This window comes from Gorilla gorilla, chromosome 2, assembly GCF_029281585.2.
Source record: "Gorilla gorilla gorilla isolate KB3781 chromosome 2, NHGRI_mGorGor1-v2.1_pri, whole genome shotgun sequence".
Classification (NCBI taxonomy): domain Eukaryota; kingdom Metazoa; phylum Chordata; class Mammalia; order Primates; family Hominidae; genus Gorilla; species Gorilla gorilla.
The window spans coordinates 56,231,630-56,302,384 of NC_086017.1; the positions used below are offsets into that span (position 1 = coordinate 56,231,630).

Genomic DNA, 70,755 nt, shown 5'->3' on the forward strand with positions numbered 1-70,755 from the left:
ATCTTTTCAGATTTTCTATTTCTTCTTGAGTCAGTTTTTAGCAATTTATGTATTTTAGAAATTTGTTCATTTAATCTAGGTTATTTAATTTATTGGTGTGCATTTTTTCATAGTATTATCTTATAATCTTTTAATTTTTGTAAAGTTGATAATGTCCCCACCTTACCTGATCTTAGTTATTTGTGTCTTCTCTGTATTCTTTGTGTCTTCTTCTTCTGTCTTAGCATAGCTAAAGGTTTGTCAACTTTGTTGATCTTTAAAAGAGTCAACTTTTGCTTTCAGCATGCATTACTTTTTAAATAGAGATATATACACCTAAGTTGCATTACAAAGGAGTTGTCCTCCACACACTTATTCTTTCCCACCATCAGAGGTTTATGGTCCCTGCAAAAGTCACCATCAGTTGGGCTCAACTCCAATGAGTCATGATAGGTCAGGGTCCATCTCACTGTCTCCATCACTCATGCCCACCCAGGGTAAGTCTAATCATGTTCACCAATCAGAACCTCTGCCACATCAGCTCTGTGGGTTTCCTCTCATGCCATCTGTACCAACAATGAGCACAGTCTGGGTTTCCTGATGTTTTCTATAGCATGGTGCCCCTCCTGGGACACCTCAGAAGCCACAATGATATTCATTAAACTTCTTCCTGCAAGTACTCGTTCTATTGCTCCTTCTACTCACCAAGCTTAGTGTCAGGGAATATGCTGGTGGGGAGTATGAATCTTAGCTTCTCACTCCCAGACTCGGCTCCCAACCTGCTGTTGCCAAGTCTTGGGGACATCTATAAATGCCTTCTAAATACCTGTCTTGGCCTATCCCCACCACAGATTCCTCCCTAGAGCAGGCTACCTCTGAGGCATCTATACTGAGATCTTAATCACAGAGGCATTTAAAACATCTAGGCTACAAAAGAATTCCTACTATAGGGTTCAAATGAATTTCTTTCTGTCACTTGAGAGAGCTTTTTAGCAAGTACATGTATTAAAGATTCTGATTTCCCCTTTTTTCTCCTACAGTTTGGTTGGCCTAAAGGTATGACATCTAATCTGCTGCATTTACACTCTAAGTCAAAATTACCATTTTGTTCTTTTAATTTCTATTTCTAATCATACATTCTTGTCTATTCCTGGTTGATCTGGAGACAAAGTTGAACTTAGAAGATGGAGGAGAAATTCTTATCTGCCCTCTGCTAGTTGACACTTCCTTTCCAAGAATCATTTGCAGTTGCTGGGCTTTCTTGCTGTGACTCTATGCCCTGTTGTGTTACTTTTTCATTTGTGACAAAAACAGTGGTAATAGTTTGCTTCATTTTTATTATGAAGACTTGACCAGGATAGATAGGAACATGATTACTGCTTTTTCTGTGGGCATCTTATTGGTCCAGATCATGTTTAACCAGAAATGAAGATGTAAAATCCTAGAACTCACTAATCTATTTTAGTAGGTCACAGAAAGCATGCAAACCATAAAAACCGCAATGAACCAAAAGCATCTGTGTTGACAAGAGGCAAGAATTTCTCTATTTTCTAAAAGCACTAACTGAACAAATCTATTGCCCATTACTTAGGAAATTGCTAAGGGCATCATTAAAGTACTTCAGGCTGTTGAAAAGCCTTTTCTGTCTTCTTGCCCCACCACCAATTCTCTCTAGCTATGCTTTCTCTCACATGTGCTTGCCATCCATGGAGTGGCAGAGAGGTTCTGAGTACAACTCTAACTTTCAGTTTCAATGGCCTAATCCCCAACTCAACTGCTGACCTTGACTGTAAAAATAAACAAGATCTTAAACATCTTAGGGCCAGCATTCTGGGTCTTCTTTTGTTATTTGGGGAGCATAAACTATTCTCATATCATTGGCTTGCAGAAAAATTGAGCTTCTCCTCTTCCTTGCCCCATGTCACCTTGAGGTGACCACAGCCCTGCCTTCTATGTAATCCTGCTTGGTCAGCAGGCACATCAGAGCTCAGTGGCTTGTGACATACTTTCCTTCAAGCCTGCTCGAAGGGCCATACTCATCATTGAGACTGGGAACCTTAGAAACCATGAACCCAGTGCCAATGGGTAGATACAGAATTCTCAAATTCATGAAAAGCCATCCTTTTTAACTCTCTCCATGTGCATAAAGAATTCTAAGATGTACTTATCAAGATTCCCAATTTTCTAACTATCTATTAATATATGGACGAGGTAAGAAGAAACTTGCAAGAAAAAAATCTGTTTGACTTGACGGTTGTATGGTTATTTGCCACACTCCCCCAGATCCACTCTGAGTCCCAGGATGCTGATTTTAGGGGCTACATTGCCTAGACTGTCCATTGTTCCCTCTTCCCATCTGGTTCAGTCACTGGGAAGCACTGGTAGGAGGTCAGAGTGGGAGAAGGAGGTTAGGATACTTTCTGCCCCTGCTGTCCTACTTCTTTGTTGAACTTCTAGCAGTGACTGAGCCACCAACCTGCAGTTCTCAATTCCAGCTGTCAGTAGCACTCAAGTGGTATTGTTTATTCTTTTGATCCTTCTAGCTGTTAAGGAAGAAAAAAATAATTTTTTCCTCAATGTTCATAAGTTCTTGGAATGGACCCCTGTAACAAAAGACAGATTAACAAGAGAAAAGTTTATTAACATACATATTTTATACATACATAGGAGCTATCCAGGGAATGAATAATTCTCAAAAAGGTGACTTTGAATTCCAGCTCATATAGCATCTTCAACAAAGTTCAGTAACATTTTAGAGATATGACAAGACAAAGAAAATGAACTTTGAGCCTTTAGGGACAGTGACTTGTAGGAAGGCAAAAGAATAAATGGAGGTAAAGGCTGGTTAGTAACACTTGTTAATGAAGATTCCTCTGGTGCCATCTCCAGCTCCACAAAGATTTAAATTTGTCTTCAGTGGTGAACCTTTGTTCACCCTGGCAGAAGGTGTGGAGGGGGGTGCAGATCCGTTTTGTCTTTGTAAGTCTATATCCTGCTTTTAGACAAATAAAGGGAGGGAAAAGAGCTTTCCTTCATCTGCTTCTTAATTGCCTTCAGCTCAACAATCCTTATGCAAAAGAGGTACATTTTAGGGTGTCAAATTCTGATCTCCCACAAAGCATAGGGATGACAGACCACCTCACCATCCCTGTTGCTTCTCTTAAGCCTGCTCACCCCTCCAAAAATATTTTCATTCTATACTGTCTCTTCAAAATCTCAGCGGAGGGTGCCCTCTCTTATCCTGCCCTCTGTGTCAGTATAAGCCAAAGATTTGAATCCTGGCTCTGCAACTATCTACCTCTGTGCTTCTCCTTGTTTATGAAATTACAGGGCTGGAGACAAAGATCACAATGTGAAGACAAAATTGGAGAGCGGTCCTAATCAGCCAGAGCAAAATTTCTGGCTCTTGCTCTTCCCCATCCTGGGTTGAATCATAGGAACAAGTGGCAAGATGCCAGGGTCAGGAGATTCCAGAAGTGGCAGCAAGCTCAGTGTTACCAGGTCAGGGATGACCAGTCTTATTATTGAAATCTCAGAGATATGCTCCAATTCCTGCCCAGAGACACATTGAGAGACAACTGGGGAACGTGCTATGTTCCTGAACAGGCAATGAGCTGTCTTCCAAGAAAAAACCTGAGACCCTTCGAGTCTCAGGTCTTACTTAGCACATATACCAGGTCTTACACAGGACACATGGTTACAACTGACTGAAATCTGGGCTGGGTGTGGGAGCTCACATCTGTAATCCCAGCCCTTCAGGAGGCTGAGGCAGGCAGATTGCCTGAGCCCAGGAGTTCGAGACCAGCCCAGGCAACATGACAAAACCCCATCTCTACAAAAAATAGTCAGGCATGGTGGCATGCACCTGTAGTCTCAGCTACTTGGGAGGCTGAGATAAGAGGATTGCTTGAGGTTGAGACTGCAGTGAAGCATGATCGTGCCACCGCACTCCAGCCTAGGCAACAGAGCGAGATCTTGTCGCAAAAGAAAGCAAAAACACAACATAACGCAACAACAACAACAACAAAAAAGCCAACTTCTTGAAATCTGGAAAGGACACCTGGACTGCCCTGAGCATTTGATTGTTGTTGGCTCTAGCAGTGGATGCATCCTTCAACCTCTGGCACTCTGCAGGGCTCAGACTGTTCTGTTCTGTTTGTTACCTGTGGAGTGCCTGCCAGACCCTGCTCTAGCTGCTTTAGATCCATTTACCCTCATAGACCCCCAGTCTTGTTATTCATATTTCATATTTGGGAAATGGAAACTTAGAAACTTGCCAAGTCCACAGCATGAGATCCTGCCTCCAGTGTCTGCTGGATTCCAGAAAGTGCCAGGGGCCAACTTAGATGACACCATGTTCTCTGCACAATCTTAGGAATGCTCCTAGTATGATGTCCCCATTGCAAAATTTACATTATCTTTTAACAAAACGTCTTTCCAAGGAGGGGCATTTAAAATAACTGAGGTTCTTCTTGCTAAGGACGTTCCTGACACAAGAGATAATTTAGCATTTCCTTTTCATTAGAAAGTTTGAAATCCTGTAATTTGTGACAATGTGGATGAACCTAGAGGATGTTATGTTAAGTGAAATAAGCCACACACAGATAGACAAATACCACATGATCTCACTCTTATGTGGAGTTTTTTTTTAAATGAGTTGCTTAGCCGGGCATGATGGCACACACCTGTAATCCTAGCTACTCAGGAGGCTGAGGTGGGAGGATGGCTTGAACTCAGAAGGTGGAGGTTGCAGTGAGCTGAGACTGTGCCACTGCACTCCGCTCTGGGTGACAGAATGAAATGCAATTTCAAAAAAAAAAAAAAAGTTGCTATCTTAGAAACAGACAGTAGAGCAGTGGTTACCAGATACTGGGGAGGAAAGAGAGGAGGTGAGAATGGGCAGCAGTTGATCAACGGGTAAAAAGTGACCATGAGATAGGAGAAACAAGTGCTGGTGCTGTGCTCCAAGTAGGGTGACGGTAGTTAATAATGAATTCTATATATCTAAATAGCTAGAAGGAGGGTTTTCAATATCATTATTTCAAAAGAAATGATAAATGTTTCAGAGGATGGATATGTAATTACCCTGATTTGATCATTGCACAATGTATACATGTAGCAAAACATCACATTGTGTCCCATAAATATATACAATTATTATGTGAATTAAATTTAAAAAAATTTTAAAGTGTTATCTAAATGAAATTTCTAACCAGATTCTGAATCCATGATACCACTGAAACCAGCACACATGATCGCAGTAAAACCTCATTATACTTCCTCCACTATCACCAACACCCTTTATTCTCTGGAAAACGAAATGTTCTGTTGTGCTCATATCATGCAAATTATCACTAGTAGGAGAGCAGAGAGTGGAAGTATATAGCAGAGTGGAAGCAGAGAGGTATAAAGACCCACAAGATAAAGAAGCTCAGAATCGTTAGAAACAGGAGCAGATGTACAGGGTTTGCCTGACTCACACTCAAGGTTGCATAAGCAAGATTTCAAAATTAATCCTGTTCTGGAGACCTCAACCCAATGTACAATGTTCCTGACTGGAAAAGAAGAACTATATTTTTCTGATTTTTTTTTTTCAAATCTTTACCATTAGTTGCCCTGTATCTCCGCCTTTTCTTTCTGCAGGAAACTGTATTTCCTACTTCTGCATACCAAATTTCTACCTCTAGATCTGTTTGGTTCAGTTGCTGAGAAGCCTGACATACCAGGACTGCCTGAGACAAGCCACAGGCTGGTGAGTTGTAGGCATTTTTTCCATTACTTTCTGATTCATAGGCTCAACGCATCTCAAAGCTGGAAATGCTGGGTCTGGGTACACCCTGGGGAACTGCAAAGCCTGCGCACTTGGGGGGAATGATCAAGATGAGAGGCAGGGGTGGGGGTGGCATGTGCACCAGAAGATGTTAGAGAAACCCTGAGGAAGAGCAGGGTGCAGCAGGTGATGGGGGAGAGTGGGCAGCAAATGAGGCCAGGACAGCCACTCTGCTCAGTCACCTATCCACACACCCAGGGGCTCACTCTGCCCCTCTGAGCACCCAAGGACGTTAAAGAGCTGGAACTGTTAGTCTAAATATAGGACCATCCAAGCTGTGAACCAAAATGTGTCCCTTGCCTCAACTCAGGAGATCCACAGAGGCAGAAGTAAGGAATTTATTTTCTGAAAGATAGATTTCTATCAGTTCTGGGTGACATGTTCTGACACTTGAAATGACACCTAGGACAGCACATTTCAGGCATCTTGCTCATTGTTCACTGTAGTAGAAGCTACATGCTAGCCAGTTGTAAAAATGAAATTAAGTAATGTGTGCACAGCATTTAACATAGCACCTGAGCTTCAGGAGCACTCAGTTAATGACCACAGTTGTGATTCTTTAGGCAGATGCATTTTTTCCAACTTTGATCAGAGGTCTTATTTAGCTTCTCCAGATTTCAAGAATCTGGCTCAGTGATATGAAATACAAGACTTGTGAAAAGTGTCAATTGCAAGAGAAATGGAAGGATAAAGTATACAGGTGGGTGGAAAAGAAATTCACAGTCACTGCCAGAAAAAAAAAATTCTTGAGAATCAAGTCCTGATGATGTTAGGGCTTATAGTTCTTATTATAAAGAGTTTTATGTACTCATTCAGTGAACATTTATTGGTGCCTCCTTTAGCCAGGTACTATCATAAGAGCTGGAAATAGAAGCATAATCCAGTCCTTGATCTTGAGGAACATGCTGTGTGTAGCAGATAACATAATAAGTGCTTATCTAGATGCATGCAGTGTTATGTGATAAGAGTAATATGACAGAGGATACAGATTAGGCTTCACAGAGAAGGGGGATTTGAGCAGGAGGTATTGAAGGGTGAATAGAGGCTCACCAATCATTTTGGGCAGAGGGGCAAGGACCTGCAAAACCACTGAAGCATGAAGGAAATGGTGAGTTTAGGGAAAATGAAGAGAAGATGGCTGTGGCTGAAGCACAGGATTTGGGATTGGAGAAGGGACTGGAGGTGAGGCTGAGAAGAGGCAAACTCAGAAAAGATGTTGTGCTGGGCAGTCTGGACATTATCTTTGAAGCCCACCACATATAAGTCATAGGGCTACTGGAGGTTTTAAGCTAAGAGTGTCTATTCAATTTCAACTTAAGAGAAGATAGGTTGAGAGGGAACATGGCTTGAGATGAGCCATGAGCAAAGGAAAGTCTACAACAAAGCCAGGAGTGAGGAGTATGTGAAGCAAGAAAGTGACAGTTGAAAGCAGTGCAGAAGGGATGAATCTGAGAGGCATCTATGAGGTGGAACTCAAATGACATAATAATACAGGGCATTTCTCTGTGTCAGATGCTGTCCTAAGTCCTTACTCCATTGATCTTCACAGCAACTCAGCATAGTTAGTATTTTATGCGTAAAGAAATCGGCACTTGAAGGAGTAATTGGCCCCAGATTACACTGCCTATAAGGATTCGAATCCAGGTTTGTTTGGCTCCAAAAACTCGCTCCTAATTTTCAGAAGGAGAAGCGACCCAGGGCAATGCCCAATTTTGCTTTTTAGGCAATGGAGGAATCCACAAGCGGGAGGAATTTTCAGGAGTGCCCCATTTGGGGTGGGTTGAATTTGAGGTCCCTGCATGATACCCACTTTGCTCACTTCAGTGCCTAAAACTGAGTATGGTTCATAGTAGGTGTTCAATAAGTGTTGATGCAGTGAATACATGCATGGGGAGATATGCAGCAGGCAATGGGAAATTCAACTCTAAGGCTTAGGGGAAAGCTGGAGCTTGAAGACAGAGCTTTAGAAAACAGTAGCATAGAAGGGAGTAGGAACCATGAGTTTAGACAATACAATTCAGGAAGAACTTTGTAGCAAGGATAAAGAGGCAAAAAATTAAAGAGGTGAGAGCTAAGTGTGGTGCCTGGGGAATCTTAAGGTGTGGGCACGGGGAGGAGATGCCAGCAAAGAACATGAATAAAAAGTGGTAGCACAGCCCCTCCCATCTGGAAGCCAAAAAGAATTGTAAATGGAGGAAGTTAGCAGAAGGATCAAATACTTGAAGAGGGTGGAATTGGAATAAAACCAGGGCATTTGAAAAATTGGGTTGTCACTGCAATCTTAACAAGAGAAGTTTTGGCAGGATGATGGAGGCAGAAAGCTGAGAGAATCATCAGTTAGAACGTTTTTGACTTCAGAGAACAGAAAATGCAGTTCATAATGGTTTTAAAACAGGGGCTTGTTTTTCTCCCAGCAATTTGAGAGGCCAAGGCGGGTGCATCAGGAGGTCAAGAGACCGAGATTATCCTGGCCAACATGGTGAAACCCCATCTCTACTAAAAATACAAAAATTAGCGGGGCATGGTGGTGCATGCCTATAGTCCCAGCTACTCAGGAGGCTGAGGCAGGAGAATCGCTTGAACCCAGGAGGTGGAGGTTGCAGTGAGCTGAGATCATGGCCACTGCACTATAGCCTGGAGACACAGCGAGACTCTGTCTCGAAAAAAAAAAAAGAAGGCAGAAGGTGAGTAGTTCAAGGGTGGGTTTAGGACTCAGTGATATTAGGATTCTGCCTGGCTTCTCATGGTTCTCTAGGTCTTCCATTCATGGCACCACGCCCTCACTAGGCATGCTGCCAGAGCAGGAGGGGCAGGTGGAGGGTTCTCTTGTGTCTGTCTTATCAGGGAAGAAGAGCTTTCTCAGAAGCCCCCAGTGGACTCCCTTTTCATATTATGGTCCAGCAATGAGTCACAGACCTATGCACCACCTGCAAAGGAGCCAGAGAAAACAAACGCCCAGCGCTTTTAGCCTGAAAATGAGAATCTGGCTTGCTGGGGAAGACAAAGGGTGTCGGAAAATGGCTGTTGGGTAAATCATTGATGTCTGCCACTAAGAATGAAAGGCAAATCAGGAACTGGCACACATGCTTTCAGGGAGATGGCTGCAAGGGAGAGGCCAAAGACTGGGAAGTTGCTTATGTGGTGCCAGACTATTTGGAAGATCATGGATTGTGGTGTTTGTGTTGTGTGGTCATCATTTTGTTCTTTGTTTACAGAACAGAGAAAGTGGATTGAACAAGGACGCATTTCCCCAGTACATCCACAACATGCTGTCCACATCTCGTTCTCGGTTTATCAGAAATACCAACGAGAGCGGTGAAGAAGTCACCACCTTTTTTGATTATGATTACGGTGCTCCCTGTCATAAATTTGACGTGAAGCAAATCGGGGCCCAACTCCTGCCTCCGCTCTACTCGCTGGTGTTCATCTTTGGTTTTGTGGGCAACATGCTGGTCGTCCTCATCTTAATAAACTGCAAAAAGCTGAAGTGCTTGACTGACATTTACCTGCTCAACCTGGCCATCTCTGATCTGCTTTTTCTTATTACTCTCCCATTGTGGGCTCACTCTGCTGCAAATGAGTGGGTCTTTGGGAATGCAATGTGCAAATTATTCACAGGGCTGTATCACATCGGTTATTTTGGCGGAATCTTCTTCATCATCCTCCTGACAATCGATAGATACCTGGCTATTGTCCATGCTGTGTTTGCTTTAAAAGCCAGGACGGTCACCTTTGGGGTGGTGACAAGTGTGATCACCTGGTTGGTGGCTGTGTTTGCTTCTGTCCCAGGAATCATCTTTACTAAATGCCAGAAAGAAGATTCTGTTTATGTCTGTGGCCCTTATTTTCCACGAGGATGGAATAATTTCCACACAATAATGAGGAACATTTTGGGGCTGGTCCTGCCGCTGCTCATCATGGTCATCTGCTACTCGGGAATCCTGAAAACCCTGCTTCGGTGTAGAAATGAGAAGAAGAGGCATAGGGCAGTGAGAGTCATCTTCACCATCATGATTGTTTACTTTCTCTTCTGGACTCCCTATAACATTGTCATTCTCCTGAACACCTTCCAGGAATTCTTCAGCCTGAGTAACTGTGAAAGCACCAGTCAACTGGACCAAGCCACGCAGGTGACAGAGACTCTTGGGATGACTCACTGCTGCATCAATCCCATCATCTATGCCTTTGTTGGGGAGAAGTTCAGAAGGTATCTCTCAGTGTACTTCCGAAAGCACATCACCAAGCGCTTCTGCAAACAATGTCCAGTTTTCTACAGGGAGACAGTGGATAGAATGACTTCAACAAACACGCCTTCCACTGGGGAGCAGGAAGTCTCAGCTGGTTTATAAAACGAGGAGCAGTTTGATTGTTGTTTATAAAGGGAGATAACAATCTGTATATAACAACAAACTTCAAGGGTTTGTTGAACAATAGAAACCTGTAAAGCAGGTGCCCAGGAACCTCAGGGCTGTGTGTACTAATATAGACTATGTTACTCAATGCATATCCAACATGTGCTCAGGGAATAATCCAGAAAAACTGTGGGTAGAGACTTTGACTCTCCAGAAAGCTCATCTCAGCTCCTGGAAAGTGCCTCATGACCTTGTGCTAATCCTCTTTTTCTAGTCTTCATAATTTCTTCACTCAATCTCTGATTCTGTCAATGTCTTGAAATCAAGGGCCAGCTGGAGGTGAAGAAGAGAATGTGACAGGCACAGATGAATGGGAGTGAGGGATAGTGGGGTCAGGGCTGAGAGGAGAAGGAGGGAGACATGAGCATGGCTGAGCCTGGACAAAGACAAAGGCGAGCAAAGGGCTCACGCATTCAGCCAGGAGATGATACTGGTCCTTAGCCCCATCTGCCACGTGTATTTAACCTTGAAGGGTTCACCAGGTCAGGGAGAGTTTGGGAACTGCAATAACCTGGGAGTTTTGGTGGAGTCCGATGATTCTCTTTTGCATAAGTGCATGACATATTTTTGCTTTATTACAGTTTATCTATGGCACCCATGCACCCTACATTTGAAATCTATGAAATATCATGCTCCATTGTTCAAATGCTTCTTAGGCCACATCCCCCTGTCTAAAAATTCAGAAAATTTTTGTTTATAAAAGATGCATTATCTATGATATGCTAATATATGTATATGCAATATATATAGGCTCTTGCTTGATCTCTCCAGGAGGTAGTGATTATGAGAAGGGGGTGGAGAATGATGAGTTCCTTCACCAGGAGCAAAGGACGGGGATCGTGTGGAACCACTGCAGAACTATTTCCGGAATCAACTAAGTGGAGAGCCAGGAAGGCTGCATCAGAACGCAGTAAAGCTTCTTGTCTGGATCTGAGCTGGTTTGTTTTGTGCTTGCTTTTCCCTGCCTTGCCACTCCCCTCGCTCTTCTCTTTTTCCCCACAGCCTTTTTCACATAGCTCTTGGCTGTAGGATTGCCCCACTCCAAAAACCAGTGTGTGGAGGTCCAGGAGCGAGACCAGGAAAGAATGTGAAAGTGACTACACAAGGACTCCTCGATGGTCGTGGAAAAGGAAAGTCAATTGGCAGAGCCCCTGAAGCCAGTCTTCAGGACAGAGAAGGAGCCTAGAGACAGAAATGACAGATCTCTGCTTTGGAAATCACACGTCTGGCTTCAAAGATGTGTGATTCACAGTGTGAATCTTGGTGTCTACGTTACCAGGCAGGAAGGCTGAGAGGAGAGAGACTCCAGCTGGGTTGGAAAACAGTATTTTCCAAACTACCTTCCAGTTCCTCATTTTTGAATACAGGCATAGAGTTCAGACTTTTTTTAAATAGTAAAAATAAAATTAAAGCTGAAAACTGCAACTTGTAAATGTGGTAAAGTGTTAGTTTGAGTTACTATCATGTCAAACGTGAAAATGCTGTATTAGTCACAGAGATAATTCTAGCTTTGAGCTTAAGAATTTTGAGCAGGTGGTATGTTTGGGAGACTGCTGAGTCAACCCAATAGTTGTTGATTGGCAGGAGTTGGAAGTGTGTGATCTGTGGGCACATTAGCCTATGTGGATGCAGCATCTAAGTAATGATGTCATTTGAATCACAGTATATGCTCCATCGCTGTCATCTCAGCTGGATCTCCATTCTCTCAAGCTTGCTTCCAAAAGCCTTTTGTGTTTTGTTTTGTATCATTATGAAGTCATGCGTTTAATCACATTCGAGTGTTTCAGTGTTTCGCAGATGTCCTTGTTGATGCTCATATTGTTCCCTATTTGGCCAGTGGGAACTCCTAAATCAAGTTGGCTTCTAATCAAAGCTTTTAAACCCTATTGGTAAAGAATGGAAGGTGGAGAAGCTCCCTGAAGTAAGCAAAGACTTTCCTCTTAGTCGAGCCAAGTTAAGAATATTCTTATGTTGCCCAGTGTGTTTCTGATCTGATGCAAGCAAGAAACACTGGGCTTCTAGAACCAGGCAACTCGGGAACTAGACTCCCAAGCTGGACTATGGCTCTACTTTCAGGCCACATGGCTAAAGAAGGTTTCAGAAAGAAGTGGGGACAGAGCAGAACTTTCACCTTCATATATTTGTATGATCCTAATAAATGCATAAAATGTTAAGTTGATGGTGATGAAATGTAAATACTGTTTTTAAAAACTATGATTTGGAAAATAAATCAATGCTATAACTATGTTGATAAAAGATTTAAAAACAACTGGCTGTTTTTTTACACTGTGGTGTGGAAGATTGTGTTTTGTTCACAACTTTTCACTTCTTCCCCTGTGTGATTACACACACCTGCCCTTGTGGTGTGACTTGCAGTGCGCCCTACAGGCCACACACCCCATGCCCTCCATCACTGGCTCTGCTGCTGGAATGTGAGCAGAACTGACATCTGCCTCATCCAAGCAGAGCCTCTTGCTCAGCCACAGGAAGGCCCATTCCAGATCACACCCCTCAGCCCATGTGCCCTGGTGAATGAGAAGACACAGGGAGCTGCAGCCACATATAACATGAGCAAGAAGTCTGTGTTTGCTGTGATGAGACACTGAGTTTTAGGGGTTGTTTGTTAAGAAGCACAAAAACCGATTAAGACATGTGGTATATAGTGACTTCATATATAGAATCTGGAAAACTATCCATTTATTTTCAATCATGAAATTCAATATGACAAGCATCCCGGAGGGTCTACCTATGCCAGACTGGGTTGGAAACAGAAAGACAGATGTTAATGCCAGTGTCCTTTAGACCTCCAAGGCCAGGGCCAGCTGCGGCATGTGAGGGGTAGAGAAGGTCCTGTGCACAGTCACAGTGCGCTGTGCAGAGCAGGAACAGAGGCATCTGTGAAAAGTGCTGAGAGCCTGGAGGACAGAGTGACTAATGCAATGACAGTCTTGCATCATAGGAATAACAGCCACAGCAGGATTTTATTGCTGCCAAAGAAACTGCAATTTAAAAATTGCCAGCCATCCGGGAGGCTGAGGCAGGAGAATGGCATGAATCCAGGAGGCGGAGCTTGCAGTGAGCCGAGATCGGGCCACTGCACTCCAGCCTGGGCAACAGAGCCAGACTCCATCTCAAAAAAAAAAAAAAAAAAAAAAAATTGCCAGCCATCTCTCTTTCTAAAGTGGAAGCCTCAAGTCTCCTTTATTCTGGGGACATTTGAGTAGGCTGTTCGAGTTAAGCAGGTGGAAGATGATGATCCCTCATCATCATTCTGAGGGATGAGTGTCTGAAGACTTTTTGGTAAGGAAGTGTCTTGACATAGCCCACCCCATGCCACCTCCCTTGATCTGTGATATCCCCAGCAGCTGGGGAGTTTGGAGCATTTTGCAAAGAGGCCCCGAAGCCTCCAGAAAGTAAACCTTCAAGATCCCATCCTTCCTTCCTCTTTTGTTTTTGCTCATTATGAAAACTTCCCTGACAAATTGAAAAGGCTTTCAGGTGAGATTAGCCCACAGGAAAAACCACCAAGGGCCACCCAGAGGGGCCACACTGTGACAGAAGGAGTATGGGCTGGTGAGCTGACCTCTGGAAGACAGTGCATGAATTGAGGGGAACAGATTGGTTCCAGGCATGGGAGGAATGAGGCTGGAAATTTCTTCAGACATTGCCACTTCGGCACTCTGTGTGTGTGTGTGTGTGTGTGTGTGTGTGTGTGTGTGTGTGTGTGTGTGTGTGTAAACAGAGTCCTGTAATGCAAGGTCCTGCCTTGGCAGCCCCAGCCTGGAGCCACAGTGAGATGTGAGCCGAGGGTTATGCTGGGAAAAACTTCTCCCTCCCAGCACCTGAAAGGCTCTGCAGGCCCAGCAGCTCAGCAAGCAAGGGTAAGGGCATGGACTAACATCTTATTTCATACTATCCCTTATAACACATCCTAATGTAATCAGCTCACAATATGAAATTATTTCATTTCTCTCCAGTCATTGTTTCAATGGGGCCTTAGGGTCGACTGGATTCTGGAGGGCCCTGCCTAGAGGAGGGGGTGCATTCTGTCCCTATGTCCCCTCCTGCTCCATCCTCCACAGCACATGCCTAGTGGTCTACCTTGTGGGGAATTTTTGTACCTCCCTCTTCTAGGCATGGACTAGCATTGAGAAGTGGGAGAGGAGTGTTAGGAAAAAGGGCAAATATAGACATACCTTGTCTTATTGTGCTTTACAGGTATTTTTGTTGTTGTTGTTGTTGTTGTTTACAAATTGAAGGTTTGTGGCAACCCTGCCTCGAGCAAGTCTATTGGTGCTCTTTTTCCAACAGCATGTGCTTGTTTTACATCTCTGTGTCACATTTTGGTAATTCTCCCAATATTTCAAACTTTGTCATTATTTCTATATCTGTTATGGTAATCTGTGATCAGTGATCTTTGATGTCACTATTGTAGTTGTTTTGGGGCACCACGAAGTGCACCCATGTAAGATGGCAAACAATCAATAAATGTCATGTGTGTTCTGACTGCTCCACAGACTGCCTGTTCCTGAGACACAATCATACATATATAACAATTATATATATATATTTATAATAATTTTATATATATATATTCATATATATTTTGAGGCAGAGTCGCACTCTGATTGCCCAAGCTGGAGTGCAATGATGTGATTTCAGCTCACTGCAACCTCTGCCTCCCCGGCTCAGGTGATTCTCCCACTTCAGCCTCCCAAGCTGGGACTACAGGTGTGCACCATCACACCCAGCTAATTTTTTTTTGTATTTTTAGGAGAGACAGGGTTTTGCCATGTTGCCCAGGTTGGCCTTGAACTCCTAGACTCAAACAATCCACCTGCCTCAGCTTCCCAAAGGGCTGGGATTACAGGCATGAGCCACTGTGCCCAGCCCAAGACACAATAATATTGAAATTAAGCCAATTAATAACCCTACAATGGCCTCTAAGTGTTCAAGAGAAAGGAAAAGTCCCACGTCTCTCACTTTAAATCAAAATCTAGAAATGATTAAGCTTAGTAAGGAGGACATATTGAAAGTCAAGGCCAAAAGCTCACCTCTTGCACCAGTTAGCCAAATTGCGACTTCACAAGAAAAGTTCTTGAATGATATTTAAGCTCTACTCCAGGGAACACGCAAATGAAGAGAAAACAAAGCAGCCATATTGCTAATATGGAGAAAGTTTGAGTGGTCTGGAGAAAAGATCCAACCAGCCACAACATTTCCTTAAGTCAAAGCCTAATCCAGAGCAAGACTCTAACTCTCTTCAATGCTATGAAGGTGGAGAGAGGTGAGGAAGCTGCAGAAGAAAAGTTTGAAGCTAGCGGAGGTTGGTTTGTGAGGTTTAATGAAAGACAACATCTCCATAACATAAAAATGCAAGATGAAGCAGCAAGTGCAAAGGGAGAAGCTGTGGCAGGTTATCCAGAAAATCTAGATAAGATAATTGATGAAAGTGTCTACACTAAACAACAGATTTTCAGTGTAGACAAAACAGTCTTATGTTGGAAGAAGATGCCATCCAGGACTTTCACAGCTAGAGAGGAGATGTCAAGGCAAGCTGCAAAGCTCCACGGGACAGGCTGACTCTCTTTTTAGAGGTGAATGCAGCTGATGACTTTAAGTTGAAGTAAATGTTCATTTACTATTTTGTAAATCCTGGGGTCATTAAGAATTATGCGAAATCTACTCTATCTGTGCTCCATAAATGGAACAATAAAGCCTGGATGACAACACATCTGTTTACAGCATGGTTTACTGAATATTTCAAGCCCACTATTGAGAACTATTGCTCAGAAAAAAAGATTCCTTTCAAAATATTACTGCTCTGCACCATGTCACTTAAGAGCTGTGTTGGAGATGTATGAGAATATTCATGTTGTTTTCATCCCTGCTAACACAAACATCCATTCTGCAGTCCATGGACCAAGACTTTCAAGTCTTATTAAGAAATATATTTCATAAGGCTATTAAGAAATAGCTATATATATATATATATATATATAGCCTTATATAGTTTATATAGCTACCATTGATAGTGATTCCATTGATGGATCTGAGCAAAGCAAATTGAAAAGCTTCTGGAAAGTAGTCATTATTCTAGACGCCATTAGGAACATTTGTAATTCATGGGAGGAGGTCAAAATACCAACATTAACAGGAGTGTGAAAGACATTGATTCCAACCCCCATAGATGACTTTCAGGGTTTCACATCTTCAGTGGAGGAAGTCGCTGTAGATGTGGTGGAAATAGCAAGAGAACTAGAACTAGAAGTGGAGCCTGAAGTTGCGACTGAATTGCCACACTCTCATGATCAAATTTGAACAGATGAAGAGTTGCTTCTTACAGATGAGCAGTGAAAGTGGTCTCTTGAGATGGAATCTCCTCCTGGTGAAGATGCTGTGAACATGGTTAAAATGACAACAATCGATTTAGAATATTACATAAATTTAGTTAATAAAGCAGTGGCAGGGTTTGAGAGGATTGACTCCAATTTTGAAAGAAGTGGGTAAAATGCTATCAAATAGCTTCACATGGTATGGAGAAATCTTTTGTGAAGGGAAGAGTCGACCAAGGTGGCAAATTGCATTGTCATCTTATTTTAAGAAATTGCCACTGCCACCCCCAGCTTTAGCAACCACCACCCTAATCAGTAAGCAGCCATCAACATCAAAACAAGACTGCCATCCTCTTCGGCAAAAACACTATGACTTGCTGAAGGCTCAGATGATGGTTAGCATTTTTAGCAATACCATATTTTTAATTAAGGTATGCACATTGGTTTTTTTGACATAATACTATTGCATACTTAATAGACTACAGTATAGGGTAAACACAACTTTCATATGCACTGGGAAACCAAAAAAGTTATTTTTGTGATATTTGCTTTATTGTGGTGGTCTGAAGCTGAACTCACAATCTCACCAAGGTGTGTCTGAACCTCTTTAGCTAACTGGCCACTGCCACAGTCCACTCTGTGTTGGTCAAGATGCCCCAGAGTGGCAGGCACACTGTGTGGTCACATCCAAGGGCCTAGAGATGGTGGGGGCTCCATATGGATCTAGACATGTGAGATCTCTCTTTGATTTGACTTCTTCCAACCCACCATTTTCTGGGTGCTGGGCTCATCTCACCCAGAAAGTAGGACCCAATGTGACAGTTCCTGCCCAGTTCCCTCCTGTGGTAGCCACTTGACCCAGGGGCACTCTTGATCCTTGCAGCCTCACTTACACACCCTATCTCTACCCCTATCACCTCTCTCCAATCCCCACTCCCCCTGCTCTGCTTGTCTGCTGTCCAGTGGGGGCCCCACCCATGCTGGCCTCTCCTTTTGCAAGTCCCCATTCCTCATATGGTTTCTTCAGAGCCCCTTTCTTTGGCTTTGAGGAGAGGTGCCCTCACTCGCTTCCCCACCAATCCTGCCCACTTCTACAGTCCATTCATTATCTTAATTGCCTCCGTATACAGACTGGAGTGAGAGGAGTTGATGTGATGGGTGTGGATACAGGGCTGGTGCTGTCATCTTCTAGTAAGCCCTGGGAGAGGTGTCTGAGCCCAGGTGTCAGTGGTTTTCTTTGGAACTGTGAGTGCATAACACTTCTTTGCCTTCAGCCTTAGGCCATAGTTGCTAGTTCTGGGACAACCAGAAAAGTCCTACATAATCTCGTGTTATGTGCAGAGCTGAGTATAGAGCTCCAGGTATGATCTGACTCACTTAAGATCACAGTGAGTCTATTTTATTGTTGAACTGTTAGCTTAGACATCTGTTACTGTACCTACATGGCACTAGCCTCACACCTAGACACCGATCTGAAAGAAATCCCCTAAATGCATAGAGAAGACTTCTCAGCTGAGCTAAGGGGCTCCCACCAGGTTTGAGCCTATCTAATGAATCCATGAGGTAGACAGCCTGCACGTGTCCACTTGGTTTGATGAATTGCACAAATCCCTATGGGGGATGTGGTCCATGGGCTGGGAAGTGGGTTACCCTGGGAAAGGTCTACAGGACAGAGGCAGGGATGGAGACAACAGCATGGTGAGTTCCCAACCCACCCACAATGATAGGTGTCTGAGGCAGAAGGCAAAGAGGCTGTCACCTGGTGGGTGTCATAAGACTCAAGTGTCATTGCTGAGGCACATGGGTAACAAAGCATGGCACTGGATGGGGGTGGATTCTTCCTATTTCTGTGAGGATCAGGGGGACTCCCTGGCTCTCCTGGTAAAGGTGGCTCCGGTGACAGGAAGGGTGTACTTCTTGACAGGGATGTCAGAGCACTGATGGTGACAATCAGTGTGACACTGCTCACATGACTGAACAACGGGAAGAGCCCGACTGTCTACTGAACAACGGGAAGAGCCCGACTGTCTAATGACGGAGCTCTGTTAAATATAGTTAAGGCTATTTTGTTGAATGAATGAAGCCAGACAGGAAAGAGGACAGTATCTGTAATCCATTTATAGAAGTTAAAGACAGGCTCATTTAATCTCTATGAAGACAGAGTGGCCCTTACCTCTGGGTGGAGCAAAAGGCACCTTCTGAAGTGATAGGGATGTTCCTTATCATCTTGATCCGGAGTGGTAGTTACATGCATGTATGCATATCAAAACTCACCAAGCTGTACCACTAAGTGTGTTCTTCCTCAATAAAAATAATAAAGAACTACACTTATAAAGAATTTTTTAATAATATAGGAAAATGTCTACACTATAATCTTTAGCTAAAAAAAAAAAAGAAGCCGCCTACAGAATGGTATATGCATGAGAACAATTAATCGAAAAGTGAATGGGAAAAGTCAGGATTGAAACATCATGTTTTAAAAGATATTGTTTTGATACTGTGAGGATGTACCTAAGTTTTTCCTTTTTTCTGTTTTTCCCAATTTTATACAATGAGCATGTGTTGGTTTTATAATTAGACATTTTGTTTGTTTGGTTTGGTTTTGAGACACAGCTTGCTGTCACCCAGGTTGGAGTGCAATGGCCCAATCTTGGTTCACTGCAACCTCCATCTCCTGGGTTCAAGAGATTCTCCCACTTCAGCCTCCTGAGTAGCTGGGACTATAGGGGCGCACCACCACATCCAGCTAATTTTGTGTATTTTTAGTAGAGATGGGGTTTCACCATGCTGGCCAGGTTGGTCTCAAACTCCTGACCTCAAGTTATCCACTCGCCTTGGCTTCCCAAAGTGCTGGGATTACAGGCATGAGCCACCGCACCCAGCCTAGACATTTGTTTTTAAAAATAAAAGATTCATTTGCTCTTTTTACAGCCCGTCTCACTGTTGACTGATATTGACCAGGAGTTAACTCAGACCCCAGGGATTTTCACAACAGCTGCTGTATGACAGGGTTTCTGCTCACTGTGCTCATGTAGTTGGCCCTTGCACCCAAAGTGAATAATTAACATTCTCCCCATCCTGTTGATGATGCTCTGAAAATATGGTCCAGAAATGGTGTGAGCAAGGAGACAGCAAAGCAATGCTTGGAACATAGGTGCAGTGACTAGACATGGAGCAGCTGTTTAAAGACAAAAAGGCCCCAAAAAGGAGGGATGGCATGAAACACCCTCCAATATGGGCATGGAGTCTAGAGTGACAAAGTGATCAAAAGTTCATTTCCTATGGGGTGTCCGAATGTACTTAATAATAAAAAGAGAACAAGAGCGATGCAAACTGAGAGGGACAAAGCAGAAAGAGTAGCAGACACCAAGCAACTAAGTCACAGCATGATAAGCTGCTAGTTTGTTGTCACTATTGTATCCGGAACAACATTTCATTTAAATGCTGAAGAATTTCCCATGGGTCGCCACTTTCTTGTGAATCCTTGGGCTGAACCCCCCTGTCCTGAGTGGTTACTAGAACACACCTCTGGACCAGAAACACAAAAGTGGAGTAACACACACAGCAAAGCTGTGCTTCCTTGTTTCAGCCTGTGAATCCTCACCTTGTTTCCCATCTAGCCTATACTTTTCAAACCAACTTGGCCATAGAATCATGGTATTAGGGTGGAAGCTGCCCCAGGTCTAGCACGTCATTTAACAGATGAGGAAATGGAAGCTTGGGCAGTGGAAGTATCTTGCCAAGGTCACACAGCAAGTCAGCAGCACAGCGTGTGTGACTCCGAGCCTGCTCCGCTAGCCCACATTGCCCTCTGGGGGTGAGTATGTCTTCACATCCTCCAATACCCTAATGACAGACACACAGAACATGGCAAAGCCTCAGCTCTGCATGGTGAAAGTAAGAACCAGCAATTGCCACAAACAGAAATACAGTGTTGGTCCGGCAGCCTCCGGGAGTTCTGCACAAGTGGATTACCAGTGAATACAAGGCTATCTTTCGAAAAATCAAAGTTGTATTTATGCTATTTTCTATAAAATTTTATATTAATTTATTTGTTACCTATTTTTGAACTCTTTCAAAAGCACACTTTATATTTCCCTGCTTAAACAGTCCCCCAAGGGTGGGTGCCCAAAAGGCTCTACACTTGTTACCATCCCCTCTCCACCACAGGCGTATTGAGTAAGTTTGTATTTGGGTTTTTTAAAAACCTCCACTCTACAGTTAAGAAAGCTAAGGCACAGAGCTTCAATAATTTGGTCAGAGCCAAGTAGCAGTAATGAAGCTGGAGGTTAAACCCAGCAGCATGACTGCAGTTCTTAATCAATGCCTTTTGAATTGCACATATGGGATGAACTAGAACATTTTCTCGATGATTCTCTGTCCTTGTTATGATTATGTTACTGAGCTCTGTTGTAGCACAGACATATGTCCCTAAATGGGGCGGGGGTGGGGGTGTCTTGATCGCTGGGCTATTTCTATACTGTTCTGGCTTTTCCCAAGCAGTCATTTCTTTCTATTCTCCAAGCACCAGCAATTAGCTTTACCTTTTCAGCTTCTAGTTTGCTGAAACTAATCTGCTATAGACAGAGACTCCAGTGAACCAATTTTATTAGGATTTAATCAAATAAACTCTCTCTGACGAAGGATTGCTGAAAGAGTAACTAGGAGTTTGATGTTTACTGAGTGCATAGTATGCGCTAGATGCTGGCCGTGGATGCCTCATAGAATCCTCCCAGCAACTCATGAAATGACTACTGTCATTCAGCCCAATACCCAGACGAGAAAGCTGAGGGTAAGACAGGTTTCAAGCTTGGCAGTCTGACTACAGAGGCCACTGGCTTAGCCCCTGGGTTAGTCTGCCTCTGTAGGATAGGGGGCATGTAATTTTGCTGTTTGGGGTCGCCTTTGCCTTCTTAGAGATCACAAGCCAAAGCTTTTTATTCTAGAGCCAAGGTCACGGAAGCCCAGAGGGCATCTTGTGGCTCGGGAGTAGCTCTCTGCTGTCTTCTCAGCTCTGCTGACAATACTTGAGATTTTCAGATGTCACCAACCACCAAGAGAGCTTGATATGACTGTATATAGTATAGTCATAAAGAACCTGAACTTGACCATATACTTATGTCATGTGGAAAATTTCTCATAGCTCCAGATAGATTATATCTGGAGTGAAGAATCCTGCCACCTATGTATCTGGCATAGTGTGAGTCCTCATAAATGCTTACTGGTTTGAAGGGCAACAAAATGGTGAACAGAGTGAAAATCCCCACTAAGATCCTGGGTCCAGAAAAAGATGGGAAACCTGTTTAGCTCACCCGTGAGCCCATAGTTAAAACTCTTTAGACAACAGGTTGTTTCCATTTACAGAGAACAATAATATTGAGTGGTGAGCATCTGTGTGGGGGTTGGGGTGGGATAGGGGATACGGGGAGAGTGGAGAAAGAGGGAGCACAGGGTTAATGTGAAGTCCAGGATCCCCCTCTACATTTAAAGTTGGTTTAAGTTGGCTTTAATTAATAGCAACTCTTAAGATAATCAGAATTTTCTTAACCTTTTAGCCTTACTGTTGAAAAGCCCTGTGATCTTGTACAAATCATTTGCTTCTTGGATAGTAATTTCTTTTACTAAAATGTGGGCTTTTGACTAGATGAATGTAAATGTTCTTCTAGCTCTGATATCCTTTATTCTTTATATTTTCTAACAGATTCTGTGTAGTGGGATGAGCAGAGAACAAAAACAAAATAATCCGGTGAGGAAAGCCCGTAAATAAACTTTTAGACCAGAGATCTATTCTCTAGCTTATTTTAAGCTCACCTTAAAAAGAAGAACTGTTCTCTGATTCTTTTCGCCTTCAATACACTTAATGATTTAACTCCACCCTCCTTCAAAAGAAACAGCATTTCCTACTTTTATACTGTCTATATGATTGATTTGCACAGCTCATCTGGCCAGAAGAGCTGAGACATCCGTTCCCCTACAAGAAACTCTCCCCGGTAAGTAACCTCTCAGCTGCTTGGCCTATTAGTTAGCTTCTGAGATGAGTAAAAGACTTTACAGGAAACCCATAGAAGACATTTGGCAAACACCAAGTGCTCGTACAATTATCTTAAAATATAATCTTTAAGATAAGGAAAGGGTCGGAGTTTAGAATGAGTTTCAGATGGTTATAACATCAAAGATACAAAACATGATTGTGAGTGAAAGACTTTAAAGGGAGCAATAGTATTTTAATAACTAACAATCCTTACCTCTCAAAAGAAAGATTTGCAGAGAGATGAGTCTTAGCTGAAATCTTGAAATCTTATCTTCTGCTAAGGAGAACTAAACCCTCTCCAGTGAGATGCCTTCTGAATATGTGCCCACAAGAAGTTGTGTCTAAGTCTGGTTCTCTTTTTTCTTTTTCCTGCAGACAAGAGGGAAGCCTAAAAATGGTCAAAATTAATATTAAATTACAAACGCCAAATAAAATTTTCCTCTAATATATCAGTTTCATGGCACAGTTAGTATATAATTCTCTATGGTTCAAAATTAAAAATGAGCTTTTCTAGGGGCTTCTCTCAGCTGCCTAGTCTAAGGTGCAGGGAGTTTGAGACTCACAGGATTTAATAAGAGAAAATTCTCAGCTAGAGCAGCTGAACTTAAATAGACTAGGCAAGACAGCTGGTTATAAGACTAAACTACCCAGAATGCATGGCATTCATCTGTGGTGACAGATGAAACATTTTTTATTTTATTATTTCTTGGGTATGTGTGACAACTCTTAATTGTGGCCACTCAGAAACTACAAACACAAACTTCACAGAAAATGTGAGGATTTTACAATTGGCTGTTGGCATCTATGACCTTCTCTGGGGACTTGGGCACCCGGCCATTTCACTCTGACTACATCATGGCACCAAACATCTGATGGTCTTGCCTTTTAATTCTCTTTTTGAGGAGTGAGAGGGAGGGTAGCATGGTAGTTAAGAGTGCAGGCTTCCCGCATTCAAAATCGGTTGCTTACTAGCTGTGTGGCTTTGAGCAAGTTACTCACCCTCTCTGTGCTTCAAGGTCCTTGTCTGCAAAATGTGAAAAATATTTCCTGCCTCATAAGGTTGCCCTGAGGATTAAATGAATGAATGGGTATCACGCTTAGAACAGTGATTGGCATCCAGTAAGTGCCCTCGAGGCCTCTTAATTATTACTGGCTTGCTCATAGTGCATGTTCTTTGTGGGTTAACTCCAGCGTCAATAAAAATGTTAAGACTGAGTTGCAGCTGGGCATGGTGGCTCATGCCTGTAATCCCAGCATTCTAGGAGGCTGAGGCAGGAGGATCGCTTGAGCCCAGGAGTTCGAGACCAGCCTGGGCAACATAGTGTGATCTCGTCTCTATAAAAATAAACAAAATTAGCTGGGCATGGTGGCGCCTGTAGTCCCCAGCCACTTGGAGGGGTGAGGTGAGAGGATTGCTTGAGCCCGGGATGGTCCAGGCTGCAGTGAGCCATGATCATGCCACTGCACTCCAGACTGAGCGACAGAGTGAGACCCTGTCTCACAACAACAACAGCAACAAAAAGGCTGAGCTGCACCATGCTTGACCCAGTTTCTTAAAATTGTTGTCAAAGCTTCATTCACTCCATGGTGTTATAGAGCACAAGATTTTATTTGGTGAGATGGTGCTTTCATGAATTCCCCCAACAGAGCCAAGCTCTCCATCTAGTGGGCAGGGAAGCTAGCAGCAAACCTTCCCTTCACTACAAAACTTCATTGTTTGGCCAAAAAGGGAGTTAATTCAATGTAGACATCTATGTATGCAATTAAAAACCTATTGATGTATAAAACAGTTTGCATTCATGGAGGGCCACTAAATACATTCTAGGACTTTATAAAAGATCACTTTTTATTTATTCACAGGGTGGAACAAGATGGATTATCAAGTGTCAAGTCCAACCTATGACATCGATTATTATACATCGGAGCCCTGCCAAAAAACCAATGTGAAGCAAATCGCAGCCCGCCTCCTGCCTCCGCTCTACTCACTGGTGTTCATCTTTGGTTTTGTGGGCAACATGCTGGTCATCCTCATCCTGATAAACTGCAAAAGGCTGAAGAGCATGACTGACATCTACCTGCTCAACCTGGCCATCTCTGACCTGTTTTTCCTTCTTACTGTCCCCTTCTGGGCTCACTATGCTGCTGCCCAGTGGGACTTTGGAAATACAATGTGTCAACTCTTGACAGGGCTCTATTTTATAGGCTTCTTCTCTGGAATCTTCTTCATCATCCTCCTGACAATCGATAGGTACCTGGCTATCGTCCATGCTGTGTTTGCTTTAAAAGCCAGGACGGTCACGTTTGGGGTGGTGACAAGTGTGATCACTTGGGTGGTGGCTGTGTTTGCGTCTCTCCCAGGAATCATCTTTACCAGATCTCAAAAAGAAGGTCTTCATTACACCTGCAGCTCTCATTTTCCATACAGTCAGTATCAATTCTGGAAGAATTTCCAGACATTAAAGATAGTCATCTTGGGGCTGGTCCTGCCACTGCTTGTCATGGTCATCTGCTACTCGGGAATCCTAAAAACTCTGCTTCGGTGTCGAAATGAGAAGAAGAGGCACAGGGCTGTGAGGCTTATCTTCACCATCATGATTGTTTATTTTCTCTTCTGGGCTCCCTACAACATTGTCCTTCTCTTGAACACCTTCCAGGAATTCTTTGGCCTGAATAATTGCAGTAGCTCTAACAGGTTGGACCAAGCCATGCAGGTGACAGAGACTCTTGGGATGACGCACTGCTGCATCAACCCCATCATCTATGCCTTTGTCGGGGAGAAGTTCAGAAACTACCTCTTAGTCTTCTTCCAAAAGCACATTGCCAAACGCTTCTGCAAATGCTGTTCTATTTTCCAGCAAGAGGCTCCCGAGCGAGCAAGCTCAGTTTACACCCGATCCACTGGGGAGCAGGAAATATCTGTGGGCTTGTGACCCGGACTCAAGTGGACTGGTGACCCAGTCAGAGTTGTGCACATGGCTTGGTTTTCATACACAGCCTGGGCTGGGGGTGGGGTGGGAGAGGTCCTTTTTAAAAGGAAGTTACTGTTATAGAGGGTCTAAGATTCATCCATTTATTTGGCATCTGTTTAAAGTAGATTAGATCTTTTAAGCCCATCAATTATAGAAAGCCGAATCAAAATATGTTGATGAAAAATAGCAACCTTTTTATCTCCCCTTCACATGCATCAAGTTATTGACAAACTCTCCCTTCACTCCGAAAGTTCCTTATGTATATTTAAAAGAAAGCCTCAGAGAATTGCTGATTCTTGAGTTTAGTGATCTGAACAGAAATACCAAAATTATTTCAGAAATGTACAACTTTTTACCTTGTACAAGGCAACATATAGGTTGTAAATGTGTTTAAAATAGGTCTTTGTCTTGCTATGGGGAGAAAAGACATGAATATGATTAGTTAAGAAATGACACTTTTCGTGTGTGATTTCCCCTCCAAGGTATGGTTAATAAGTTTCACTGACTTAGAACCAGGCGAGAGCCTTGTGGCCTGGGAGAGCTGGGGAAGCTTCTTAAATGAGAAGGAATTTGAGTTGGATCATCTGTTGCTGGCAGAGACAGAAGCCTCACTGCAAGCACTGCATGGGCAAGCTTGGCTGTAGAAGGAGACAGAGCTGGTTGGGAAGACCTGGGGAGGAAGGACAAGGCTAGATCATGAAGAACCTTGATGGCATTGCTCCGTCTAAGTCATGAGCTGAGCAGGGAGATCCTGGTTGTTGTTGCAGAAGGTTTACTCTGTGGCCAAAGGAGGGTCAGGAAGGATGAGCATTTAGGGCAAGGAGACCACCAACAGCCCTCAGGTCAGGGTGAGGATGGCCTCTGCTAAGCTCAAGGCGTGAGGATGGGAAGGAGGGAGGTATTCATGAAGATGGGAAGGAGGGAGGTATTCGTGCAGCATATGAGGATGCAGAGTCAGCAGAACTGGGGTGGATTTGGGTTGGAGGTGAGGGTCAGAGAGGAGTCAGAGAGAATCCCTAGCCTTCAAGCAGATTGGAGAAACCCTTGAAAAGACATCAAGCACAGAAGGAGGAGGAGGTTTAGGTCAAGAAGAAGATGGATTGGTGTAAAAAGATGGGTCTGGTTTGCAGAGCTTGAACACAGTCTCACCCAGACTCCAGGCTGTCTTTCACTGAATGCTTCTGACTTCAGAGATTTCCTTCCCATCCCGGCTCAAATACTGAGGGGTCTCCAGGAGGAGACCAGATTTATGAATACACGAGGTATGAGGTCTAGGAACATACTTCAGCTCACACATGAGATCTAGGTGAGGATTGATTACCTAGTAGTCATTTCATGGGTTGTTGGGAGGATTCTATGAGGCAACCACAGGCAGCATTTAGCACATACTACACATTCAATAAGCATCAAACTCTTAGTTACTCATTCAGGGATAGCACTGAGCAAAGCATTGAGCAAAGGGGTCCCATAGAGGTGAGGGAAGCCTGAAAAACTAAGATGCTGCCTTCCCAGTGCACACAAGTGTAGGTATCATTTTCTGCATTTAACCATCAATAGGCAAAGGGGGGAAGGGACATATTCATTTGGAAATAAGCTGCCTTGAGCCTTAAAACCCACAAAAGTACAATTTACCAGCCTCCGTATTTCAGACTGAATGGGGGTGGGGGGGGGCGCCTTAGGTACTTATTCCAGATGCCTTCTCCAGACAAACCAGAAGCAACAGAAAAAATCGTCTCTCCCTCCCTTTGAAATGAATATACCCCTTAGTGTTTGGGTATATTCATTTCAAAGGGAGAGAGAGGTTTTTTTCTGTTGTTTCTCATATGATTGTGCACACAGTTGAGACTGTTTTGAATTTGGGGGATGGCTAAAACCATCATAGTACAGGTAAGGTGAGGGAATAGAAAGTGGTGAGAACTACTCAGGGAATGAAGGTGTCAGAATAATAAGAGGTGCTACTGACTTTCTCAGCCTCTGAATATGAACGGTGAGCATTGTGGCTGTCAGCAGGAAGCAACGAAGGGAAATGTCTTTCCTTTTGCTCTTAAGTTGTGGAGAGTGCAAGAGTAGCATAGGACCCTACCCTCTGGGCCAAGTCAAAGACATTCTGACATCTTAGTATTTGCATATTCTTATGTATGTGAAAGTTACAAATTGCTTGAAAGAAAATATGCATCTAATAAAAAACACCTTCTAAAATAATTCATTATATTCTTGCTCTTTCAGTCAAGTGTACATTTAGAGAATAGCACATAAAACTGCCAAAGCATTTTATAAGCAGCTGTTTTCTTCCTTAGTGTGTGTGCATGTGTGTGTGATGTATACAAAGAGAGAGATAATTGTATTTTTGTATTTTCTTTTAAATAATTTTTAAAATTGACCCTTTTCCTGAGACAAATTGCCAGAATAGTTTGTATTTAGATATGGTACCTCTAAGAGTAAGGTTGCTGAGCAATTGACTTGAAAACTTTTAAAATTCAAATTTTAATTCCACTACTCAAAAGAATTGCCATGTTTTAAAAAAGAGAATTGGTGCCATAAGTTAGTTGTCTATGTTTGAAAATGAAGAAGACATGCAACGTCATGGCCTGGTCACTTACCCGCAGCCCTGAGTTGTAGGCACATCATATGTGAGAATGAGGATGCTTTTCTTTCATTTAAAATCCCTCCCCAAAACTTGGCTCTAATTGCAGTCATGACAATCATGTACATTTGGATTTATGTGCACGAGTCTCTTACCCTGAGAGAGGACAGGTGCTACAGGTGGAGGGGACCCGTCTGGGTCACGTTCACATTTTGAACATGCTGGTTTTCAGTCACTGCACACTCATCTCCCAGCGCAGGTCATGGGCAGCAGATGCAAAAGCTGCCCATGGTCCTATTTGGAGGTGCATGAAATGAGCAGAAGACAGAACAGCTTGATCTGACTAGAAAGGCAGCTTCTCCCTACCAAGACTTGAAGGATTGCCTTTCATCTGTTAGGGTAAAAGGTAGAATGAACCAAGGAAGGGCAGGAGGGGGCTGGGGTTAGGGTAGAAGGAAGGGGCCATGGAGAAGGGAGATCCATCCCATAGGAGGAAGGCAGTGCGGCAGGGAGGTTTGAAGGTATCAGCTTTTATGGCTGACATACATGCAGCCATGTCAATTGCTCGTTTTTCCTTTTCCATCTTATTAAATGTCTTCCAATGTTAGCAAGAAGAAAAGCTATTTGCAGTGTTGCCAGCCTTTCCAGAGCCCGTCCCCATTATCTCCCCAGGCCCATGCCTTTACTCCTTGGAGTTTCAACTCACGACCTTCAGGATCTGACTTTATTCACCAACTCTGGGGTGAACGTACCTTCTGTCTCCACCCAGAGGTCTCTATCAAAGAGGAGATTGCATGCCATGGATAAAGTCAAAGTAGAGGTGACTGTCCTTAGGAAGAGTAATGTGCAAATTCATAAACTGGGATTCTGTTTACATTTTGTACTCCAGGGGTTCTTAGTTTAAATCGCTCTGAACAAATTAAGATGCAATGGCATTTCAACTGTTATGATTAAATTTACAAATCATTTATTTTCTATCACGGGGAGAGATAGAGCTCCAAATGCAAACATAACTGTTCAAGTGTTAACACTTATAATGAAAACATAAGAATTACCACCAACTACCCTGGGGGCTAGAAGCAGAAATGTGAACCGGAAAACACATCATGAACTTTCCTTTTTTTTTTTTTTTTGAGATGGAGTCTCGCTCTGTTGCCCAGGCTGGAGTGCAATGGTGTGATCTCGGCTCACTGCAACCACTGCCTCCTGGGTTCAAGCAATTCTCCTGCCTCAGCCTCCTGAGTAGCTGGGACTACAGGCGTGCACCACCACGCCTGGGTAATTTTTTGTATTTTTAGTAGAGACAGGGTTTCACCGTATTAGCCAGGATGCTCTCCATCTCCTGACCTCGTGATCTGCCTGCCTCGGCCTCCCACCGAAGTGCTGGGATTACAGGCATGAGCCACTGTGCCCGGCCAACAAATCATGAACTTTCTAACTGCCGTTCCTTGCAGCTTGTTAACACATCCACTTACTTATTGTCAGAGTACGTGGAGATTTTCCACAACCCTCGGGGATAAGGCTGAACAGAAGAGGCAAAAACGTGAAAACATTTCGATAGCTCCTTTACTTTGAAATAAAATTCACTGTAAAAGTTGCTTGTATTTTTCCAAAACAGAGTCAACCTTTAATATTTAAGATTCTGTATACAAATACATATTTTTATATAATTAATATATATTGTCATATGACATATACTATATCTTTATATTAATATGCATGCATATAATAGATATTTCCTTCCTAATTTTCTATAAGCAATTTTACAAGACTGACTTCTATTTGCCTCCTTATTGTTACTACGTGGTTTGATAATCCGTTTTGTGTCATTGTGATTCTGTCATGTTTTGGGGACTTATTTTTGTTTCTCTTGGTGGTCACTAGTTTTTTTAAAGCATTCATGGAAGAGTGTGAATCTTTTACAAGCTAGAAAGCCATGGCAAGCCTTGGGTCATACTGCCTCCGCGAGGCCACATTGGCAAACCAGCAAGGGTGTTCAACTTCCAGACTTGGCCATGGAGAAGACACACGAGGAGGCTTTTCACATTCAGCTATTTAATGTTTGTCTCTGCCAGCACCATCCCAGTTGTGAAAAAGAGGTATTTCCACAACGGCTCAGGGTAGGTAGTGCACAGCTCACATTCATCATTTCTGAAAACCAAGAGGAGTCTCCATTCGGGGTACACCTGTAGGTTGATGCCTGTGGTGGAATGAAGGTTCCAACACCCAGACCAATCTCTGCAGTGTGCTGCTCTCATGACCTTGCAACAAGATCAGAAAATGTTTTGTGACTAAGCATTTTTCATAATGCATAAAATGCTTCAAGCTCTTCCCTTGTTTCTCTCTATAATCCTGTATATCTGATGATTGTGGGTACCAAGTGTTTGAAATAATCAAATGTGATTTGATGTTGGTAAATTTCTTTATCATTCGCACTCTCCTTTCTCTATTATTGTTATTGTAACTGAACCGCAGATTAGTCACTCATTGCTTGCAGAATCCAATTAACAAGAGCGAGGTCAGATATAAAGAAAATGATTTATTCCAAACCTCCTTCAGGGAAGAGGTGCAGGCTCCTGCCTCTAAATGCACTGCTTCGCCAGGCGTGGTGGCTCACACCTGTAATCCCAGCACTTTGGGAGACCGAGGAGGGCAGATCACTTAAGGTCAGGAGTTCAAGACTGGCCTGGCCAATATAGTGAAACCCCTGTCTCTACTAAAAATACAAAAAATTAGCCAGACGTGGTGGCGGTTGCCTGTAATCCCAGCTACTCGGGAGGCTGAGGCAGGAGAATCGCTTGAACCTGGGAGGTGGAAGTTGCAGTGAGCTGACATCTCGCCACTGCACTCCAGCCTGGGTGACAGAGTGAGACTCTGTCTCAAAATAAATAAATAAATAAACAAATAGTAAATGCACTGCTTTGCTTTTGGAGCAGAAAGCAGGCACTTTGAAAAGGCAGGGGAGGAAGTGAGCAAGGGCAGGGGGGTCTGCACGCTGGCATGGTGCCTGATCTATCCAGGCAGTTGAATTGGCACTTTCATAGGCAGAAATAAGTTGAAAAAGTGGCCTAAAACTCTCTAGGTGGGAGTGGATAGTGGGCATGCCTTCAACCTGCCTTTCTGGAGGGTGAGTTCCATGGCAACCCCCTGAAGGGTGAGAGTTCCATGGAGATCATGTTTTGGTCTGTAAATCAGCTGTTAACTCTCTAGAAAGTTCTGTCTTGGAGCATAATGTTAGATGAGCTTGCCCTGTAAAGAATGTCTGGTGAAGGGGAAGTAAAAGGTGAGATTTGCATTTCTAAAGGGCTAAGTAGAAAGTGGGGTACAAGAGGAAAGGAGAAAAGAGAAAATAATTTAAAAAATAATTGTAACTTATTCCCTTTTACTTAGAAAAAAAGGGAATACTCAGTTACATTATCACCTCGTTTACATCAAACCCTCTTATGGAATCCTATGGTTTGAAAACAAAAAGGTTGTTGAGGACCAGTGAGCCCAACCCCTTTGCTTTATAAATGAAGAGCATTGCCTGCCTCAAGCCCCAGAGACTCTGATGTCGTGGGTCTGGAGTGGGCTCCAACAGCTGCAAGTTTTGATGGTGCTTCCCAGTGGCACGCCAGCGATGAGCCTTTGAGTAGGGAAAGTAGGAGCACTTGTGACTCCCTTCACGATCAGCACCTGTGTGCTAATAAATTCACAAAAGCCAACATATTGGAGTCACTCGGGGAGTTTTACAAATAGTGACGTTAAATCCAACCTCAAATAGTTCTGATTCGATCTGTCTGCATTGCTGCCCTGTGGTTCCCCACTGTAGAAGCTCCCCAGGTGATTCTAAGTGTAGCCAAGTCTGAGAAATACTGCCTAAAGCCTGTTGGACTGACAGCAAGGGCTGTTGTCTGAGCAAGACTTTGCCTGGCCTGAGGTGGCATGTGCACCAGGAAGAGTCTCAACTTTCATAACAAAACATTCCCCAAGCTGGTTTTTTTAAAGCATGTGAATCTAGACTTCATTGGCAATACCAAAGATCTGTATTTGAGGCTCCAAGTATTTCACTTTCATTTTTGGTTTTGGGTTATGTTTTCACCCTTCCTTTCCAAGTGAAAAGTAAACAGATATGGGATGTCTGGCGCCCATGCTGAGCTTGGCGACTTCAAATTCAATAGAGAAGAAGTCTCTTGTATAGAAAAGGGCCTATCTGAGTTGTTTCTCAAATAAATATAGATTTTGCTTATGTGGCTAAAGGATTCTTCTCCGCCCATTTCCTTATCCCTGCAGTGAGCCATCCTTCTTAACTCTTTCCATGAAAGCATTATTCCTGAAGAACTGGGAACTCATGCCAGCCCTGATCAGGCAATGATAATTCTGCAGAGAATTAAAATTTAGATTTAAAATGTCAACTCTTATACATCCTGGCATACGGTTTAAACACATGTACACACACACAAACACCTCCTACTATTTACTGAAGAGCAGATATCTGATAATCTTTTTGGTTTTGAGTCAAGACAATTCCTCCTTTTGAAACTGCATACCGCTGAATATAATAAAATGTAATTAAGATTAAAAATAAAAAACTAATGGAAGAATTTCAATATCGTCTATGTTCACTTTAAAATTCCTCTACTTAGGTTTACTGCCATTACCAAAGACTATTCAAAAATCCTTTTTAGGAGAATCCTAATAGTTTCCTGACATATAATCAAATAAGAACTCTGTTGATTGGCTAACTCAATCTTCCTGTGCCAAAAAGCGGAGCCCAGCAGAGAAGAGGGCAGGGACTTGAAAGTCAGACTGACTCGAGTTCCAGCCTTGAGGCTGTGGGAGCTTGGGCAAGTGACTTAACGTCTCTGGCTCTCAGGATCTAAAAGGATTTCCAGTAGTAATTTGGGGTGTTACTGATACAGGAGCTAAAAAGAAATTATTTAGGTGGTTAGTGAGGGTCAGAGAGTCCTCGGTAAGATTTGCCTTTTAACAAAAAGCAGCCCCAAAATCATTTGTTTGCTAACAAAGAAAAGCCTGTAAAATTGAGCTGCAGACATAGATAAGCAAGCTGGAAGCTTGCACGGGTGAATGCCAGCAGCTGTGCCAACAGGAAAAGGCTATCTGGGGGCCAGGCATGTTCAACATGGATTCTCCATCTTCCCTTTTCTTTGTCAACCACGTGTACAGTAAAGGAACAGGCAACATGGCACGGGCCAGGTAGAGAACCCTTCTGCATAATAAAAGATTAGGGTGAGATGGCCAGCTTCTTCCCGTGCTATGTAAATGGCATACCTGGTCCAACCAGTCTTTTGGGCCTTGTGTAAATCAGACACCGCCTCCTCAAGTTAGTCTATAAAACCCCATGCATTTTACTGTGAAACTGGGAGATCCACTCGGAACCCCCTCCTGCACGAGAGACCTTTTCTCTTTTGCCTATTACACTTCCACTCTTAAACTCACTCCTCATGTGTTAGCATCCTTGATTTCCTTGGCATGAGGCAACGAACCTTGTGTATTACCCCGTACAAATGATGCTGCTTCATTACTAATAGCAACCTGACAGGGTTGTGTTGGGGTATAAATTATCTAGACCAGGGAGATCCAATAGAATTTTTTTGTAATGACGGGAATGCTTTGTATCTGCATCATCCAAAATGGTAGCCACCAGGCCGGGGTGAAATGTGGCCAGTGTGACTGAGGAACTGAATGTTTTCCATGATTTAATTTAAATGTGGCCAATGGCTACTGTAGGAGACAGTGTGAGTCTGGCATACTATAAATAATAAATATTAATATAATTTGAACTTTGGCATCAGTGTTTCCTAGATTTGAATTACTATGCAAGTTGCTTACTGTTTCCAAGCCTCAGCTTTCTAATCTGTAATTGGGGCTAATAATAGTATCTGCCTTACAGGTTTGTTCAGAGGATAAATGAGAAATTGCATGTTGAGGGCTTAACACAGTGCCTGGCACATAAAAGCTCTGGTAACAGTTAGCTACTTTAATAATTTGCTAATAATGGCTATTTCGTCTTCAGATTAGGATGTGCTCCCCCAAACAGTGCTCTTAGACATAGCGGGCAATCCAGCTCACTCTCTGCAGTGAGAGAGAAGCACTGGCCGACCAGAGTCAGCCAGGGGCTCGTGAATATGAAATCAACAGCATGATTTTGTAAGTAATGGATGGAAAGGGCCTCACAACTTTATGGCACTGTGTTCAATTTGCTTGGTCTTCTGTAGCTCCTTTTGAAAGCCTTTTAGGGTGGATTAACCTGCTACCAATAATTCTGGTCAGATGTAGACTCCATAGCTCGAAGCAAACTGAGAGAGTGAGGGGAGCAGGCCAATTCCCCACCCCTTCCTTCTGCACTCTGACAGAAGCTTACACTCAAGGAAGAGCAAGTAGGAATTAACGTGTTAAGAGCTAGGTAAGCAAAACCCAATGAGAAGTTCTGGCAAAGCCCCATGGGCAGGGGTGGCTTAGGCACAGGAAACAAGTAGGATTTCATACCACGCGCCTCAGTCTACTTCCGGGGCCCTCATCCTCAGCTGTGCCTATGCAAAGGAGAGCAACCAATAAACCCCACCTCCACTCTCCTACTGTGGAGGCCAGGGATGGCCAGGGGTAAGAGAGGGATGGGAGGTGTTTCCTCCAGCCGTCCTCTGAGAAGGAGAGGAAACTGGGCAGAGCTTCTGTCCTCCTTCAAGCAGAAACGGAAATGGGAAGTAAGAACCCCCCTAAGGGGGGGTTCAACATTCAGCATTCATTCACTGATTCAGCAAACATTGAAGGAGGACCAGCTATGTGCCAGATGCCAACTCATGCCGTGAAAGAGAGTCCCTGTCCTTATGAAATTCACTATTTAGAGAGAAAAGCAAGCAAAAAGGCAAAGTTTGAAAAGTACTGTTGAAGTGGCATCATTGTCTGGGGTGAATACCTGAGGTTTGTGGTCTCACGCCAAGGGAATCAAGGACGCAGGCACACAAGAAGTGAGTTTAAGAGCAGAGGTTTAATAGGCAAAAGAAAGAGAAAAAAGAATAGCTCTCTTGCCTGCACAGAGAGAGGGGCACCTGAGTGCATCTTCCTGTTTTGTGGTGAAATGCAAGGCATTTTATAGACAAGCTTGAGGAAGTGCTGTCTGATTTACTTAGGACCCGAGAGATTGGTCAGACCAGGTGTGATGTTTACATAGCATACAAAGAAGCTGGCCATCCCATCCTAATCTTTTACTACGCAGACGGGGTCTATACCTGGCTGGTGCCATGTTGTCTGTTCCTTACTGTACACGTGGTTGACAAAGAAAAGGGACGATGAAGAATCCATGTTGAACATGCCTGGCCCCCAGATAGTCTTTTCCTATTGGCACAGCTGCCGGCATTCACCCTTGCAAGCTTCCAGATTGCTTATCTATGTCTGCAGCCCAATTTTACAGGTTGCTCTTTGCTGGAAAAGAAATGATTTGGGGGCTGCTTTTCATTAAAAGGAAAACCTTACCAAGGTTAAAAAGAAAATAATTTATTTTTAATGCCTATGTTACTGTGAACAGTGTCGGGATAAGGCTCTGAGAGCCAGATGAGGATAAGTTATCCAATCCAAGGATGGGGGTCTGGAGGAAAAAATCCTAGAGAGCATTGCTGCAGTTGAATAAGGATTAGTTAGAAGCTACTGAGTGGAGCATAGGAGTAGGAACTCTTATGCAAATGTGCAGAGGTGAAATAAAGCAAGGTATAGTCCAGGTGCCTAAAGTAGCACAGCTGACTTGAGATAGATGATAGATAGGTAGATAGACGGATAGGGTACATAGATGATAGATAGATAGATAGATAGATAGATAGATAAATAGATAGATAGATAGATAGATAGATAGATAGACGGGCAGACAGACGGACAGACAGACACTGGTGTGAGTGTGGGTGTGTGTGTCTGGCTGCGTGCATGCATTCCTCCTGCAGGAGATCAGGAGCAGTGGGCAGTATGGAGTGACAAGATTGGGAGGTACTCCTTCTAGCCCTCCCCTCTGCTCTGCCCTCCACTGGAGCAGAAGCAAAGCATATGGTGAAGGGGAACAAGGAGTCTCCCCAGCACAGTACCCGAGTGCATTAGCTATTTATCACTCCACAGTCCCCATTCACTTGTTAATTCAGTATTGATTGAATGCTTACTGTTTGCAATGTCTATGTCAAGCTGTCAAGTGTAGTTTTTATTCTACAGGCCACAGGCACCCCCTAACTGTGTTAAACAAGATGGTAGTATTGAGACAGGAATAATAAGGGTGGTCACAGGAGAATGGAAGTTTCCAGGCAGCAGTTTGACTAGTAAAAAAGGAAACTGTTGAAATAGCTGCATAATCTAGGGGTCAATAAGAACCTGAGAACCAGGGTGTGAGCCAAGGCTGGTTAAAAGCAACTGGATCCAATATGGTGCTGGGTTTCTCCTAGGTTTTGCCTAGAACCTCATTATATGCTCAATAACATACCAAATCACACACCCACCAGGGCCATTCCATTTCCTGGAACACTCATGTTTGGTGTAAAAATGGGTGGCACCACAGCTCTGAGAAATCTTTACCTTTTTCAGGAAACTTCATGAATATTCCACCCTTTGGTTAAAGAAACCCGTAATGTAGAAGCCCCAAACCCTACTGGGCGCAACTCTCTCTCTCGAGTATGCCTGCACTTCCCTTTATTATTTATTTATTTATTTATTTATTTATTTTTTAGATGGAGTCTGGCTCTGTCACCCAGGCTGGAGTGCAGTGGCGCAATCTCAGCTCACTGCAAGCTCTGCCTCCAGGGTTCAGGCCATTCTCCTGCCTCAGCCTCCCTAGCAGCAGGGACTACAGGCGCCCACCACAACACCTAGCTAATTTTTTGTATTTTCAGTAGAGATGGGGTTTCACCATATTTTATTTTATTTTTGAGACAGGGTCTCACTTTGTTGGCTCGCTGCAACCTCTGCCTCCCAAGCTCAAGCAATCCTCCAACCTCAGCCCCCCAAGTAGCTGGGAGGACAGACGTGCACCACCACACCTGGCTAATATTTTGTATTTTTTTTTTGTGGAGACAGGGTCTTGCCATGTTCCCCAGGCTGGTCTTGAACTCCTGGACTCAGGTGATCAGCCTGCCTCCACCTTCCAAAGTGCTAGGATTACAGGAATGAGCCACCCCACCTGACCACACTCCCATTTCTTGAGTGTGTGCATTTTGCTCTGCAATAAATCTCTCTACTTTCACTTTTCTCTGACTCGTCCTTGAATTCCTTTTTGTGACAGCGTCAACAGCCTGGACACCAGGTGCAGTCAAGGTCTCACCAGTGTTTAGGGACCTCCCCTAATCCACTGGTATCAGCATGATCAGACTTGCTTTTTCAGAAAAAGCCTTCTGTCCATAGGACAAAGGGAAGTGACTCAGAGAAGGGGCAGGAGGAATCACAAGCTCCCTGCCTGACCAGGCCTGGACTATGGCAGAGACAGTGAGATGGTGAGAAAGCAAGGGTAGACAGCCAGCCAAATCCAGAATATAGAAAGTTCTACAGGAAAAGGTGGGGCCAAGGTGGGACGGGGGAAAGGAATTGTTGCACATTAACAGTGCAATGCAGAGCACTGGTCTTGTTTATGTCCAGGTTAGAACAAACCAATGAGAAAGCACATCTATGAGACAAATGGAGAAATTTGAACACTGACTAGATATAATATTATGTTAATTATGCTTTAATTTGGGGTACAATAATGTTTTCGTAGCTATTTCTAAAGAGTCCTCATCTCTTAAGGATACACTCTAAAATACTAGTGGATTAAGTTATATGATGTTTAAATTCTTTTTAAAATAATCCAGTGGAGTGAGAGGGAGAGGGAAGGGAGAGGAGCATAGATGAAACAGTGTTGGACATATGTTTGTAATTGTTAAAACTGAGTGATGGGAATATGGAGATTTAACATATTAATACTATTTTCTGCCCATGTAATATTTGAATATTTTCATAATAAAATTGAGAGAGAGATAAAGAAAGAAAAGAGAAAAGAAGAGAAGAGAGAAGAGATAAGGGAAGTGGAGGAAAAAGAGCTTTCTTCAAGGACCATTGTTGTGGACACATATGAAAGAGTCCCCCTTCCTACTATGAATTCTAGGTGTGTACTACCCAAGATGAGTCAATCGGATTCTAGCTTCCAGAAATGGTGAGCATGATGCAGCCCTACAGAGGCAGTGCCCTGGAAAGGAGACCCATGACCATCCAAGGAAGATGTCCCATCACAGAACTGCCCTGGGTCATGTGTTTTCCAAGTCCACATGTCCGGTAGTTCCTTCTTTCCTATGACCAATGCCACCAATCTTCCAGCACTGTCCTTTATTGCTAGGCAAACCTGAGCCATCCTCTTCTTCTTGCAACTTGTGCCTGAAGTAACATGGACACAAAGTCCCCACTTTTCCCACATTCTCAGAATGAAGTAGTTCTCCCTCCACACTTTAGGTGCTAGAGGCAAGTGGATTGCTTGAGCTCAAGAGTTCAAGACCAGCCTGAGCAACATGGCAAAACCCTGTCTCTACAAAAAATACAAAAATTAACCGGGGGTGGTGGTGTGCACCTGTAGTCCCAGCTACTCAGGAGGCAGAGAAGGAGGATTTCTTGAGCCCTGAAGGTGGTTGTGTTACGTGCATTCATGTGAAGAGACCACCCAACAGGCTTTGTGTGAGCAATAAAGCTTTTTAATCATGTGGGTGCAGGCAGACCGAGTCTGAAAAAAGAGTCAGCAAAGGGAGATAGAGATGGGGCAGTTTTATAGGATTTGTGTAGGTAGTGGAAAATTACAGTTAAAGAGGGTTGTCCTCTTGCGGGTACAGGCGGGGGTCACAAGGTGCTCAGTGGGGAGCTCCTGAGATTTATTGTCCAGGAGAAGGAATGTCACAAGGTCAACTGATCAGTTAGGGTGGGGCAGGAACAAATTACAATGGTGGAATGTCATCAGTTAAGGCAGGAACTGGGTATTTTCACTTCTTTGTGGTTCTTCAGTTGCTTCAGGCCATCTGGATGTATAAGCGCAGGTCACAGGGGATATGATGGCTTAGCTCGGGGTCAGAGGCCTGACATTCTTGTCTTCTTATATTAATAAGAAAAACAAAACAAAATAGTGATGAAATGTTGGGGCAGCGAAAATTTTTGGGGGTGGTATGGAGAGATAATGGGTGATGTTTCTCAGGGCTGCTTCAAGCAGGATTAGGGGTGACATAGGAACCTAGAGTGGGAGAGATTAAACTGAAGAAAGATTTTGTGGTAAGGGGTGATATTGTGGGGTTGTTAGAAAGAGCAATTCTCATATAGAATGATTGGTAATGGCCTGGATGCGGTTTTGTATGAATTGAGAAACTAAACGGAAGACACAAGGTCTGAATAAGAGAAGGAGAAAAACAGGCATTAAAGGACTAAGAACTGGGAGGACCCAGGACATCCAATTAGAGAGTGCCCAAGGGGGTTCGGCATAATTATTTGCTTGGTTGGTGAGTTTTTGGTCTCCATCCTTGAGTTTTTTTTATGTTGTCATATGCCAGGCCAGATTGATTTAGGTAAAAACAACACTCTTCATTTAAAAATATACAGAGTTCTCCTTTCTCAGCAGTGAGTAAGCCGAGGCCTCAGCGGTTTTGGAGGAAAGAGAAATGCAAAGGAAGCAACTGTTTGTTAAAGAAGGATTAGAAATGGCTAGGAGAGAGTGAGTGAGATTGATAGTGTGGTGGAGATAGCTGAGGAGAGGTAGAGGGTGGCATAAGAATGGGAACGAGAATAAGAGTGAGTATAAAAGTAAAGAATAGAACTTCATCAGGGTGAAAGTATTGGAGGGTGCCCTGTCAGCAAAGATCATCTGTCCACTCCAAGAGGGAGTCAAGAGTGGCGGATTGGGGATAGTACCAGGAGATATCCACTATGATGGTTTGGAGGAAAAGTGTAAACCGGCAGTGTAAACAGGGGCAGGGCATTTATGAGTCATTGAGAATGGTGAATAGGAGTATGACTAGACAGAAGATAGTGGAGATGACAAATTTTGGGGGCACAGTCCAAATAGTGGGGGTGACTGCGTAGAGCTCTGTTGCAAAAAGTAGGGTAAGGATAAATAGACTTAATAGAATGAAGAGATGTATTAGGCTCATAAGGGTTATTATTGTTCTTCAGAAATGCGAGTGAGTTTAAGGGAAGTAGGGGTGAGTACTTGCGACTTCCAGAAGGAAGAGGAGAGATCAGGCTGGCTGTCTGATGGGCACAGCTTTATTCTGGAACAGTGAATCCAATGGGGAGGGTCGTGCAGACGGATGGCAGTTGGGGTGCTATAAATGACCAGGTAGGGTCCAGTCCATCAAAGCTGTAGAGTGTGAGGGGTCAGACTTGACAAGGACTGATTGCCCAGCTAAGGTATCTTCATATGGCTGGGAGTTTGGAGGAGGCAAGAGAAGATTAGCAGCCTGGCGAATTTCCTGTCCAGCCTGCTGGAGGACTGGAAGATAAAGGCAACAGGTCGTGGGCCTGGCTCCTGTGTGAGGACTCTAGCAGCACAGCCTTGTATTTCAGCTGTGTGTAAGGAAAAAGGATGGGACGAGTCGGGCAGTGCTAGTGTGGGAGCTGTCTCCAGGTCCTTTTTGAAAGAGTGAAAGGAAGAATGGGGAAAAGACTTATGGTCTATGGGATTAGTTAAATTACCCTTTGTGAGCTAGTAAAGTGGTTTGATTAGGATAGCAAAGCCCGGTATCCAAAGTTGGAAATATCCAACAATGCCTAAGAAGGAAGGGAGTTTTTGTTTGGTGGTGGGGGTTGGGGTCTGGGAGATTAACTGAACACAGTCTGCAGGAAGGGTGTGGGTATGTTGATGGAGCATTATACCAAGATAGGTAATGCTAGGGGAAGAAATTTGTGCCTCAGAGGGTGATACTTTGTACCCCTTTGAGTAGAGATGTTGAAGAAGCAGGCTAGTGTCCTGCTGGGAAGATTGGTAAGAGGGGCTGCAAAGAAGAAGATCATCAACATATTGAATAAGGTGGGAGGCAGATGGGTGAAAAGAAAGCAGATCATGAGAAAGGGCCTGGCCAAAGTAATGTGGGCTGTTCCTGAAGCCTTGGGGTAGAAAAATCCAGATGAGTTGTTGGGACTGGTGGGTGTCAGAGTCAGTCCAAGTAAGGCGAAAAGAGGCTGGGAGGAGGGATGCAAGGGGATAGTAAAGAAGGCATCTTTGAGGTCGATAACAGAATAGAGTTGTGGAAGGGGGTATGAAGATAGGAGGGTGTACGGGTTTGGCACTATAGGATGGATGGGAAGGACGATTTGATCAATAAGACGAAGATTCTGAACAAACCTGTAAGACTTGTCCGGTTTCTGGACGGGTAGGATAGGGGAGTTGTAAGGAGAATTTGTAGGCTCTAAGAGGCCATGTTGAAACAGGCAGGTGATAACAGGCTTTAACCCTTTTAAAGCCTGCTGTGGGATGGGATATTGGCATTGAGCGGGGTAAGGGTGATTACATTTTAATGGGATGATAAGGGGTGCATGATCGGTTGCCAAGGTAGGAGTAGAGGTATCTTATACTTGTGGATTAAGGTAGGGAGATACAAGGGGAGGATGTGAAACAGGTCTTGAGTTGGGTAAAAGTGCAGCAAAGAGATGTGGCTGCAGCCCAGGAATACTCAGGGAAGCAGATAATTTGGTTAAAATGTCTCAGCCTAATAAGGGAGCTGGACAGGTGGGGATAACTAAAAAAGTGCATAAAAGAACGTTGTCCAAGTTGGCACCAGAGTGGGGGAGTTTTAAGCGGTTTAGAAGCCTGGCCGACAATACCCACAACAGTTATGGAGGCAAGGGAAACAGGCCCTTGAAAAGAAGGTAATGTGGAGTGGGTAGCCTCCATATTGATTAAGAAGGGGACAGACTTACCCTCCACTGTAAGAGCTACCCAAAGCATCTGTGATGGTCCAGGAGGCTTCCGAGGTGATCAGGCAGTGTCAGTCTTCAGCTGCTAAGCTGAGAAGATCTGGGAAGGAGTCAGTCAGAGAGCCTTGGGCCAGAGTTCCAGGGGCTCTGGGAGTGGTTGCCAGGGCAAGTTGAACAGTCTGATTTCCAGTGGGGTCTCGCACAGATGGGACATTCCTTGGCCCAGTGGCCAGATTTCCAGCACTTGAAGGAAGATCCTGGGGGAGGAGGTCCTGGAGAAATGCCTGGCCCCTGCAGTTTAGGTGTTTTGAAGTCCTTGTGTGCTGGAGATGTGGCTGGGGTTTCTCTTACAGCAGAGGCAAGTAATTGCAACTCAGAAATATGTTGCCACTTGGCTGCCTCTTTTCTATTATTGTACACCTTAAGGCGAGGGTAATTAAATCCTGTTGTGGGGTTTGAGGGCTGGAATCTAATTTTTGGAGCTTTTTCTAATGTCGGGAGCAGATTGGGTAATAAAATGCATATTGAGAATAAGACGGCCTTCTGGCCCCTCTGAGTCTAGGGAGGTAAAGTGTCTAAGGGTTGTTGCCAAACAGGCCATGGACTCAGCTGGGTTTTCATATTTGATGAAAAAGAGCCTAAATGCTAACTGATTTGGGAGAGGTCAGCTAAAGAAAAAGGAGCATTAACCTTGACTATGCCTTTAGCTCTAGCCACCTCTCTAAGAGGAAATTGTTGGGCCGGTGGGGGAGGGCTTGTTGTGGAACAAAACTGTAAGCCAGACCAGGTGTGAGGAGAGGAGGTGATAGAAGGTTTATAGGGTAGGGGAGCAGAGGCTGGGGAAGAATTGGGACCTGGCTAGGCCTGGCGAGGAGCAGCCTGGGGAGGAGGGGAGAAATCAGATGGGTCCATAGAAAAGGAGGATTCAAAGGACTCAGAGCTTGGGGTGGAGACTGAAGGAACAGACAGGAGAGAAAGAGGAAAGATCTGGGATGAGTCACATTGGGAGCAGAGACTAGAGAGGGACTGATGTGTGAAGAATGCCTGGACTTCAGGCACCTCAGACCATTTGCCCATTTTACGACAAAAATTATCTAGATCTTGTAGGATGGATAAATCGAAAGTGTCATTCTCTGGCCACTTGGAACTATTGTCAAGTTTGTATTGGGGCCAAGCAGTATTACAGAAGAAAATAAGATGTTTAGGTTTTTAAAAGAGTGCATAAAAGAATGTTGTCCAAGTCCATACCCTTCTTAATCAATACGGGAGCTACCCACCCCACATTACCTTCTTTTCAAGGGCCTGTTTCCCTTGCCTCCATAACTGTTGTGGGTATTGATGGCCAGGCTTATAAGCCCCTTAAAATTACCCCACTCTGGTGCCAACTTGGACAGGTCAGGTGTTAGTCAAAGGTGTTTTAAGTTTTAAGAACACAGGCTAAGGGAGAAGAAGGGGGAATGAAGCGTGGAAGGTTGCCCATAGTGAAAGAGGTAAGTTTAAAGAGAAAGGTAGAGACATGGAGAAGGGGGGGAGGTGAGCAGCCCTGGGCTGTCACGTGGGTTAGCAGCCAAAGCAGGTGTCCCAGCAATTGACTTACCACCAAGGGAATGTGGGTGAATGACCAAGGCAGGCATCCCCCCGGTGATCAGACACCAAATGGAATGTGGGTGAAAGATCAAGGTAGGTGTCCCCATGATGATCAGACACCAAAGGAAGGCTGTCTTCCCAAATCCATGATCCATGTTGGAGTTTTTGAGTTCATGGATAAAATGTGTCTCCTTTATCTCTACTAGAGAGGAAAAAGAACTGGAATTTGAAGGACAGGGAGATTGAAGGGTAGCGAGAGAGGCTGAAGAAGAGAGTGAAGAGACCGCTTACCCGATTTGAAATTGGTGAGGTGTTCCTTGGGCTGGTCTGAAGACCTGAGGTCGTAGGTGGATCTTCTCATGGAGTGAGGGTGAGGACAGGGGACCAATCTCCCGAAGGAGTCACCCTGTCCGGGGTCTTCGGCACCAAATGTTATGCGCATCCATGTGAAGAGACCACCAAACAGGCTTTGTGTGAGCAATAAAGCTTTTTAATCATGTGGGTGCAGGCAGACTGAGTCTGAAAAAGGAGTCAGCAATGGGAGATAGGGTTGGGGTGGTTCTATAGGATTTGGGTAGGTAATGGAAAATTACAGTTAAAGGGGGTTGTCCTCTTGCAGGCAAGGGCAGGGGTCACAAGGTGCTCAGTGGGGAGTTCCTGAGACTCATTGTCCAGGAGAAGGAATGTCACAAGGTCAATTGATCAGTTGGGGTGGGGCAGGAACAAATTACAATGGTGGAATGTCATCAGTTAAGGCAGGAGCTGCCTATTTTCACTTCTTTTGTGGTTCTTCAGTTGCTTCAGGCCATCTGGATGTATATGTGCAGGTCACAGAGGATATGATGGCTTAGCTTGGGCTCAGAGGCCTGACAGGTTGCTGCAGTGAGCCAAGATCACACTACTGCACTCCTGCCTGGGCAACAGAGCCACAAAAAAAAAAAAGAAAGAAAGAAAGAAAGAAAGAAAACAAAAAGAAAAAAATTTTTTTCCACCAAGAATTTAGTAAAAAATTATAGGGAAAAGTGTCACTAATTCAAGGGAATTGCATGGAAAATTATTCATTCATTCAACAGATATTTATTGAGAAGCAAGTATGCTGGTGCTAGGGTTACAACGGCGCACAAATTCTTGTATTCAAGGAATGAGGTAAGAGTATGCAGATAGGAGCCAGAGAGGTCAACAGGCAATTGCAACATAGAGTGACACATGCTCCAGAACACATAGGAGGGCTTCCAGGCCCCATGCTGGGCTATCAGAGCTGGCTTCCTGGAAGTGGTGTGGCTCAGCTAAAACCTGAGAACCAAGAATGAGCCTTCTGATATCTCACGGTTAAATCGGCACAAATGAAACCATTTTATAACCAAACAACCTTTTCCCTCCTGAACTGCACTTTTTCTAGAACCCATTTAATCCTTCCTAACACGTTCAATCCAGCCCCGTGATTTTTCAGTCAAATGCAAGATGCATAGGATTCCTTTTCTGTTCAGTGCTCCCCAGCCAATCTTTTTCCCTTCTCCCACCCCACAGTTACTAATTCCAGAGTTTCAGTTCTCAGCAGAGGATGACAGTTCCACCAGGAGACATCAGTGTTATCTGGAGACATTTTAGTTGTCCCAGCTGAGGGCACAGTGCTGCTGGCATCTAGTGGGTGAAGGTCAGGAATGCACCTCAACATCCTGGAACACTCAGGACAATCCCCTGCAACAAAAACCTATCCATCCAGAACATCAACAGGGCTGTGGCTGAGGAGCCCTGCTCTAGTGCTTCCTCCTTGCTGTATCCTCATCAAGGAGGGCTCTGGGGCATGTCAGGGGCTGCTACAGGCTCCTGGCAGATTTCGGCGACTTACTTCAGACTTGTGGAACATTCAGGATTCTTAGCATGGCCACAGGAGAGTCAGGCTGTCCACAAGCACTCTCTCTTTCTTCACCCACTCATTCCCGTCACTCTACCATTTCCACTGCCTTCCCAAATGCCCATCGTGAGTCCCACCAGGGGCCAGAACACCACCCTCTCAAGCTTCCCCAGTGGCGCGTGCACACCTGGAGAACATGTCTCACATCCCCCAGCCAGCGAGACATCCTGAGATTCCAGCACTTCTCAGTGTCTTTCCCAGCTTGTTTGTATCTGGAATGGGTTGGGGTCTCTCACACAGGAGAAATTACAAGGAAAAGTGTACGTGACAGGAATGGAGGAATTTCTGTGGAAACGGTGTGTGAGAAAATGTGGGAAGAAAGAAACTTCAGGAAATGGTAAGTGGCATCTTGAGAGCAGAAAGTGAGAAGGGAGCAGAAAGAAATGGGGCTGGAACCTGGGAAGGAGAGAACAGGTGGGGATGGCCTTGCACACCGTGGGCACTGAGGAGTGTGGGCCCACGGCATGGGTGGAGAGGAGTTTCAAGACAGGGAGTAGATTCCTATTTTGAACTTTGGATTGGCCCTGGCAATGTGGAGACTGTATTGGAAGAAGGCAAGAATGGAGGAGAGCCCCTAGGTGGAGGTTTGGCAATGCTCTCTCCAGAATATAGCAGAGGCCTCTTCCAAGGTAGGAAAGCCCTGAGTGGAGAGAAGTTAATGGATCTGAGGGCGCAAGGGAGGACTTGGATTATCAGGACTTTTAGGGAGGCATATGATCAAGGCTTGGGTCTTGGCCCATTGAAACGGGGAGCACTGGTTTTAGGATGTGGGTCAATTAGTTTGGTTTTCAGGACAGGCTGAGTTGGATATCCTGGGGGACCTCCAGGTGGCAGTGTCAGGGGAAGCTGGATGTGCTGACACTGAACTCAGCAGAGTGACTGAGTAGAGATCTACATCTGGGATCACAGGCAGTGGATGCCGTAGGGGTGGACTCAATAGCTCAAGCAGAACCCGGAGGAATGCGGGCAGCAAAGGGAGCCCTAAAGAACAATGAGGAGATGTGCCAAGAAAGAGCCAAATCCGGGGCTTTGTAGCAGCCCGGGGGAGAGGGCTGTGGGAGTGAGAGGAAGTGTCAGCAACGTCAAGTGTTGCAGAGACATAGAGTAAGATAAGAGCAGAAAAAACATCCATGGAACCCTGTGATGCAATCAGAATGCAGAAAGACTTTGTAACTCCTGCCTGGTCTCCTCCTCTGCCCACTCATGGCAAAGGAATACAAAGTAATGTTCCCTCCTTCCGCCTAGAAAAGCACAACTTCTGCCCCCAAGCTCTGGGCTCTTCTGAGAGGACAGGACCAGCCTCTGAAGTTGAAGGTCCTGGTTTACCAGGTAGGGAAGGGGCCCTTTCCAAGACCCTTTCCAGAAGGTGTGGCTGAGATGGAAACCGTGGACTCTGTGAAGATGTAGGAGCTGGCTCCAGTCAAGTGCTAGGAGGTTGTGGGTCCTGGGAAGGAAGAGGCTCTGGAGCCTCTGTGGAGACTCTGGGACTGTCCTTGGGGGAGACGTGAGCAGGAAGAAGCAGGGCCTTCACAGTCCCCAGCTTAGGGGCCTCACCACCCAGACTGAAGACCAGGACCAAACCCTTTCCTGCACAGTTACAATGTGTCATTTAATTTTACTAAAGGGAATATTTTTTAAATGAGGATGCTACTTTGTGTATTAATTTTTACCTCTATTCATAAAAGAAACATTTCTTATCTATTTAAGATGATTCATATCAGACCAGTGTCTGCCCAACTCGACTGACCCTGTGAAAACTGGGCACTTCACACTCCAATGATGATGGATGAGTCCCCAGCAGCATAGTTTAGGGGAGTGAGTGGGCAGTGTGGCCTCCTGTGCTCGTGACTTCCTCCTTCAATGTGCCCACATGTGGGTTCCATGGTCTTGTGACATTGTGGCTTTAGAAATTTCTGTTTCCATTTTCTATCATTCAGAGTAAATGAAATTTGCAGGAAATTCAGAACCTTCCACCTGTACAGTGGATACTGTGAGACTCTGCCCAGATGCCCTCTTCAAGCCAATGCATCTCTCCATGCTCTCACCCCCGTAGATGGGAACAGAGGTGCTGGAACTCAGAGCTACTCCCCTTTCTGGGAACTGGAGCTGCCTGCCCAGGCAATGCCCCCTTCCCAGGGATGGCTGAGCCAATGACTGGCTAATGTTGGATTGCAGAGGCCTAGCGCCCTCCCCTCAATTCCTAATTCCTTGTAGGAATAACTGAGGCCTCCTCTGTGACCACGTGGGCAGCTTCTCCCTCTGCCTGGTCCTGTCTTGTTCTCTCCTTTCCAGTTGTGTCTCCTGGAAGCCCTCCCCACAAGTCTGCTGCATACAATTCTCCTTCTCAGAGAGCCTGAGCCCTGGATTCCCAGGAATCCAACCTAAAATAGTCTGGCATTTGGTTTCAATTTTCTCTTTCACTAAGACTCAGTCACAGGTGCTAATAAATAATAAAATGTCACCACCTTGAATTCTATCACTCTCTCTTTTCTTGCCCCATCTCTGACAAGTAGGTGGTCCCTCAAGAACCTGAAAAGCAGACATTAGGAGGAAAGGAGGAGGGGGGGCAAGAGGCCCACTCCTCACCTGGCCGGCTCCCATCCATGTGCCCTTGACTGAGGTGACACCTACCCTGGGAATCCTTCCCCTGCCTCTCGTGAGCCAGGCCGGGTGCTCTTGGGACAGCTCCCACTGCTCCTGTGTGCTCCCCCAGCTTGGCACATGACTCCCTGAATTATAGTCAGTTCCGTACCTGAATCTCCCTCTAGAATGCCAGTGTCACGAGGACAGAGGACGGTTCCATTTTGTTCACTATCTTCTCCCCAGTGTCTGGCAAAGTTCCTGGGACTTGGGAGAGGTGTCCTTCAGTAGCTTGGCAGAAGCCAAATGGCACACTTAAGTAGGGCAACTGAGGCGAGTTTAATGAAGGATTCTATACAAAGATTTGGACAGGGTATAGGGAGGCCACAATACACAGTGCAGTGCCTGGTGCCAGTGAGAGCAGGGCACCATTCCCACTGCAAGGCCAGACAGGGCAAGGGGAGGGAGCTGTCTGACAAGAGCTGCCCTTACGTCAAGGGACACATCAGCCCACTAGACCCCATCAGGAGGGAGCCAGGGCCTGACTCCCCTGACCTTGCTCTCCAATCTTCTGCCTAAAATTCCCCATCAGCCAAACACAACTGAAAACTGAAAGACAGGGGAGCCTGCTGTTAATAAGGTGAGCTTCCCCCAGAATAAAGCTGGGTAGAGAGTGGAGAATGGATATGGAAGGGCAAAAGGAAGATTTATAAGACAGTGGGCACTAAATATCTATGAGATGAATAAAGGAACCACATTTTACAACAAACGTTCATTGAAACGCTACTCAATGGAAAGAGATCATTTCGGTCACTGTCTGATGCAGACAAATCAAAGGCCACACGCATCAAAAAGGCCATGTCAGTGTAACTCCGACATGGGGCAGACAGCAAGGCTGAAGGCTATGGGGTATGTGGAGCCGGAACTGAGAGATCCTGATGTAAATCTAGCACTTGGGAAAAGGGGGACTAGAAGAAATTCACCCGCAGGCAGAGGAAAACACAAACACTTATCTATTTTTGCCTAGGCTTTAAGTGGTATGGGAAAAATCTCTGAGACTACAAATCCTGTGCTTCATGCACAGGTTTATAATACCCTCAAAATGGAAGACCCCAAAACCAGGCGCGGAAAATTCATATCAGGCCATTGATGCCCTCAATGTTCCTGGCTGAAACAAACTCAAAACTCCTCTGGAAAGGAGTGCTCCCACTTCAAGCCATGAAAAGCTACTTCAGAGAAAATAATCCCCAGTCAAGACACACTCACGTTGAAACTGCAAGGCACACAAGGAAATGGATCACCCTGAGTGATAGCTGGCAGAGCTAATAAACGTCTGTATACCTCTAAGAAGTTCTACACACTAGTATAACCCTTAATGATTTGATGAAATCATTACTTTATTAAAATTGTTTTTATAAAAAATCAAAATCCAAAAAAAGCAACAAATTTTATACCAGAGCCAATTCGGTATATACAAGGGTGTCTCACTCTTGTGGAATTTGTCTTATTGTCCTAACTCAGCACATTGTCCTGGTCTATGAAAAGTCCTAGAAACCCTTCTACCCTCTGGAATGTAGGAGCTTTAACTCAATAGGGTTTTTTAAATTCTTTTTTCTTGTCTTGTTTTTTTTTTTTAATTTTTTCCATTTTTTCAAGTCAAACTGAAGAAATATTTTTCTTTTCTTTCTAGGAATGCATATTCACCCCCCAAGGCCACTTGTCTCCTAATTGGAGAGTATTAGACAATTCTCAGGATTTCTTTATTTTCCTTCTTTATTCCATAGGATTGGGAAACCCAGTAGGATTGGATTTAGGCATATCTCTAAAGCACCATGTTTCAACGTTTTGATGTAAGATTGTGCCCTATTTCTTGTTCAGTTGCTGCCAGCAGATGTTATAGTTTTAAAACTAGTTTTTGGTCATTGAGATATTAGAGGAGGGAAGAGTCTGCTATCCTGCTTTACTCATCTTCATCTACACTACACTGTCATCTTCACTGCAAAGTCCTGTATTAATGTTTTTAGATTCTATAACATTTTAACAGGTGTCAAAAAATCTTAAGCACCACTTCAGCTTGGGAATCTCTAAATGTAATGGTGTTTGTGGGCTGGACTGATGTCTGCGTCTTGTTGTTGTTGTTATTGTCTGTAGTAATGGAGAGCCGGGAGATCCTGGACACTTCCTGTTCATGGGCACTTGATGCATTACCTGCCCCAGCAGCTGATTACATTTAACAACAAGGATGTGTGGGTGAACCCAGGGAGACCAATCTCAGTGGAATGGTGGGGGTAGAAGCCAGGCTGCAGGGTGTAGAGTAGGGAATGAGCAGTGATGAAGTAGAAACAGAGTTTGGACAACTAGTGAAGCTGCCTGGAAGAGGGGGAGAAGAGACAGTAAATTGTCAGACCTATGTTTGAGGTCAAAGTGGGTTTGTAATCTTTATTTAAGGGACAGATCTGAGCATTGAAAAATTCTGAATAATCTAATAGAGAGGAAAAAGTTGGGACTCAAAGAAAATGTGGGAAAAAATGATGAAGGTTAAACGGAATGAGATCCAGAGTGCAGGGGGAGAGATTAGCCTTTGGTGTTAGAGGAGCAACTCTGTCCATGGAGAGAGGAAAAATGTAGACATACCACAGTTGCATTTGAAGTTGGGGCCTGAGGAGTTGAGGAGTTCTGAGAAAAGCAGAAGATGAGATCATTTCCTGAGAGTAAATGGGAGTCATTAGAATGGGGGTGAAGAGACTGGAAGCTTTAGGTAGCTTGAAATAGTTGATGGAAAAATGGGATAAAGTGACAATTTGTCACACTCAGAACAGTTATCAGGGAATCTAGAAGAATCTCTGGAAGCTAGTTGAAGATCTTAAATTACCAATGTATCTTGTCCACATAGCTAAGCGGTTTTACTTATTTTTATTTTTTTGAAACAGGGTCTCACTCTGTCACGCAGGCTGGAGTGTAGTAGTAGTAGCACAATCACAGCTCAATGCAATCTCTGCCTCCCGGGCTCAAGCAATCCTCCCACCCCAGCCTCCCGGGCCTGGGACTACAGACACACACCACCACTCCCAGCTATGTTTTGTACATTTGTAGAGACAGTGTCTCGCCATGTTGCCCAAGCTGGTCTTGAACTCCTGGGCTCAAGTAATCTGCCCACCTCGGCCTCCCAAAGTGCTGGGATTACAAGCTTGAGCCCGGCTGCTAAGTGGTTTTAAACGGCTGTTCTCGGAAACACACACTCAAAGAAAAAATGTAGAGGATAATTTATCTAAGGCTGGGGCTTCAAGAGAGGTCAGGGTGTTGACAAGAAAATGACTAAGTGGCAGACTACTGGATCTCAGCTAGATAAAGAGGGATGTGACCGTGGGAGGGGCTGATAGTCAGAGGCTGGAAGGCTTGATGAACAGCACATATTACACAAAGAATAAATGGAGTGAGAGAAACCAAAGGAGTAAAAGTTGTCATCAGAAAAGTGAGAAATTTTATTGTGAGAGTTCAGTGGTAAATCAATGTTAACAAACCTCAGCTGGGCACTAGTGGAGTGAAACCGAAGGCCAGGGAGTTGAGTTAATGAGCTGAGACTTGGGCACCAGATGGGGGTCCACATGGACAACTAAGCCGCCAGGATGATGTGGGAAACTGGGGTGAATAGAAGCCCCTTATCCATGTGCACAAGTCTTGAATAAAATAGGGGCAACCAGGCAGTCAGTGGATGACAGCAATGAGGTGGAGCAGAGAGCAATGTAGTTGGAGAAGTGGAGCCCACAGCAGTCTCCTTTATATCTAGAAGGGAATTAATAGCCAAAAAATGGCACCGAGGCCAAGGATGTCACCTTCTGTCTCCCAAATCTGAGACAGATGTGAGAGGGAAGGAGTATCCTCAAGGGACAGGAGATGGTGTGAATGTTTTTGGCATAAATCAAAGATGTCAGGGAAATTGTCAGAATTCAGGTTCCAGAGACACAGAGGAAAAGCATGGAAGAAAGTGGAATATTGGGAGGTGTGATTAGGGCAGAGGAAGCACAAATCAAAGAACGAGGAATAGAAAAAGTCATATGAGCTGAGGAGTTGGCCAAACATGACAGAATGGGAATATGACGGAATTAAGTGGCTTTATGTGTTCCAAAAGGATAGGTCCACGCAGGCCACAGGAAAATGGGAGGTAAGAAGAAAGGGATCGAAATGCTGCAAAATGTATTACTTCATGGTAAGCAAAGGACTCAAGACTCTAGAAAATGATGCCCTTCCTTCCAAGACTATGATAGTCCAAATCTTTCAAGATACAGAACCCAAGGTGGGGTCTGGCATACAAGAAGTGTAATAGAGGAAATGTCTGTGACATTTGCAGGACTGTAAAGGGAGCCAGGAGAAGCTGGGAAAGCCATGAGATCACAAGCAGGTCTGACTCCAAGTGAAGGAGATGGGGAATGACGCAAGTTTTGGCTGAAGTATGTGCCAAAGGCACCCATCAGAGGAGTCCCTCTCCAAGGGATGGGCCTATCATAGTGTCCCTAATAGGGTCATGGAGTGGGAGCAGCCCACGGAGGGCACAGCCTTGGCATGAATGCAGACATGGGTCTCAGAGTGCAGCAGCTGGGCCCCTCAGTCAATTAGGCTCCCTCAGAGCTGGGGCAGGAGGTGCACTAGACCACACAGTAATATTTATTTATTATTAATTTAATTAATAATATTAATTAATTAAATTAATAAATAATATATTTATTTATTATTACTAGACCACACAGTAGTATTTGTATGTCTAAGGAAGCATTTCTCATAATATACTCACTGAACTTTTAGCCTATAAGTACCTGTATGAAAATTTTAAAAGGGGTTTCATGATCAAAACATTTTGGGAAACACTCCAAACCCTTTCTTCCTCAGGAAGGATCATAATGCCTATTAGTATATGAAGGGCTCTGAGAAGTCCTGTAGTAAAGAAACTTGTTTTAGTTTTTTAGTCCAGCTATTTTTCAAACTTAAATGAGCAATAGCCTCCCATCCTTTTTTTTACACTTTTTAGCATACTGCAGAATAAACTGAACATGCATTGAGAAAGACTGCTTTAGGGAATAGTCAACACTATTTCACTCCCAGTAAGTACATATAATATCTGTATTTCCAGGGTGGATTATCAACACAGCTGTATTTTAGAAATATTATCTGCCCTCCCAGGTATCACAGCTACTAAATGTTGGGTACTGAGGTGGAATTTTAGGGATCAGCCAATTATGGGAAAGAAAATCTGGGGGCAGGATAAGATGGTCTCAGAAGCCTTAAAATTATATGCCATTATTTACCTCTTTGATCTACTACTCAATATCAAACAACTAATTCAGAAGAAAATTGATTGTTTTCTAAAAGTAGTTTTTCTACATTTCCCATTAAGAAGCAGTGGTATTTAAAACTTATAATGGCTATTATGTGAGATTATCACTATCATAGTTTTTCTCTATACAAATTTTCTGTAACATTTTATTTGCTAATAAAAATTAGATAGATGGATTGACTAATTGATAATCTAAGAAAGATTATATTTGAAGAAGCCATAGTAAGGGACAGATTAAATTATCATCAGTCTAAACATTCTAATACCTATTTCTCTTTTTTTGAAATTTTCCAAATTTGTTATTATGCATTTAAACAATAATTTTTTTAACTTTTATTTTAGGTTCTGGGGTACATGTGAAAGCTTGTTACATAGGTAAACTTTTGTCATGAGGGTTTGTTGTACAAATTATTTCATCACTCAGATACCAAGCCCAGTACTCAATAGATATTTTTTCTGCTCCTCTCCCTCCTCCCACCCTCCAGTCTCAAGTAGACCCCAGTGTCTGTTGTTCCCCATCCCTTCCCTGAACTAAATTTAATGTTGTGTGTATCAATCAGCATACAGTCAAGACAGAAACCACACATGAACATTAAATATAATGAGTTATTAACTTATAAAAGGGTATGAACTACTAAAGGGGGTAAGGAGAACGCTAAAGAATGCAGGAATGGCAGATGTAGAGAGCAGCCATAACCTCTAAGCTAAGGCACAGCAGCCAAGGAAGGGGCGAACTCAAAAAATGCCCTCCCTCCCCAGCTGATCCACCCTTGTTGGAGGGGGTGTGGCTGCAACCCAATGGATGCCCAAGAAGTTTGCAGAGTTGCGGCAGTTTGGGGCTGCTGAGCAGGAAACTGCCCGAAGGGGTACCAGTGACATTCCCAAGAATGTGGTCATGCCTCTGGCGAGGAAGACGCTCTTGGAGTGCCAGCAAAATTTACTAGGAAGCTACCCAGTAGGGTGCCAGCAAAAGTCAGCAGGAAGCCACTGTCCTGGTGTCGGCAAAATTCACTGGGGAGTGGGCACTGTAGGGTCTCCACCCAGCACTGGCAAATCAGCCAAAAGAACAAAAACAAAATAAAAACAAATCCCAGAACCAGAAAGAAAAAACTCTGCCTCTTACTGCGACCCTCTTATGCCTTCTACAGCAACTGGCAAAGGAGAAATGTTTATGGGGTCCAGCTCTAGACTCACAAAGCAGAACACAGAAGAGTGAATGAAGAGCTGAAAGGCGATAAATCAGTAACTGGAGCCTCACATCCTTTGCCTTTTTTATTGAGGGTCAATATATTAAGAAGAATATGTCTGCGTCTTCGGTAAAATTATTGCTAAGGTTATCACCCAGTGTGTGTTTTCAACCTCCCTGATATAAGAACTTAGTGACAAGAAAGAATGAGACAATGATCATGAACTATTGGACCTAACCATTTGTGGCTTTAGTGCCCATCTTCTCAGCAAGGCTTTCTCTCTCTCTCTTTTTTTTTTTTTTTAAGATGGAGTCTCACTCTGTCACCCAGGCTGGAGTGCAGTGGCACAATCTTGGCTCACGGCAACCTCCACCTCCTGGGTTTGAGTGATTCTCCTGCTTCAGCCTCCCGAGTAGCTGGGATTACGGGCACCCATCGCCACCCCTCCTGGCTAATTTTTGTATTTTTAGTAGAGATGAAGTTTTGCCATGTCGGCCAGGCTGGTCTCAGACTCCTGACCTCAAGTGATCCACCCACCTCAGCCTCCCAAAGTGCTGGGATTACAGGCATGAGCCACCACAGCCAGCTCTCAGCAAGGCTTTTTCTGACTACACTATTTAAAATGTGATCCCTGAGCCACCTTGGCCTCTCTTGCTGTCCTTCCCTGCTTCGCCTTCTCCATAGCACTTCTCTCCTACTAATCTACAATTTACCTGAGCTCTGTGAAGGTCAGGATTTTTGCCTATTTTGTCCATTGGTGCATCCCCAGCACCTGGAACAGAGCTAGGCACAGGCTAGGCACTCTAGAAATACTTGCTGAATAATTGAATTAAGTAAATGAGTGATCTACACGTAGTGGGGAATGAGAGTATACAGTGATAGTTCCTTCGACTAAAACTGGGGTCGAATTATAGTGATAAAGAGGAACTCAGACCTTCAGAGGTAAGGTTTGTGGGCCACTTGCCAAGGCTGCAGAATGTGGTGTCGTTTCACAAACAAGGAGGCCCTATTATGGCTTCAGATATGAGAATGATAAAGAGAACTTTCCTTTCACCTCAACTGCAGCCTTCTAAACTCTTCTTTCCTTCCTATGTAGAAGTTTCAAGGACCTCATGGCCTGAGTGTGGATAGGCAGAATGCTGGGAATCAGGCAAAAATAAAATAATACTGAAAGTGAAGGCCATGCTAATATTAGGAAGCCAGGGTGATCCTGAATTTACAAAACGTTTTTCTTTGGGAAATTTCACACCTCACATGATTCTGTTTTTCCTTGGGAAATTTCACATCTCACATGACTCTGTGACATGTGGTACATGAGGTGCCTGACTGCTGTTTTTGTCCTCTACTAATGAGGAAGAGTGTGTGTACTCCCAGCGTTTTGCAAGTTTCAAAGTCTGTCTTGACTTTCCTTCCTTTTCCTGGAACTGATCCATGAGTATCGAGAGTAAAGCTGCCCGCACCTACTCATTCAAGATCCTGAGTGTCCTGCCCAGCTGCAGGAGGTGGAGAGACCCAGGAGGAGGGGCCACTGCTGATCCCAGGCTGTAGGGGGTGGGAAGAGTGTCCCAGGGCACCATGACCCCCACTCACACACTCACGGGAGACCCACACAAGAGAGGAGAGGGCACTTACAGCTTAGGTTCCCACCAGCACCAACTCCTCTGCCATCAAACATCATTGTGTTTCTCTTTCTGCCTTGTCTGTCGGCACACGTGGAGTTAAATTTAATGCTCAATCACATATTTGTCTGGGCTCTTTCTGTGTTTATTTTTCTCTTAATAGTTCTCTCTCCTCCCTTCCTCTCCCCGCCCCTCCTCCTCCTCCTCCTTCTTCTTTTTTTTTTCCAGAGACAGTGTCTCGCTCTGCCACCCAGGCCAGAGTGCAGAGTGGCATGATCATGGCTCACCGCAGCCTCGAACTCCTGGGCTCAAGTGAACATCCCACCTTGGCCTCTGGAATGTCTGGGATTACAGGCACTTGCCACTGCATCTGGCTAATTTTTATATTGTTTATAGGTACGGGATCTCACTATGTTGCCCAGGCTGGCCTCAAACTCCTGGGCTCAAGCGACCCTCCCACCTCATACTTCTGAGTAGCTGGCGCTATAGGAATGCACCTCAGTGCCAGGCTAGTTTCTTAATTTTCTATTTCTATTTTGACAGGTACAAATTTTGTATTCAATCCTACCTCAGACACATCTTTGGTGGGAAAAGGATGTCATTTAATCAATATATAAATTCTAAGCAAATAGGTCTGATCCCCAAATTAGGTTAGTCACAGCTGCTGAGTCGTTGACCCAAGAGAAGCTCATCTAGATTTTTTCATTATTTTCAAGTTCCTCTTCTCGGTTCATCCTTCTTCCAGACCGTGCCCTCCCCGTCCCACCCTCTTCCCTCAGCCTCCCCCACCACCACAGCCTCCTCCCACCATTCCAAATCTGGGCTGTTCTCTCAATTTCCTTCTCTCTGGACTCAAACCTACCCTAGCCCCCAGCCTCAGTTTGGGGTTCAACTTGTCCTCCTCACATTCTCTCCCACCCAACTTGATGTCGCCTCTGTGTCATCACCACGGGATTTTCCTCCTCTGGGTTCTCCTTTTCCGAGTGGGGTCAGCTCCCCCATGAGTCACAGCACCAATCACTTCTGGCTGCTCGCAAACCCCTTTGCTTTCCTCGGTGTTGACACCCAGGGCAGCCTTACGCTCACTGCCACTGAGGCCCCACCTCTGCCCCTGGCCTTTTCCCAGCTGACATCACCCTGTGGCTTCCAATTTCCTAAAATTCTCTTTTGAGGCCTCAGTCTTAACCAAAGCACACAGTGCCCCTCAAAAATGACAATAAAAACCCAAACACACCGTGACTGTCACGGCAGGTTCCTGGTCCCCGTATTGAATCAGCGGGTGGGTTTCTGCGAACACTGGTGAGAGGCTGCATTAGAGGATCAGGACCCTCAGGTCTGGACTCGTGGTCACCACATACCTTCCTCCCTGCTGACAGTAGCTGGTACCTGTTACCTACTCAGAGTGTCACATGCCACAAGCCAGAGCGTTTTGGCAGTTCTCAGCACCTTGACATCACTTCCTTGCTACCACTCAGAGCAGCAGTGACACAGTTCCCTTATCTCAGAAGGCCAGAAGACGGCTGTCAAAGGTCACAGGGAAATCAAAGGCGGGGTACAGGGCCAGAGGGAGGAGGAAACAACTTCCCGGTTGCTTTCAGACGCTTCAGAGATCCTCTGGAGGCCTGGGGGAGCTTTTGAGTACTTTATTTCAGTTGGTCCCTGAGCTCGGTGAGCGGGGCGGGTAGAGCCACCAGGGGAATCAACAGTGGTTTCTCGTGCCCCTCAGGGTCAGGAGCAGTCTGATCAAAAGGAGGGCATCCACTGTCCGGGGCCATTCCCACAGCTCCCGGATGCTGGGTCTGGAGGCTGCGCCCTTCCCCTGCAGGAGCTCGGCCCAGTGGTAAGTCATCTGTGTGTCATCGATGTATTTAACCCCTTATGGCCATGTTGATGCTGAGCATGGTTTCACTTTTGCAAACATTTGTTTATACCCTTCGAGAGAAAAACATCTCAGCTGTCACAGGAAGCTGCTTCGGGGGGTGAGCAAACTTCTTAAAATGCAGAAATTATGATCTACACCCGTTTCTTAAAAGTAAGCCATGGTACTTGGTTCTCTTTAATTATATATTTTCTTACATATTGTGTTCATGTAGGCAAGTCCTGTTTCTGCTAAAAGAAGGTAAGTTCTACCAAGACGGTGTCATGCCAGCTTTATTTCCCGTGGCACCTGGCACACTGCTAAGCACTTACATGCTTAACAACTAGATTGGGAATGGTGCTGCTCTGGGGAAGTGGGCACACGTTAAAGAAATGTTTATTTCAGTCTTCTGAAATAGGGAATTACTCTGGCTAAAATGTAGCTCCAGAAAGGGAAAGTGGGGCTGTATGAATCCAGGTCCAGTTTGTTGTTTCCTCCAGGATAAGACAGCTGTCGGAGGGGAAAATAATCTCCCATTTCTCCACAGGGCAGTCTGAAGATGGCCAATTACACACTGGCACCAGAGGATGAATATGATGTCCTCATAGAAGGTGAACTGGAGAGCGATGAGGCAGAGCAATGTGACAAGTATGACGCCCAGGCGCTCTCAGCCCAGCTGGTGCCATCACTCTGCTCTGCTGTGTTTGTGATCGGTGTCCTGGACAATCTCCTGGTTGTGCTTATCCTGGTAAAATATAAAGGACTCAAATGCATGGAAAATATCTATCTTCTAAACTTGGCAGTTTCTAACTTGTGTTTCTTGCTTACCCTGCCCTTCTGGGCTCATGCTGGTGGCGATCCCATGTGTAAAATTCTCATTGGACTGTACTTCGTGGGCCTGTACAGTGAGACATTTTTCAATTGCCTTCTGACTGTGCAAAGGTACCTAGTGTTTTTGCACAAGGGAAACTTTTTCTCAGGCAGGAGGAGGGTGCCCTATGGCATCATTACAAGTGTCCTGGCATGGGTAACAGCCATTCTGGCCACTTTGCCTGAATTCGTGGTTTATAAACCTCAGATGGAAGACCAGAAATACAAGTGTGCATTTAGCAGAACTCCCTTCCTGCCAGCTGATGAGACATTCTGGAAGCATTTTCTGACTTTAAAAATGAACATTTCGGTTCTTGTCCTCCCCCTATTTATTTTTACATTTCTCTATGTGCAAATGAGAAAAACACTAAGGTTCAGGGAGCAGAGGTATAGCCTTTTCAAGCTTGTTTTTGCCATAATGGTAGTCTTCCTTCTGATGTGGGCGCCCTACAATATTGCATTTTTCCTGTCCACTTTCAAAGAACACTTCTCCCTGAGTGACTGCAAGAGCAGCTACAATCTGGACAAAAGTGTTCACATCACTAAACTCATCGCCACCACCCACTGCTGCGTCAACCCTCTCCTGTATGCGTTTCTTGATGGGACATTTAGCAAATACCTCTGCCGCTGTTTCCATCTGCGTAGTAACACCCCACTTCAACCCAGGGGGCAGTCTGCACAAGGCACGTCGAGGGAAGAACCTGACCATTCCACTGAAGTGTAAACTAGCATCCACCAAATGCAAGAAGAATAAACATGGATTTTCATCTTTCTGCATTATTTCATGTAAATTTTTTACACATTTGTATACAAAATTGGATACAGAAAGAAAAGGGAGAGGTGAGCTAACATTTGCTAAGCACTGAATTTGTCTCAGGCACCGTGCAAGTCTCTTTACAAACGTGAGCTCCTTCGCCTCCTACCACTTGTCCATAGTGTGGATAGGACTAGTCTCATTTCTCTGAGAAGAAAACTAAGGTGCGGAAATTTGTCTAAGATCACACAACTAGGAAGTGGCAGAACTGATTCTCCAGCCCTGGTAGCATTTGCTCAGAGCCTGCGCTTGGTCCAGAACATCAAACTCCAAACCCTGGGGACAAACGACATGAAATAAATGTATTTTAAACCATCTATTTAATGTATTTTAAAATAATTTGTAAGTTGCTTTTAAAACCAATTTAACTACATTCCAGATTGTAAACAGCCCATTTATATGGGAGTAATTTTTCAGGCGCATTGTCTCGCCGGTGATGAGAAGAACTAGCCAGCTGGAAGCTGTGGGAAAAAGAGGTAAGGTAACTTGTTCTGTCGAAGTTCTCTAAATTCTCTTGCTTACTTGCCACACCCCTAGGCCCCCAGCTTCCCCTAACCCAAGGTTTCTGGTATTTTCTCGTACTTTATCAAGACTATGGAATCTTAGGAGATTTAACAAAAGCAAATGAGAAATTATGTTTAGAAATGTCTAACAAAATGAATGCTTTGTCCTTTTAAGTATAACACATACCTCAGGCCTCACCAGCACATAACTACAAAAGGTTGTCCCACTTCCTTTCTATGGCTGAGTCAGTAGAACACAGGCTCCCACCTGCCACATCAGCAGAAGGTCACCTCAACATGTGAGCTACCTCCCCGGCGACCCCCCAGATCTGTAAGGATGATGCATCCTTGATCCTAAAAACATTTTCCTGTTCCTGGTGTTCAGAATTGGACTCCACACTCACTGGTCTCTTTATAATCTTGCTTCTGGCCCTTTGAGGCCTCAAAGCTACCAGTGCCTTGCTGCCAGGGGACAATCACTGCTCCTGGCTGAATCCTGCAGACATAGGGCCTGGGCTGGCTGCCTCCTCCTGCTGGCCCAGCATCTTGCTTGCACTAAAGAGAGCTGGAGGCTTGGCACTGATACTTGCTAAAAACCTACCCAGGCCACCCACTGCTGCTGCACTGCAGGGCACCAGCCCACACTCCTCCCCTCCTGGCATCAGGCACATGTTCACGGCATTAAACCTTACAGGAAAGCAGTGGAACCCTGTCTTTCCTTCACAGGAGGCACTTTCCTTCCTAGGCAAAAATGATGATACCCATGGGCACAGCATCTCACATAGGGACACATAGAGATGTCTGACTCATTAAAACCCAAGTCTCTGGCCAATTAAAAGGGGTCCTTAATGTCCTACTCAACAGTGGTGGAAGGAAATTTGCTCTATATTGATGAAATGAGGTGGAGAAAATCTGATTTTCCAAACATGAGAATTCCCCATATGCCACCCCATAACCAAAGACCCCTTATTTGTGTTAGATGAAACATTCAAAAAGCCTATTAGGATAGCGGATGAGACTCCCAAGGGACATGCTTATACAACAATAACTGGCTCCAAACCACACTCCATGGCAGTGGCTCTCAAATGCCAGCTCATATCACAAGCCTTGTGCTAAAACACAGAGTTCTGGGCCCCATCCCTGAGTTTGTGGTTCAGGAGGTCTGGAGTGTGACCTCAGAATATGCATTTCTAACAAATTCCCCAGCGGATGCAGATACTGCTGACCCAAGGCCCTCCTTCTGAGAACCACTGTTCCAGGGAGAAGAAACTCAGCTAAGTAAGGGTTTGGCTTTGTGCTGAAGACAATGTGGAATTTAGAGTTGGGGTGAATTATTCAGGAAAGTAGAGAGGTTTGGAGATGTGAGGGTGGGAAGCACAGTGGAGGGAGGCAGAGAGGAAATATGAAGCAGCGTCAGTTGGAGAGAAATTAGGAAGAGGAATAAAATGATAGATGCCAGGGATTTCAGTTTTGCTGAGCCCATGATGACAGCCTCTTCTCTGGCACTTTGTGTCACTCATTGAGAGCTTGTAGCTGGCTCTGCTCTTTCAGAGTCATAATAGGGCTATGGGTCTGACCTCAAGGTGAGCTGGAGTGGACACAAGTAATAGATAAAACTGCAAGAAGTCACTCAAGGGTCCTTCCTAGAACAAAGGATCCCTACATTCCAAAGGCGAATGCCGGTCACTATCATAAAAGAAAAGAAAGAAAGAAACTGATGGTGACATTTTAAATGGCAATTTTTCTAGCTTCTAAAAGGTTGTGGAGCAACTGGAACTTTCATACCCTGCTGGTGGGAATGTAAAATGGTATAATCACTTTGGAAAAATTGGCAGTGTCACCAAAAGCAAAGCCTATACCTACTATCCATTTCACTCCTCAGTATTTACCCAAGAGAAATGAGCATGTATGTCCATACAAAGATTTGGACCCAAATGTTCATGACAGCCTTATTTATATAGGCTCAAACTAGAAAAAGTCTGTCTATCAACAGGTGAATGGATAAACAAATACTGGCCTGTGTATCTAATGGAATACTGCTCATCCACAAAAAGAAACGAGCTATTGATACACACAGGAGCATGCACGAAATCTCAAAATGCTGAATGAAGGAGGCCAGATTTTAATTTTAATTTTAATTATTTATTTATTTATCTATTTTTGAGACAGAGTCTCGCTCTGTCACCCAGCCTGGAATGCAATGGTGTGATCTTGGCTGACTGCAACCTCTGCCCCTGAGTTCAAGCAATTCTCATGCCTCAGCCTCCCAAGTAGCTGTGACTACAGTCATGCACAAGAGCAACTGGCTAATTTTTGTAATTTTAGTAGAGATGGGGTTTTGCCATGTTGGCCAGCTGCTCTCACACTCCTGACCTCAGGTGATCCACCCGCCTCGGCCTCCTAAAGTGCTGGGATTACAGGCATGAGTCACCGTGCCCAGCCGGAAGCCAGATATTTTTTTAAAGTACTTATTTTGTGATTCTATTTATATAAAATTCTAGAAAATGCAAACAAATCCATAGCGACAGCAAATCAGTGGTTGCTGGAGATGTTGGAGGGGAGAGGAGAGGAATAGACTGCAAAGGGGAACAAGGAAATTTGGGGGGACAGTGGATATGTCTGCTATTTTGACTGTGGTGATGGTTTCATTGGTATATACATATGTCAAAAACGTAACAAGTTGTATACGTGATTTATTATGTGTTGACTATACCTCAGAAAGGTTATTTTTTAAAATCCCTCTCAGCCTCCAGGCACTCCATTACGTTGGTGTGACTTGTCTTGGAAATACACTCTGAGCATTTGCCGGAGGAGATCCAGTGCCTGGGCCTCTGTTTCTTCTCCCAAGTAGAATTGGCAGCTAAAACGGGATGCCCATGGGCACAACCTGTCACCCCCATCACCGACCAGGGAGCAGAAGGAGGCTGCTGGGGGTGCCCCCACAGGGAGCACAGTCTCATCGGGAATGACCTTCCATGGCAAATAAAATCACCAGGGCAAATCAAGGGAGAGACCAGGGAAGAGAGTGATCCAGTCTATATTAAAAAAGGATGAGAAAGGTTGAAGAAAAAGAGAAGAAGGGACAGAAATTCTCTTCACACATTTGCAGAAGTAGGTCCGGACTCTCCACCCACTTCTCCTCCTCCGATACGTAGGACAGGAATCTCAGAGGAAATGGCATCATCTTCCCGTGTTTACAGACACAGCAATGAACTCAAAGAACAATCTTATCAGGATTTTCCAAATGAAAACATGGAGCGTATAGAGAATAAAGATCTGTAAACTCTTATGGTGGCTGAGACTGAAATGGTTAATGAAAAGCAAAAGTGTGTGCTGAATGACACCAGCCACAATGGCCTGAACACTTAAGTAGTGTAATATACTTGGAACATTGACAGCTAACAAGGTCTTCCTCCCATGTCAGACCAAGAACACAGTTTCCTAAAGATAAAAATAGCACATGCTTTTCCACTTTTCCATAAACGACTGCATTAGAAAACTAACAAACCATGAAAAGCAAAATATGGCTAGTCTATTCAAGAAAAACTGGTGTTTCTATTTTGCCTGTAAATTACTTCCTAATACAAAAAACAATTCCTGTCACATTGAGGTAATTCTAACTAGGGACATATGAGAGAGAGATTGAAATCTCATGAGCTGTCTCCTTTTCATCTCAATTCTGTGTACTCGTGGGTACAAATGGAACTAGTTTTTGTTTGTTTGTTTGTTTGTTTTTTGAGATGGAGTCTTGCACTGTTGCCCAGGCTGGAGTGCAAAGGCATGATCTCGGTTCACTGCAACCTCTGCCTCCTGGGTTCAAGCAATTCTCCTGCCTCAGCCTCCTGAATAGCTGAGATTACAGGCGCCTGCCACCATGCCTGACTAATTTTTTTTTTGTTTGTATTTTTTAGTAGAGACAGGGTTTCACCATGTTGGTCAGGCTGGTCTCAAACTCCTGACCTCAGGTCATCCACCCACCTCGGCCTCCCAAAGTGCTGGGATTACAGGCGTGAGCCACTGCACCTGGCCCGGAACTAGTTTTAAAACAGGAAACAGTTGATATACTGAATGGAAAAGCAATACAATTTGAAGTTGAAAAAACAAAATAAGATGCCCAGTTAAATTTAAATTTCAGTTAAACGGCTAATAGTTATTTAGTATAAGTACAACCCATATACGACAATTGCAGTATTTGTTATTTATCTGAAATTCAGACTTACCTGGGCATCCTAGTATCCTGTTTTTTGTTTTGTTTTGTTTTTCCTTTTGTTTTCTTTTTTTTCCCCGAAATCTGACCACCTTAACTTTAAGGTATTTATTCATTTTTAAAAACTAAATATTTTTCGGCAGTCAGAACTAGAGCAAAGATAAATGACCCCAGGACTCCGTTTAGCAGGCAGTCAGGAAGTGTGACAGTGTGGTGGGTGGCAGCCCCGGCCAGGCCTTTCCTCTTCCCTAAACTGCCACAGCAGGACTGCCACACTCGGGAATCCCAGTTTCCATCTGAGCAGCCCCTCCAGAGTTTGGAAGGAGTCAGTGCTTTAGCCTGAGGAGCCGCGGATGGCTCTAACACTTTGCTTGTCGGTTGAATAAAAATCAACCCAAAGGTGGCCTACACTCATTGAAGTAGGAATGCCAGGACTTCCGTGGTGTCACATAGAAGAAAATATCTAAGTGCTTAGGGAGATGGCAGTGCTAGTGGATCTACTGGATCATTAAGACTCACTCACCCACCCAGCGCAGGTCTAGAGGACACACCCTTGCCACACTGGGAAGTGTAAATGAGCTCCAGCATCTTTATTTTTTTTTATTTTTTATTTGTTTTATTATACTTTAAGTTTTAGGGTACATGTGCACAACGTGCAGGTTTGTTACATATGTATACATGTGCCATGTTGGTGTGCTGCACCCATTAACTCGTCATTTAACATTAGGTATATCTCCTAATGCTATCCCTCCCCCGCCCCCGGTGTGTGATGTTCCCCTTCCTGTGTCCATGTGTTCTCATTGTTCAATTCCCACCTATGAGTGAGAACATGCGGTGTTTGGTTTTTTGTCCTTGTGATAGTTTGCTGAGAATGATGGTTTCCAGCTTCATCCATGTCCCGCAGCTTTAAAAAAAAAAAAAATCTCTAAGTGGTGGCTCTTCTCTGTAGATCAGGAGCTGTAGTGAGCAATGCTACAAAACTGGAGTTTCTAAATACAGGGGGGATGGTGGGATTCTGAGGAAGGAGGGGCCACGTGGTAACACTTACAAAAGACCAAGTGGGCGTGGTTGCCACTGTGGACGGTGGAGCCAAAGCAGTCCTCAGAATAGTCTGACCCCCAGAGATCTTTGGCATTGGCTGGTTGATCATGGTGTCCCTGGAACTGAAATAGAAGGACGGTCTACTAAATTTTTACCTGATCTGTATAAGCAGAAGAGTTCTATCTCTAGTGAACAGAAGTCTAACTTTAGTCACCAGAACTGAGAGTCAATTCAATCAATTCCCAGATTTGACATAGTTTATAGACCTAGAACCCCTTGAATGAAAGGTAAGCTGGCTCCCCTTGAGGAAGGACCCTGTTACATTTCCGGCATTTTATTCTGATAATCTTTTTTCCCAGCCTTCCCCAAAGCAACTTAGGGCCATTTACCAGGGAAAGCCATGGAGGAAAAGGAAATAATTAGGCTATTTGGAGATTCCAGGACACTGGCTCTACGCTGACACCAGTTCTAAGAGACCCAAAATATCTTTGTGGTCTACCAGCCAAAGTAGGGCTTCATAGAGGTCAGGGGATCACTAGAGTTTGAGCTCAGGTCTGTTTCACTGTGAGTCTAGAGGGTCCCTGAACTTATCCTATAGTTTCACTGTGAGTCTAGAGGGTCCCTGAACTTATCCTATAGTTATTCCCCCAGTTCCAGAATGCAGAATTGAGCTGAGAGCAGTGGCTCATGCTTGTAGTCCCAACACTCTGGGAGGCGAAGGTGAGAGGATCACTTGAGCCAAGCAGTTTGAGACCAGCCTGGGAAATATAGTGAGACCCCATCTTTTAAAAAGACAAAGAAAAATAAAGAAAACTGACATGGAAAAATAATATAAAATGTGAATAATCTCACATCTACTAAAGAAATTCAATCTGTGATTAGAACTCCTCCCACAGAGAACTATAAGCCCAGTGCTCCCATCAGTAGGAGAAACAGAAAGAAACAATCTTCTTAACAGAAAGCATAATTGGAATAGAGATACTCTGCATCTGGGAAGAATCCCCATATTGATTCTCTGATCCATAGAGTGAGGGCCAAGTGGAAGCCTTTGGAACTCCCTCTACCTGCCAAGATACTAAACAAAACAACACTGCACGTCTGGAGGAATTGTAGCAAGAACTTGAAAGATGAAGGATGATGATGTTCACCTCTCTCCATTCAGCTCACCTATCTGGTTTGTGCAGAAGACAAACAGGTGTTGGAAAATGACAGTGGACCAGTGTAAACTTAATCAGGCGGGGGCTCCAGCTGCAGCTGCAGGATCAGGTGTTGTTTCATTTTTGCAGCTAATCAACCCTTCTCCTGGCACCTGGTGTGCAGATGGCAATTTTTCTTTTCTATTATCTGTTAGTAAAGATATCAGAAGCTGTTTATTTTCAGTTGGCAAGGTCAGCAATACACTCCAAGGGAAGAGCAGTCTGTCTCAGATCTCACCGATGCCTGGGGATAGGGAGGGAGTGGCCCCCTCACCGTCTCCAAGGCCTAGTCCTCTGCTCCTGTTACTGGCAGCAAATCCATGCAGGTCTGCAACAACCTCAATTCTTGCCTCCTCAGAAGAAAGAATTCAATTGAGGGACATAAGACAGAAGGAGAGACTGAGGCAAGTTTTAACACAGGAGTAAAAGTTTATTTAAAAGCTTTAGAATAGGAACAAAAGGAAGGAAAGTACACTTGGAAGAGGGCCAAGTGGACGACTTAAAAGGCAAGTGCGTGGTTTGACCTTTTGACTTGGGGTTTTATACGTCAGCATGCTTCCGGGGTCTTGCATTATTTCTCCCCTGGTTCTTCCCTTGGGGTGGGCTGTCCCATGTGCCTGCCTGAGCCCACTGGCTCAACTCCTGAGATCTTATAGGGAAACTGCTGCTCACCAGTTTCGAGTGTTTTCTATCTATTAGGAGCCGGCTTTTCCCTGTTGCCGGGTGTGACCAATTATTACTTTAGAAAGACAGTCAACAACCGCCAGACCATCACCTGATGGTCACCTGACACTCCTGGTGTGTGTGCGGGATGGGGAGCCCTCTCCTGCCCTGCTCTTCCTGACTAGCTACCCACTATAACACTCCCAGAGGGACCTGCACATTTTGTGCTCTTTGCAAGACAGTGCCTGCCCAGCACCTGTAGGCCTGCTCACCCCTTCAGGGTCATGATTTTTGCTTTTTACCACAGGTACCCATAAGCAAAACATGGCGTTGTTCACCATGCTTTTACATTATTCACATAATTTTAAGTTATTTACATAACAATGTAAAACCATGGTGAACCATGCCACATTTTGCTTATGGGTACCTGTGGTAAAAATCCTGCTACTAGCTCATGTTGCAGTGTCTATAATGACAGGTAATGCTCCATTCACTCCTTTATGACACTTGCAAAAACTGAGAACATAACACCTCCCAGTTAAGCAGGCATTTGGGCAATGTGAGGAGAACAGAAATAGACCACGCTGCATTTATCTCTCTTGATGACAGGCATTGAGATTTCCACTTTTTCTGGTTTCTTATTATGTCTCTACTGGGCATTCTTATATACATCTTGCACACCATGGAAAGTTTCTCTAGGGCAGTGGTTCACAAACTTTTTGGATACAGAATACTTTTATGTGCTTGAAAACTGAGGACCCCATACAGCTTTAGTTTATGCGGGTGTCAGGTTCTAGCCCAAACTGAAGTCCGAAGGGAGTTGGTGGGTGGGTGGGTGAGGGGTAGCTGAAAAAACACCCGAGGAATCATAGGCAGTTTGAACATGGCCTTATCCTCTCTCTGGGCACGAGCCATATGTCCAGTGTCAGCAGGGTAATTATACCTTTTACAGACAATAGAGGCTCTGAAGCAATCACGAGCTCATGTGAGTGGTCGCCTAATGCACCTCAAGTGGCATGGTTCATAATGTGCGGAGTCGTGTGCCTACGCTGCAAACCCACTGAGTCATGGTGCACCAAAAAGTGGCCTCAGCCTGCTCCTGACTAAAGCACAGCCATCTTCCTTACACTCCACCCCTAGGCCAAGGGCATCTTCCAGGTAGGGACATGTGCCTGTAGGGTGGAGCCCTGAATCCATAATCCACAGCAACAATACGGAGAGCAACAGCTCACTGCTAGGATTCCAGCTATGCTACTTATGACTATCAGGGCCCAGCGTAGGCCAGAGCCCAGGGATGTCTACCATCTCTGCAGGGGGTCATCAGTAAGGCTCTTGACTACCTTAATCTCCTGTGAGACCCCTTGCAGGGCTGCTGTTATGTTCTGCCAATTGTCAGGGATAAAGGTACAACACTGTGTTCCTAAAAGGGCACAGGTGCCTCCTTAGGCAGCAGTTACTATGTCTAAGACCATTCGGTTTCGCAACACCACCTTTCTGATCTGATCAACCTCATCCATTAACGGGAAGAGGGCCACTCAGGTGTAATTCAGAGCCTGAGCAGCATGCTCTGCAAGAGCAGTAACTTGTGCTTCTACAGTTATGACACACACTCCAGGGATAGAGCCTGTCAAGGGGTAAAGCCACCAGGGTGCTCATCACACTTGCAAAAACCGAGAGTGTAGCACCTCCCAGTTATGCGGGCATCTGGGCAATGTGAGAACAGTGGCAGGTACATGAGGCCACCCTCAGGTATAACGTCCAGTCCAGTTTGCTTATAGGTAAGGCCACCCTGTGTCCCTACAGACCCATAAACTCCCAGGGGGGCACACAATCCATCGAGGCCCCTTGGTGGGGCCGCTTCTTCCACCATACCTTTGGTGTGGTGACATGTATTATGTTTACACAGGCTGTGACAGGTACCCATCCCACACTGCTGTTGCCCCAGTGTTGCTATATGCACCACGGTGCCTGGGCCAGGGGTACTGCACGTTACCCCACTAGCCAGCCCCACCCATCATAAATGCTATGGGCCAGCCAGGGAATGGCTGTGCTGTGGGTCTTGTGGCATCCTTTGTCCAAAGCTTGCCACGTTGCATTCCAGGCATCGGCCATGGGGCCCCAAGTCTCCAGCCATGTCCGATTCTCTGCAGATGCTGAATGTATGTGCCAAGGCAAGCCATCTGCAGCTGCTAGAGGGCGGTGCAGATCCAACAGTTGGAAACATTGGTCACTTCAACGTAGGTGTGGGCCCAGTCCACAATGCAGTTGGAGCATGTTAACCTACGGTTGGAATGACAGAGTAGGCACAGGTACTAACAGAGGAAAATCACATCCCTCAGGCAAAATACAGGCTAACCTTTCATCCCTGGATAACAATGCAGCCCCCAAGGGCTTCTGCCCTGGGCAATAGTACCACACCTTTTCAGCTCCCCATGGTTCCTTTGGGTCCTGTATTCATGCCAGAGTCACAGGGGAGCTTATAGTAGGCCACACAGACAGTACATTTGACCCCTGGAGGAAAGTTTCTTCCCTGGCCTTTTTCCTACAAACCGTTAACTTCAGGGACCATTCATTGAACATCCAAAGAGTGACATACAAGTCATACTGTAGGCCCTCCCCACAGGGAGCTACGATGGACAAGCACCAGTAGCCGGGGGCTTGGAGGGGCTATGGCCACAGCCAGGTTTTCTATTCCCCTGCCTTCAGGGATGCTGGGGCAGGCAACGACAGGTTACTGTTCATCCCCGTACCTGGTCAGAGGAGGTTACCTTTGGTGTGTATCTGCAACTGAATAGGGGTGGTGGCCCATGTAACAAAGCCTCCACCTGGGCTGGGCTGCTTTTCCATGGCCATTCATTCAAGGTTTGGAGCATCAGGTCCAGCCTGGAACTTCAGCCCTGCAAAGACAGGGGTGTGACATGCAAGTAAAACCGATTCTTCAAGAGCTCGTTATATCGCTCAACCATACCCACAGCTTGCAAGTTGTGTGGTACATGGAATCCCTACTTTATGTCCATTGTTGTGCCTGTTGTCCAGTAAAATGTGTCCGCCATCACTCTCAATGACCAAAGGGCAACCATATAGAGCACACAAGTGTTGCAGGGTCTGGATGGTGTGCTGTTGGTTGGCCACCCTGTAAGGGTAGGCAAACAACAGGCCTGTGGCTGTGTCCACAGCTGTTAGTGCATGCATATACCCTTGGGACTTCGGCAGCTGCCCAATGTAGTCTACTTGCCACCTGGTCAAGGGCACTTGCCCTGTCGTCACTTGTGTAGCACTGGGCAGCTGCCTCCATTTAGGGTATGCCTGAGCACATGCCAGGCATTTCTGACAAGCCTCCCAAATGTCTTGCATGGGCAGGG

General features: G+C 44.6%; 3 protein-coding genes and 2 long non-coding RNA genes across 7 annotated transcripts in view; 3 read left to right on the forward strand and 2 right to left on the reverse strand.

Moving 5' to 3' along the window:
- The first annotated feature begins 5,664 nt into the window (after positions 1-5,664).
- CCR2 (C-C motif chemokine receptor 2) lies at positions 5,665-11,407 on the forward strand. The gene is made up of 3 exons (XM_004034015.4): positions 5,665-5,731; positions 9,025-10,016; positions 11,224-11,407. Exons 2-3 carry the CDS (start codon positions 9,076-9,078, stop codon positions 11,405-11,407), a joined length of 1,125 nt encoding a protein of 374 aa, XP_004034063.1. The 5' UTR covers positions 5,665-5,731; positions 9,025-9,075.
- A 4,141-nt stretch (positions 11,408-15,548) lies between these two features.
- On the reverse strand, positions 15,549-57,645 carry LOC115934065 (uncharacterized). Of its 2 annotated transcripts, XR_004069920.3 has the most exons (4): positions 57,476-57,645; positions 43,903-44,130; positions 22,802-22,975; positions 15,549-16,618 (listed from the first exon to the last, which is right to left on the reverse strand). It is a non-coding gene; the product is annotated as an uncharacterized lncRNA (long non-coding RNA). The 2 variants fall into 2 exon arrangements; XR_010132807.1 differs by lacking the exon at positions 43,903-44,130.
- CCR5 (C-C motif chemokine receptor 5) lies at positions 22,258-27,758 on the forward strand. The gene is made up of 2 exons (XM_004034016.4): positions 22,258-22,546; positions 24,448-27,758. The coding sequence occupies exon 2, from the start codon at positions 24,459-24,461 to the stop codon at positions 25,515-25,517; it is 1,059 nt and encodes a 352-aa protein (XP_004034064.1). The 5' UTR covers positions 22,258-22,546; positions 24,448-24,458; the 3' UTR covers positions 25,518-27,758.
- Positions 57,646-57,824: 179 nt separating the features above from the next.
- CCRL2 (C-C motif chemokine receptor like 2) lies at positions 57,825-60,102 on the forward strand. 2 transcript variants are annotated; one of them, XM_004034018.5, is made up of 2 exons: positions 57,825-58,081; positions 58,647-60,090. In XM_004034018.5, exon 2 carries the CDS (start codon positions 58,659-58,661, stop codon positions 59,691-59,693), a length of 1,035 nt encoding a protein of 344 aa, XP_004034066.4. In that variant the 5' UTR covers positions 57,825-58,081; positions 58,647-58,658; the 3' UTR covers positions 59,694-60,090. The 2 variants fall into 2 exon arrangements, with proteins under 2 accessions (XP_004034066.4, XP_055238166.1); XM_055382191.2 differs by lacking the exon at positions 57,825-58,081 and adding an exon at positions 58,194-58,273 and having other exon boundaries at positions 58,647-60,102.
- Positions 60,103-67,135: 7,033 nt separating this feature from the next.
- Positions 67,136-70,755, reverse strand: part of LOC115933945 (uncharacterized) — a 7,152-nt gene continuing 3,532 nt past the window's right edge. Inside the window, exons 4-5 of the long non-coding RNA XR_010132687.1 lie at positions 70,144-70,290; positions 67,136-69,673 (exon numbers count right to left, since the gene is read on the reverse strand). This is a non-coding gene — a long non-coding RNA (uncharacterized lncRNA). The remainder of the gene's footprint in view (positions 69,674-70,143; positions 70,291-70,755) is intronic.

Excerpts from the sequence above, each read along its gene's own strand:
- CCR2 (XM_004034015.4), top strand. The coding sequence starts at position 9,076 with ATGCTGTCCACATCTCGTTCTCGGTTTATCAGAAATACCAACGAGAGC. Across the intron at positions 10,017-11,223 it reads GTTGGGGAGAAGTTCAGAAG|CCTTTTTCACATAGCTCTTG; the intron begins GTATCTCTCAGT and ends TTTTCCCCACAG.
- CCR5 (XM_004034016.4), top strand. The coding sequence starts at position 24,459 with ATGGATTATCAAGTGTCAAGTCCAACCTATGACATCGATTATTATACA.
- CCRL2 (XM_055382191.2), top strand. The coding sequence starts at position 58,250 with ATGATCTACACCCGTTTCTTAAAA. Across the intron at positions 58,274-58,646 it reads TCTACACCCGTTTCTTAAAA|GGCAGTCTGAAGATGGCCAA; the intron begins GTAAGCCATGGT and ends ATTTCTCCACAG.